We start from the raw sequence: 72,089 nt of genomic DNA on the forward strand, positions 1-72,089 counted from the left end.
CCAGGAGCTAGTTACTTAAGTTTTAAACTATAAAATTATATAGAAAATAATCCATTAATCCGCATCTCGACTCGAATAGCGCAGGCACTTGGCACAAGTTTAATGTACTGTAAACAAGGTATAGTTATCGTAGCGCACTGAGCCACTAAATCAACTACGGCTGCGTTCCGCGACCGTTTCTCATGTCACCTACTGGAATCGTAAGTGACAAATAGCGAATCATCAACGGTTTTTTGTGGCTGGCTGAGGACAGTGACGCTGTATTAGTCTTAATTAAACTGGGATTGTGGAATTGTGGTTATTCGAGTGACTGTGTGGCAAGGAAGTGAATGATATCTTAATATTCTTTATGCCCCTTTGTTTACGTTATATGTGATCATATTAATAAAATAAAAAAAAATACATAAAACAGTAAATATTCGAAATGTTGAAATGGTGACATAAACTGTTCTAAAAGAAGAGTAGGTACGTAGTAACGACGCACGTACTATCTCTCTTCTTACCATGATCAGGTCTTCCATATTACTAGTGAACTATAGAGCTGTATAAAATGTTCTCAGTTATGCCAAACTTTTCTACGCGCTCATGTATGATGCGTTAAGCCTGATTATCCGCTCCGGCTTAACGAGAACTAGAACAAAATCAGCTCAACTTAACACAATGAATGTTTACTTAATTCAGAGAGATAACTTTATTTATACGCTTGCGTTCGACGATTATACTCATTTCAAAAGGATTGATTTTAAATACTTGTATTATGAAATATTTTTATAATGGAAATATTATTTTAGAGTTAAGTTGTTAGTACCTAGGTACAAAAATAACCATTGAGGTATAATTACGTACCTACGTAGTACATGTAACTCAATGACTATATCACAAAAATTAATCCATTTAATATGATCTCGGACATAAATGGAAAAGCAAAGTTTATAACTAAGTATCGTTAGCACAGTGCACTAAGTTTGAAATTTGATGAAATTTCATTGTTATGAAATGATTTAAATTGAAAAGTTATTATTTAACTGGAATAGTATGAATTAAATGAATTCAAAATTTAAATTTTTGTTTGTTTTTTAACACAAATTGTTTTAATTAATTATTGTAAACAAATTTGTTTAGCTTTTTTTTAATTTTTTTTCTGCCGTTGGCTATGTGATAACATCTCTGAATCAACTGGCATAAGTTGATCAAGAATATAAACTTCAGTGATTAGTAAACAGGCCATTTAGAAATTAAAGCAAAGTTTCGGCACGGCTGCTCTTTTATGACGTGTTCTTATCTCCAGCTCGCGTGTGGCGCGAGGCTCGTACTATGTGCCCACGTTAGGTGAACGTTCATAAAACAAAACTAAGCTATTCTCTCCCTTAATTGCTAACACTTAAGGTTGATTATAAGTAAAATGTTAATAAAGAGTGTATGTGGAATGGTTCACATTACAAGTGGTGGTATTGTGGCGGGGCGCTTTGTTTGAGAGTGTCGCCGATATATCTCGAAAGTTGTGCGGCGCAGCGACATGTGATGCAACGGCGAGTAACAAAGGAATAATGTTTTAATTGCTCACTAAAAGAACATTTCATTTATCTAAATATTATTGTAAATAGATGGCATTTTTTTTTGTAAAATGGACAGCGTATCTCACTTTTGTTGCACAGTAGGGACACATACAACAGTCATCTTAAGAGCATTTTACTACCTAGATAATATGTAAATTGATTCGTTTCTGTGGCATGCTCTTGGTTATATGCGATACAGTTTTATTCGTTGTTAGTTTGCCTTTAGGTACTCTAGTTTTCGAGTACGTGAAATTACGGACTAAATGCGAAAAGCTCCTTGATTCAATATTATATTACAGTGGTGGTGATTTCTGTTTAGTGTAAAATTGTAATTAATAAATTTATGGATACGTTCTATAAAGGTTTAGAGATATTTTATTTTCAAAGAATATCTATCAGTAAGGATCATAGTTTGATCCAGTAGTTTCAAGAGAATTCCTTTGAAATTCATAATATTGGTATACAATAAAACACAAGAAAACACTTTTCAATTGATTTTAAATCTTAATATATATAAATCTCGTGTCACAATGTTTGTCCTCAATGGACTCCTAAACCACTTAACCGATTATAATAAAATTCGCACACCATGTGCAGTTCGATCCAATTTGAGAGATAGGATAGTTTAAACATGTAGGTACCACGGGCGAAGCCGGGGCGGATCGCTAGTAAAATAATATATTTGGTGGAATAATATTCCACTGCATAATAAAGAAATAGTCACTTTTAAGTTTTAATCCAAACTATATATTCTAAATTAGTTACTGGATAAGCCTGATTTAATCCTTGTTTATCCTTGGAAAATTGTAGATGTGTACAAATCTTGTCACAGGTTTTAGTTTATACAATTTAAGCGCAAATTGTTCGTATAAACGATGTAAGGTTAGCTTTCAGTTGTAAGGTTTTAGTAAATCTCTACCATTGTGAAAGGCTTCAGAACAAATCGACATGAAATATTATTTCAATGGAACTTAAATGAAAAAATTCTGGTTTGTACAGTCAAAAGAGGTAACATGATCCACGGTTCGGACAGGCCGAATTCCTTTTAATACGTATCTGTTCGGCTGGGAGATTGCAATGTTTGTTTCAATTTCCTCTGCCGGCCCACTGCACGCGTTTTCTATTTGGAAATCCTCGTGATTTTCATTTACATAGATAGCCCACGTTTTGACTACAGAGCATTTAAAAAATTTGGCCAGATTCAATTTAAATTACTACTGATGTTTGGGAAAGAAGATAGTTCAACGTGAAACATAAATGAAAAATGTCTTATCATGGTCTTATCTGTAGAAGATAAGCAATAGAACGTAAAATTATCATTTATAATTGGCAAAGGTGAAGAGTCAATCTTTTGAAAAAATACCAGTAAGAGGTTTTAAACAGGGTCTTCTCTGATAAATTATTTAATTAAACGAGCATATTTTCAAGTTCTCTACTCTTATTGTATTTGGGTGGTCGTAGAACTTCAGCTTGCTAGCAAAATAAAAATACTTTCATATTAATAACAGACGTTGCAATGAAAGCTGTAAAACTTGTGATGTTATTTAATCCGAGTAAGGTAGAACAATTTTGTAGTAATATTTGAAATAACATTGGAAAGTTGTGAGCGTTGAACGTAGTGAGCTACAAATTGGAATGTACTGAGCAGCTCACGTCAATGCGTTTGTGTAGAATAATGTTTTATTTTGTAAGACTTCCAGAATTTATTTAAGTTGTGTTTTTTATAGTATATTACTGTATAGAATATTTTGGAAATAAACTATATTCTAAAGATTGACTCTTTCTGCTCTATAAATTTGATTTTTAGCGGATCTCAACTTTATCACCTTAGATTACAACGTCACCATCACAACACCACAATATTATCTAATAGTTGTGAATATTGCACCAATATGTAGATGAAATTATTATTGATGAAATAAATATATCGATTGTATAATTTATCGTACAACAATCAAGTAATGTACAGAGTTAAATAGCACACGTTTAAATAAGAAGCAATACAAATGTTCGGCATTAATCCTAATTTATAATACGAATTCGGATACAACTTGTTCATTTCAACTCTACCGGCCACGCAGCGCTGCAACTATTTTCATTATACTAGGTGCCCATTTATTTGTTCAGTAAGCTGTACAGTGCTTATTTTGAATAATACGCGATATCTCGTCTAACATACATCCACGCATTCAATGTACTTTAACAATGGAATGGGGAAACGAACTTTTGTCATTACCTTTAAAATATTAGCTTTGTTTCCTGGTTGTAGATGTATTCGATATAATATGAGCATTTCATATTTTTATAGTATTCAATATGAACGTTCCTCTAATATATTGAAAAAAATTGGTTGTCTGTAAAGTCGGTTTACTGAGTCGAGAGAGTATTCTCTCTCATATATGTTTGTATAGTTTCAGCGAAGGAATTTATTTTTATTCAAGAAAATATAATATTGTACCTATTAAGGTTCGTACCTATATGTAGAAATAGTTTGTAGCTAATACTAGTTCTAAAGTACTACTGAAAATTAGGACTTCACATTCAGTCATCAAACGCGAGGGTAACTACTCAATGCAAAAGCTATTGCTTAACTTTATACATGAATTGCATGTCATAATACAGGTAAGGAATCCATATTAGAACTAAACTTACTCCGGACATGTTTCAGACACATAATATCTAAATTCGGAGCTGGCATTTCTACAGAGAAGGGCTTAATAACTGCATTTCTCGTGTAGCGTGTATTAGTGCTGTAAGTCTACGCTTAATATATTGAAGTAAGATAATCAATATCTACCACAAAGTTTCGGGTTGTTTGCGAACGTTGTACATGCGTTGCACTATTACTACGCTCATCAATATAATGTTTAAAATAATTGTACATATTATGTTATTTAAACAAAATAAAATCATTCGAGACAGATGATACATTCGTTATCTAGCGAACGGCGACGATGTGGTGTTATCACAATTTATGAATGATGTGCAAGGCTTTTATCAGGACAATAACATGTCATAGTATGCGCACGAAGCTAAAGAAGTGAACAATCTTAAACGAAAGCTTCTCAGAGCAAAACGCTCATCGTTTACACATTATTCTTGCATGCATCTAGTTCAGTGGTACGTCGCATCGCGTCACCGAGCCGCCGTAACGTTAATGGTCTCTCGCCTACCTGTCAGATGAGTGTCGCCGAGTTCCGAAAGGATTTCAGACTGACACAGATTTCAAGAGCAACGCCACTTTTCAACTTTATGATGTAACTTTGTACTTGAACTTGTGTACCGGGAAAATGTTATGGCGGTGTTGAGATGACGACTTTTCTTTGCGGAAATAAGGAGCTATGTCGTGCATTGGCGTGGATAATATTCTCAAACCCAACTCAAACTCAAACATTTATTTATTCAATTAGACTTTTTCGAGAAGCACTTTTGAAACGTCAATACATATTTTTACATTTACCACCGATTCGGAAAGCAGCAGTATTATAAGTTATAACAATGTTATAATGTTTTCATCATTATCTACAAGAATACAATTTCATAGATAAGATCCAATAAGCTCTACTAATACGTGAATACCTCTACAGATAATCATGTTGACTACTGTAAAATACAAAACCAGATAGATATAGCTTAATTTTAATATTTATACAGATAAGATTGGAATTAATTTGAAGTAGGGCTATAATTGTAAAGAAAAGTTTTGAGAGAAACATTAATTCTTCAAACAAAAACATGTTACGGAATACCAGAATTTCAATAAACATAAAACTCGGCAGTAGCGAAACAATTCGTTTACACTTTTTAGAAGAAAATTTCATTTCAAATTAGATATTCTTTGAGTTGATATTTAAGAATTGTTTTCAAATTTCAATCAGGGATTAAAGCGAGCCGGATCCCTCGAATAGAGTTACCTCGAACAAACAAGCGTCAAGTTATTTTCATGGAAGTTTTTAGTTACATTTCCACGGTCTGCGTCCGTTCACCGTTCAATGGAACCCTGATGCGTCTGCCAGCTCTGCGAAGCCGCATGTAACAGTAATTAGTTTTATAAAGATAGGTACTATATGTTACGTTATTACGTATATTTTGTTAAGATTTTAACTTTAATTAATGCCTATAGCTGATGGCTTTATCGTTGCGAATAAATGGAGTAATTGCAACTTTGGAACGGGTATTTAAGCGCTGAAATTGTGTTTGGAGTATGATTTAAGCGCTGTAGTAAAAACAGCTGTTCCTCACGAATTTTTTTAGTGAATTCTGTCGCAATGTTGTTTGTATAAACAAAAAAATCCCACACATTCTTCTTATATTATGACGTTGTACTTCCACTAATCTTTCTTTATTATATAGTTACTGAAATATTCATAATTAAAACATGTGAACGCCATCATACGATCTTAATCTTAACTCTACGAACATGGACAACATAAGCATAATTATTAATTTAAGTTCTAGCTTGTCATATTTGGGAGCGCATCGCCACATTTCGTATTCAAACAAGGAATCTGCTCTCAATATCTAAGTTAGTCACCCTCGAGGCTCATCATCTCAGTTTCAAGATAGTGTAGAACTTGGCAACTCCCGAAGTTCAACGCATGTTTACTTTTTGTTAATTTGACATGACCTTGCTTTTGCCTTGCAAACTGTGCATTGTAACAATGTACATGTACTATTTTAGTTGGTGTACAGACAGTTTGATATTACGTGGTAAATGTTGCCTAAATTAAACAGATGTGGGAGTACTTTTTACACTATGTCGTCAATCCTCATCAACATAGGTACTATGTTAAATAACCAATGAAATTTTAAATTACAACTAGATATTCCAGTAAACATATTGTTTATACCACACAGGTATATCTCACAATTAAAACACAACAGAAAATAATTTAAAACACTGTGGACTCTTCAGCAGCTTGTTGTATTACCATTAAGGATTTACCAATACAGCCACCGATTTCATATTAAATTTCATGAAAAATCTCTTGGCTTTTAAGCTTAAATAATAATAATAGGGATTCAGTTGAACAATATCCATTCGTTATATAACGCAGGTGTCTTTTATACGACATGGCGTGACTTTAATACTCGCGAACATATTTGATGTTGTACTTTCCGTACTGATAATATTGAAATTACGCTTTTTCCCATACCTTTTAGGATTTCACTCGAATAAGATTTCTTCTATATATGTTTTTTTTCAATAAAAAACCTTTGTAGTAATACTATCAAAATAGTAATGGATGTTTACAATATTATTTGTTTAAAGTATCCTATAGATACTTAAATATATATTGTAGTTGCTAGTAATAGCCAAAGCTATTATAGTTTCCAATTTATGTTGAGATTTCTAATAGCTATTGAAATTTACAATTGTATTGTAGTTGCATTAGATGATTATAAATAGTACAGTGTCTGTTGAAATTGCTATTAAGCCTTGTTTAGCTGATTAGTTTACCTTCATTTTAATATATATAATTTATTTAAAGCAAAAAACCATATGTTTATAACCTCACAAAGTAATAAAATATAGTTTTAATAAATACCCTTTTTTAAGAATCAATAACAATACCTATATAATATTATTTTGTAGGCAGCTAGAGCAGATATAGTTCTCAAAACTTTCTATGTTTATTGTACTTATTCTCATACCTAGATCATAAAAAGCCTGGACGGAATACTTACATCCCATATTTTATGACCGTAGGTTGGCAGCACATATTGGTTACAATTGCTTGTTATGGTATCGAGTTTCTTGTTTTGTTTTCTTTCTACGTAGGTATCGGATGTCCATTATTTCCAACAAGCTAACCTTACAATTTTTGCGAACAAGTAATTCGGTCCCGACCCATTCGTGGCATTTCACTGGCTCGAATAAAACATTTGAACATTGATATAGAGCAAATAGATGATACGTCCCAAAGTATAGTTCTTCGCGGAAAAATGGAACTTTCTTATAGCATTGCATTCGGACGAAAAAATTGCTGATACACAGAAGTTTTCGAGCCGTACACTTATAGATATTATGCAATAATGCAAGCAAAACAAGCGACAGTTTTATGAAAGATGTGTCGTTCTACAGATTGAACAAGGAACCTGTTCTATTAAATCTAATCAACTGAACAAGCAACTGTCTACGAAATGCAGAATGTATGTTCCTTCTAGACACATATATGCAGTGATTTCGCGCAAACTCCCTCGGTCACGTGCCGAAGTGCGGAGCGATGTAGCGCGCAACCGCCACTCTACAGTAAAAAGACCCGCTAGAACGGATTTGAATAATATATAGTAACTCTTTAATTCTTTACTGTACATGAGAAAGGTGCGGTGTTTGCTTAATGTATTTCCATCAATTGGATACTTATTACTTAAACTTTGTTTTGGTTATATTTGTTTGTGAGTTATTCTTTCCGATAAATATCCTGGAAGTTATAATAAGTCAGCTACTAAGCTAGTTCATATTGTCACAAAGGGCACGATGAATCTTAAATTCAAAAATAAAACGTAAACAACGTCAAAATTCTATATTTTCCTGGAATACAACAAACACAATAAGAATTGAAAATAATAAATAATCATATTGTTTTGAAAAAATCGAACGGAAATTGAATTTTTTCAGTGTAAAAGCATTAAAAGGTGTCTTTGAATTAATATTCAAAACCAACACTTGACAATATGTCTGGTATATTAGACAATAAAAAGAATTCCAAGATATGAAAGAGTGCCATAAATAAAAGGCTTGAGTATAAAAGTATTCTTTATGAAGTGTCGCCGCAGCCGAGGCCGGTCGGCTGATACCTATTTGAGACTCCTGTAATATCGAGTAGTGATGTTACGACAACGATAGTGATGCGTTTACTTCAATATGTATTTCTTTGTTTAAACAATATGTATTTTTAACTAATTTTGAATTGATTATTTAATCATTATATATGGCTGTGAGTATTATTTTATATAGATGAGTTTTCATAAGAATAGTGTAGCATTACATGATTAATGATGATAATGATACTGTGCGAGCTGATAGTCAACTTGACTCTTCAACCAGCATCAGGATTGAATAAAATTTAAGAATATACGCGGAATTTACGGTGCAGAATAACTAAAATACATACTTATATTTACTTTACTTTCAAGACTTAATAAAACGTGATGCATTTGAAGACCAATTTTTACGTACAATTTCGGAACTATTCAAATGGATTTTGAAATATTCATTCAATGTCTGAAATAACACCGATATTGCGAGTGAACGTCGATACACGGAAGAAAGAACACATCACTGCGGAGATCGGCCGGGACCGACAACAGAGGGTCGAAGTTGGCGAGGGAGAGTCTAATAAAATATGTAGATTTGATGACTTGTCACATTTTTTGCGACAAATCCGAGATTCAATGTTTTTAGCCTTTTACAGACATTTCACGCTTTTTATTAAGACCTTAATAACGAGTTCCGTTCTGATATTAGAAATCTTCGGCATAATCAATTGCATTGTATATTTTTTGTTGTACTTTGTTCTGGAATTTTTCGTTGTGAATTATTTTCTTATGAAATAAAATATGATTGCAAATGATACACAGTTCTTTTTCCACATTAAAGCAAAACCGTGTAGGCAATAGAAGTGTGGGTACATATTTCTACATTAGAGTGGTCTGTGAATCAATAGTTCAATCTGAAGCAAGTGGCTGGCCATTCTATCAGCGATTAGTTTTGGTCTAGTGACCACATGCCCATTCCTTGCCTTTTACTTATGTGTATAAGTGCACTATTATCACGTAACACAGTATTTTATGGACTTTTCCATGTAATAGTACTTGCTTGAATTTTTTATTTTCTTTCTATAAGTAACTAGTTTTATCATGTGTTTCCCTTTGAATTAGTGTAAGTAAGATATATCAATAGTGTTGACTTTCCAAGTCTTAACAAAATGTCGCATTTTGCACCTGTAGTTACTTATGGTCTGTGAAATTTTGTCTAAATTTCCGGGCTCAATTTTTGTACAATGGTTTAGATAAACGTATCATTAAGCATGATGACGAATGATGAAGCTTAGTGGGTGGAGTAGTGGTGACCTCTCAAGTACATTATATTTTGTTTTCAGTCATTTCAGAGTTTAGGCGTTTCGAGACATTATATTTGTCTTTATGAAACAACTAACGACGTACTTATCTACAAAGTATTAAACTATACAAAACTTCAAAAAATTTAACTTATGTTTAATCAGCTGAGCCTAGTCTGTTTCTATGTATGTATATAAACGAATAGGCTTATTGAAGGGATAAAGAAATATGTAGTTCTAATAGTTATATTAATGCAACCCTGGGAAAGTAACAAGATATCTAGTTATATACTGAATGAACTTCGATTTCGCAGAAAAGATAAACTTAACCAATTTAAAGGTTAGAATTCGTAAATGTCTGCACCTGAACGGGTCTGTGAATTTTGATGACTTTTGATAGGTACACAAAGATAATTCCTAAGAATAATTCATAAGATAATTGTATCATAAGAAAAGCTAAAATTGGAGATGAAACATAATATTACTACGGACACAGTTCAATAGCATTAAAACATAGCAAAGCTCTTTACAGATACATTATATCAAGCCTTAAAATAAATTGCTCAATAACTTTATCACTTACAATATTCGAATCTGTCAAAACAACTCGTTTATAAAACTATTATGTGTATTGCATTAGATCATGTTTTTTCAAACAAAGTATATTACGAAGCTACAGTTGCACAGCGGAATAGAAAGCAGCGTGTTATCATATTGGATTCAGGAGCAGATATCAATTACGATAAAACCACTGCACATTCCAGTCTATTACGTTTGGGAAGTCACAGTAGGGTGGAATAGAATGGAAATATACCTTGCCTTCACCTTTAAATACACCTTTCCTTATAATGAAATTGTATATGTCCTATGAAGGATAATGAAAAAGAAGTTCCTAGTTTAGGAAGCATAGCGTTGCAAGTGTGATGTGTGGTGGGATATATTCATGATCTTTTTATAAAAAAATACACATACATTTATTTTATAAAATATCAAAATATTTTTTGAACTAGTTGTAGTTCTAGTTCAAATCCCCGGTGTCTAAAATATTGCTACAATATTTATTCTGTATCCAATTACGTAAGACCTGTTGCAGAGATTTAAAGCATAGCTTGTTACGAAGCGAGAGGATAAAACAATCTAAACAAAAATGCAATTCGCATTTAAATGTCCGCTCGAATCTATCTACGACTCGCCAGTGAAGAATCGGCCGAGGTCCATTATGATAATGAAAGTGACTCCCGTTTGTCTTAAAGTCGTAGCTCAATTTGCAAGGCGAGAGATAAACGCTGTTAAACTGTCGAAGTTCGTGACAAAGCCTGAATAATGCAGATTACACTGAGAAAAATACGGCCACAGTCAAATCTGCATATTTTATTGGTCCCTTTTCCGCATCCTTTATTCACATCGCTCGCGTCGTCCAAACGATTCGCGGTTGACGTGATAAAGTCGTGACTCTCCCTTGGTATTCATTAGTAAAGAGATAGTTGGTGTCTAGTAAACTCCATCATTTTTAAGGAGGAAGCTTGTATGGTAACAGTGACCTAATAGAACAGAATATAGATTTAAGATTTTGAAATGTGTTTTTATTGCTATAAATGTAAAATACATTTATTTGTGAATCTTATAGGTAAATAAACTATCATGTTTCAGTTATTTTAGAATAACTCCGAAATCTAAGATTTACAGTACAGTCATTTTTATCGTCTTTTGGTAGTTTTCTTATAAATAAGTAGGTAATGGGTTTCCATATTTGAATGTTTATATACATATATGAAATATTCACTGAAGCAGATTTACGCTATCAGAAATATTTAAAGGATATGGGTATATTATAATAAAGGGAAAGATTCCCTTTCAAATCTTTGAGGACCCTGGATTATTCGTATTTTCGACTTGTGATCGTTACTGAGGAATTTCGCTTGTGAACTTTAAGGTCAAAGGATTTATCGTGCTTCGGTTATAAGTAAACCAATTCTGTTTGCGGTCAATAAGTAAAATAATAGTAGGTATTATATTTTCTGGAATTTATGTGTTTTGAATTTTAGAGTCACATTCTAAAGGACTTTTATTTGTTTTAATAGTTGTCGGTGTTTGTTTAAATCTAATAATAACGCGTCCAAAGCTTAAAGTTGTACTTTTAAGTTTTAAGAGTGCGGACATTATTTTAACAGTAAATATTTTGATTTTATTATTTTTTCTGTCCTTAAATAGTTGGCACGTTTGAGGACCTGGTAATACGTAAGGCATATCTTCTTTAAGTTTTATACTAAAACTATGTAGTTTAGAAAAACCAATAGCGAAGTCTGTGTTCGTACCTTTATGTCTCAGTTATTAATATTAAATCTTCACACTCTATGCGAATATAATTTCAAAAGAATCCTTTTGAACGGTTTTTTGGCGGTATCGTTCTTTTACGCGCCTCTTCTGTCTACGTTATTCTTTATCTCTGAAATCTTCTCTCAAAGGACGAGTCTGAAATGCTCAAGGGCATTATTTATCTGATTATTTCTTTTATACAGCATTCGGAGCTTACCATTAAGACCAGAGTAAGAAAGCACAAAAAGATTTTCCTTCATTGTTAGGTATATCATATTTTTAAATATGTATTTAGATTAAATACAACCAAAAGAATATTATTTAACTCGAGCAAATTAAGAGTGACTTTTTTGGCATGCATGAAGTTTCGCATAGATCTTTACCTCTTCATGTACTATAGCAAAATCGGTGAATCACTTTATATTGGAGGGATTAAAAAAGGATTATTGACGTCAAAATGTTTATTTTAAAGGAGAATGGCGAACTCCCATAGGACTTTGGGCCTGATCGTTACACTGATGATTTATGTGGGGTTAAATAGATAAAAATATACAGATTCTATAAATATAACAATTAAAGATCTGTTCTATGGGATAGCAGAGATATTGAGCATGTAACGTCACTAAAATTGAGGTTAGGTTTGCTCGAGTTCAATGAATAGCTTTGTTTCTTTCTAAGTAGAGGTAAGTTTATATCCTATAATATACATTATTTAGATAAAGAGTGTAACAGAAGAACAGTTAGGTAATAGAGATATTGGATCGAACTTTTATTCTTTTAGAGTACCTACCAAAACATCGTAGGTACTTATATATAAAATAAAACACGTTTTTTCATAAATCGTTTATTCATCATTATCATCATAAACAATTAACACATCATCCAGAAACTGTGCTGGCGGCATTAAATCTGGTTGATACCTTGCCCAGTTTGGACATAACGTGACAGCAGCAACCTACAGTTCTTCTTCCTGCTAAACAATTACAATAATAAACTGTTATTGCTTCCCTTCCTATGAGAGCACTGTCGACTAAAATATACATATGTAAAATAAGTTTTACTACTTCTATGCCTGGATTGAATGCGACCTCTTAAAAGCCATGTAGTACTTGATGTCGACAGTGCTCTCTGTAGGTCTGATTCACGGCACACTTCTATAACATATTGCCATCGTTTCTTATGTGCTCACCATAATAGGACCTTGCTTGCTTAATTTGATATGAACCTAAGGAAACCAACTGCATTTTGCTAACCGTGAGACGTGGGAAATTAATTAAAGTGTCTTCAGTCACTTCTATTCTTATGAAGTTCGATATTCGTCTATTAAAATTGTTGCTTATAATATAATTAGCCAGCTCATTATCAACACTCATTTTTTCATTTATAATTGTTAAGATAACATCAGCATCATCACGGTTTGTAATTGGAGGGTGAAACGCGTTAATTAATGCAGCAGCCACCTCAAAATCCTTCATCAAATGTTTCGAAGCCTTGTTAAAAAAATCTTGTCTAAACAATTTAAAATCTCTTTTAAACCGTCACAGATGCAGAATGTACTATTTCACTAGATGAAGTAGGTACACCTTGGTAATGTTCTGAAGTTATTGATGTTGTTGGATTAGAACTAAAATGAGGTGCAGCTCTGTCAGCCCTCACCCAGCAAGAATGAGATAGATATGTTGCTCTATTTCCAATCTGTAAAGAAATACTTTGTTAAAACACCTTTCATTTTTACTTTGAGATTTAAAAAGAAGATTATTGGCAACTTTTTACTTAAAATATTATCAAAACACTCAATTACTTACCTGACGAGGTAATATCCACTCTAATATCACTGCTCTAATTCTTTGATCGCGTTGAGAATCAGTTCTTAGTAAATGAAACCGTGTGCGCAATACAGAACGTCCACAATAAATGCATACACGTTGATGACCCAGAGTTACAGTGTCATCTTCATGATTTTCAATCCTCAAAGAATCATTTGCAAGTTTCCAGCATGCATCACATATGTGATCAGAGTGAGTGATCTACAAATAAAGAATTAATATTACAATTGGACAAAAGAAAGTGAATATATAATATAATATATTAATATATATAAATCTCGTGTCACAATGTTTGTCCTCAATGGACTCCTAAACCACTTAACCGATTATAATAAAATTCGCACACCATGTGGAGTTCGATCCAACTTGAGAGATAGGATAGTTTAAACATGTAGGTACCACGGGCGAAGCCGGGGTGGACCGCTAGTATATATATAAAACAATGTGTGTTTACGTTTTTGTTTGATTTCAATAGCTAGTACTAAATACCTTAGATAATACTAAACCACTAACCGTTAGAGGAGCAGCCCACCGTTGTATAATTGATATTATTGCGTTATCTTGTAACAAATGCATACGTATAGCATTGTTACGATTAGCATTAATACCACAGTTGATGCAGTTCATATTTGTAAATGAAAAATCGGATGCAAAGTTGGTGTCCAGGTAGGGTAGCAGTAGTGAGTCGTAAAGGCAGGTAATCAAAGTCCGGTGTGCAAGCGTTGGTTGGTAGTAATAACAGAGATCGTCAGTGTCCGTAATACGTAGCGAAAGTCGATAAAGATGAAGAAAATAAGTTAATCACAAGCACAAAGTCGAATGTAACGTAACGAAAAACCTCAATCAAATGTCTAAAGTCAAACGACAAACATGACATTGTAATTAAAATTGAAGCGGCCAGCTACATTTCAGAAATATTCTTACAAAGTGCGGCCGCCATGAGTAAAAATGTATAGAATTACCTAAATAAATAGCGTGCTAAAAAGTTAAAAATAAAATATGTAACGCAGTTAACTTATATTTCTGATTCATGAAGCATTTGAATTTTATATAAAACTAAAAATGAAAATAAATATTCATTCGTTTTAATCGATATATCGACTATTTTACTCCTGACAGCACTGACAATCGCTGCTTGATATTTGATAAGACCGGTAGTCATAGAAATCTAAATAACAATGCCGTTAGTAAACACATTATCTTTTTTTTCAAACATTTGTTTTCCCATAGAATCAGAAGTCAATATTTTACCAAGAATTATTAAAAATAACATAATGAATTTTAAATATATTATGATTTCTGTAAGGCCTTACTTTTGTTAGGCCCAGTTTCGCCATTCTCCGATACAGTTTTATATCGATTAGGCTTGAACCGTTTCATGTTCAGTGAAGCTCGCCTCGGGGTTTTAGGTGCTATTAGCCCTGTATAAATAATGTCCGACGTATTTCCAAGGATTACGATTTAGCTTGTACGGCTGATGAAGGTTCAGCCGCCCAGAGATTTTATATTATTTAATTAAGTAATCTTTGATAAAATAAATCTTTTGGCTTATTGTCCGATTCTTTCTTTTATTTAATATCGTTTATTTATTTACTCTTCAACTAAATCTAACTTTGAATAAATATCAACGATAAACCATAAAAAAACGTTAAGTGAAAGAAGTTCCAAGATTCCCATAAAACCCATCCATCCAAGCGAAATTAATCGTCCGTGTTAAATTAAAATTTGTTCCGAGTTTGACGTTTCAAGGTCTGCTCAAGTCTGGCCGCGTAGATCGCGATTGTCATCAGATTTCGACGATTAAGCGTATTCATGGCGTTTACGTTGATGTCGGCTTCAGATGTGTTCAGATGCAACAGGAGCGCGATTGGAGGCGGCGGACGCATGCGCCGCGAGGTCAGAGGGACGCGGGCGGCACACAGTCTCCACGCTCCTTGTTAATGAATCGGCGGTACCCGTGCCTCGCGCTGCGTCCAAACATTCGCGCGCCCTAAAAACTTACTCCCGTCTCTCTCGCGCCCTCTCCCGAGCAACCGCGGGTGCCGTGGTCGCTGTCAATGTGAGGTAAGTGCATTTATCACTAACTTTCTTTTGTTTTCATAATAAATCACTTAACTCTTACAAACTTCGGACAACTTGTAACTAAATTTAGACGTTCGCGACACGTGAAAACAAAGTTGTAGTGCCGTTATTTCAAGAGATATCCATCTTTTACGGACAAATGATGCGGATTATTTTTGTAAAAAGGATTCAAAGTAATTGAAATATTTCATTCTGAATCCAAGGCAAATTGAAAGGTGTTTTAATTTGGATTTTACGTGATACTGTTTTTATTGTTCGTGGCTACAAAGAACCTGTCAGTGTTAAAGCTGAGATGAATGAAGTGTCGATGAATAAAAACTCTTGGTTGACGTTCAACGTAAAAAATAATCGACAATAGTCGCCGTGACAACGTTTTGATGTAGGTCTACTTCACACTGCCTATTGTGGCCAATAATAACTTTTCCTCATTTCTCTGACCTAGTTATAAAACCAACACTATAAAACATTACAATAATAACTGGCCAGCCATTGCAATATGAAAAATAGAAATTGATATGGAAGTTTTTACTAGATAATGTTGTAGTACAGTCATAAATCAAAATATTTGATGTAATTGGTTCTCCAATTTAAAATGTAGGTATATGTATGCTCATCAATGACACTCGTAAGAGTATTTCATTTCACCTGGAGTAGTGTTAATTTTATTAGGCGAGTTGTGCAATGTGCATTCCACATCTATATTGATATGAGAATATCCAAATTATTTTGTTTATTTACGTTCAATTTTAAACGTAACAATTCGAAAACTATTATTTTGAAAGCCTATTCTCTTCAATCTTGAAAATTTCTATCTACATTTCATCATTATTCATCAATCTTGAATAATAATTCAAGATCAATTTAATTACTATTAGTCACTTCTCTATTTGTATATAATGTAATGCTGTGTACATCTATAATAGGGTCAAGCATTAGAATATTCTTACTTTGTATTTATTTTTAAGGAATGATGTATGCGCGATCTGTCGATGTACCCAAATAAATAAATAAATAAAATAAAATAAAATAATATATCTATTGCATAAATAAGTGATATTTTATACTTACTATTATTGTGGTTACACAAATTCCGAGGAAGTACATTTTTAGCGTTAGGTTTTGTAATCTTATTTAATAGTCGTTGAACAAATCAGTTATTATATTTTGGTAGTATCAACGAGGGACTCTTAATCATAGAATTTAAAACATGTTTCAGTACGGTATGTTGAAAAATTCTATTAAAATGCTCATGACATGGTCATTTCGCGTATATTATCAATATTATCGTTATGGAAAATTGTTGATTAGAAAATCTGTAATGTTCGACAACTTCCAGTAATTTTAGTAAAATATTTATTTAATGTTATTTAGATTAAGTTCCTTCCAGGGGTTTGGAAACTTAATATAAATTAAAATAGTTTAACAAAAATGCCTTTTCTAATTTGCGTGGAATTTGATTCAGGAAGACATCTGTATTATCTTACCAAAGGCTTGAATTTAACGCTACAAACAATAAATAACTTTTTAACTTATGATGTAGATACTCGGGCCAGTATTTGAATCATTACGTAGTAACATTTTGTGCCTCTTGTCTCTTTTAGAAGCTGTAGGTAATACGGAAATTTGTTGATCAGTGCAAATTATTGTCTATTAATACCTTACAGTCTTAATTTCTTATATTTCAAATCTAAATTATTTAATTCAAACCGCTTTAAATTTTCCAAATTGAACAAATTTTAGTTTATTCAACGAAACATCCGCACATAATATTATTATTTCCGCAATAAAAGTAGGATGTAGGACGAAAACACATTATATACAAAGTTTCACTATTGAAACAATACCCCTACATAAACTCATATACATAAATACTTAATATGTTTTAATTACACGTCTTATATCAATATTATATAATAATATTATAAAGCTGAAGAATTTGTTTGTTTGTTTGAACGCGCTAATCTCAGGACTACTGGTCCGATTTGAAAAATTATTTCAGTGTTAGATAGTCCATTTATCAAGAAAGGCTATAATATCATTACGCTAAGACCAACAGGAACTTAATATGTGTTTTAATTAGACGTCTAATATGTAATTATAAATTAAAGAGACAGATGTTTATATTTTAAATATTTCTCAATTTCTGGACACAAAATTAAAATAAACTCCGTTGAACGGATTGCGTAAGCCATTTCACAACTAGTTAGAATATTATGACTTTTCTTTCATTATTCTTTATTATTTATGACCTTGTGGCTTTACTAGTAGTTTAAAGCATCATTGTTATTTATTTGATTTTACAAAATATAGAGATATCATTCATACCTTTAAAATAAAATAGGAAGTTTTATTTCCTTCTGTGCTGATGAAAAGTCACATTCAAAAGACGTATATTAATAGTACCTATCTATATTACGATGGTTCTGTGCGATGTTCAGAAATCCTGTTTTAATAGGCAAAGTGCATCCACCTGGATTATACACGTACAATATATAAAATATTAGTATGGGGAGAGAAAATTGCCGGTAATAAAAACGCATTAACCGTCTACAAAGCCCTATGAGGTATCATTATCAGCCTTTTAATGATCCTACTGTAAGGACTTAGGCTTCCTATGACGGTGTTTTTAATCCTCGATGCTCGTGCAATAAAAAGCTTTTGTTCTAAGGCGAGCGTTAAGTTTAATAGTAATATTTAATTCACTAATCTGTACATATTTTAAACAACGGTTTTTATAGTTGCAAAATTAGATCTTATAATTGCTGTTACTATTTTAAGTAGGCAAAGTAACGTGAGTTGAATCTGAGGATTTTGGTCTGAATTTGATAGTTGATTGCTGTATCCATATGATATTTTTTTTTGCCTTCAATGGACATCAATAAAAAAGTAAAAAAACGAGAAAAATTTCCGAAAGATGTACGCACAGTTCGACGTCCGGCATTCAGAGCTTTTGGGAAAGAAACTTGCAATGTCATTCAGTTTTATTACACCCTACGTAAGAGAGACAGAGTAACGTTGATTTTTATTTAACTACTAGCGGTCCGCCCCGGCTTCGCCCGTGGTACATAATATTTACGTTTTCTCTACATAAGAACCTTCCTCGTACTTCAAGGAATATAATAAAAAAAGAATTATCGAAATCGGTTCAGCCGTTCTCGAGTTATGCGCTTACCAACACAGTTTGCGATTCATTTTTATATATAAGACTAGCGGTCCGCCCCGGCTTCGCCCGTGGTACATATTTACGTTTTCTCTACATAAAAACTATCCTCGTACTTCAAGGAATATAATAAAAAAATAATTATCCAAATCGGTTCAGCCGTTCTCGAGTTATGCGCTTACCAACACATTTTGCGATTCATTTTTATATATAAGAAGATTCTGTGAAGTCTATATTATTATTTACAGAACATATACTTATTTTTATATGAATAAAAATGCCATTATCTATTGTATGTGGTACAAATAGTAATAGTTTAAAAACAACAAACAGCTTTCCATGTAATGTTCTTGTAAAATAAGAAACGTATAGTGAGTAGTATACTATAAGCACTTGTTAAACTAGAAGTGGAATAGTAGTAAGAAATAAGTTTGTATAGGGAAATATTTTAGCACAAATCTTTCATAGCCAACTAATAAATAATTATATTAAAAACAATTTAGAAGTAGACAAACATTCTTCACATTATTTATTTATAATTAATGGATATGAAGAAGGAATATGAAATTTAACACATATATTTTTTGGTAATTAATGTCGTTTGAGTCTGAAGCCGTTCGTTGACTAATATTGATATTATCTTGATGGATTCTCGAGCAAATATTTTACTTTGTGGTATGGGGTAAGGCGTGTAAGGTTTGTTGTAAATTATCTTTCAAGCAAAGTAAAGAGATAACGTCACAGATTTTAAAAACAAATTATTTAATCTTGATATTTGTATATATCACCTCTAAGAATTTGGGTTTCGTTTTAATTCATTGACGAGCCCATATTATATTTCACATTATGGAATATAAATAGTGTACGCGAGCTGTTCATAAGAAGATTAAGTTTTTATTTCGTCCTCGCCATTGAAGTTTAGCGAAGTAGCAGCTGGCCTGTTAACCCGTTTAGAGCTAACAAAAAAATGTTGAACAATGTGAAATGTATGCAGCACTTAGTTGTACTCTGAACAAAAACATTTCGTTGAATACTCACTGAAAATACTTAGCTACTTGAAGATCTTGAAAGAATCGCTTTTTGCATTGCTATTGAGATATGTAATATCCTTTTTGTGTTTAGTCTTCAAAGATTTCGTTTCAAGCATAGGCTTTAGACGAGATTACTTTAATATTTTGTTATTGTGTTTAACTGACATGACATGAGTCATTTTAACAACGAAATATACACGTAACTGCAAGCATGGTTACGGGGAGACTGAGATACTTATGCGTGACTTGATGGTATGGTGATACAAAAATTGTTAATTTTGAACTACCTGCATATATTTCTCGGTAGTTGGTATGTTTACTGTTTTGCTGAATGTTGGCAGTATCTATGGTAGTAGTCAGCCACACTAGAAGAACAGTATGAGCTTATATCTACTGGTAATAAAAAACCTTATGAATATATTATAAAGCGTTTATAATCCTTTAAAAGTCTTTAATTTCTAAAATTGTCCGATAAAAATATTTAAACTAATAAAAATATAAAACGATAAACATTTCTGTTAGTGTTTTTTTAATTTTACTAGAAATGGTGAAATTAATAGTATGACTCATTAGGTATTATCTGAAGTTCTAAAAAGGTTTTATGCATGAGTTAAAAGATATTCGTCGGAGGATAAATCACACGTTTCAAGTTAACATACATTTCATTTGTACATCTGGCGTAAAACAGAAATTCAAGTCTAAAACATACTTAACGTCTAACTGTCTTCACGGAACAAATCCAGTCTATTTTCACTCTGTGTAAATTGAATCAAAAGATTAAACACGAATTCTTTTGCTATAAAATTTTATCTATATTAAATTCAATGAATTTAATCTATAACTCGGAGACGTGGATTAAATATTAAGCCGGTGGTCGATCTTTAATCTATGAAGAAAGCCTGTCAACAGTTACTTGGATGTACCACGATTAATGTTTTGCGGCAACACGACCTCAATGTTTTAATATTCAAGCTGAATTTTATTGTTCTCTGCTGATATCTGGGGTTCTTTTTAATGAAATTCGGGAATACTAGGACACGAAGGCGTATTGTATAGTATATTCAGTGTAAAGCAAATATTATTATTAAATAAAAATAAATAAATAAAATAAATTATGAGACGCGAATTGTCTTCAGGTCTCATTTACTGCTACATGACGAGTGTTATGGAATGACGTGTTAATAAAAACACTCCACTTTACAACAATTAAAGAACCTGAAAAATATTATTTATAAATTGATCTCTTACGAAATTAGGTACAAGTTAAAATCCCTGAACAAATCAAATAATTATTTATATTCATTAAAACAAACTTACGATTTAGTAAATGTACGTCTGATTACTAAGAAGGCTGTATTTTTATTTTATTATTTAGAGCCGTTAGAACCAAGTTGGTCCATAAAAGTTGTTCTTGCGAACGATCATTAATTATAAACATAATTTGTAAATGAAAACAGTTATCTACGATCTGCATTATGGAAGATAAAGAAAAATTGCTCATGAACATTTCGCATTAAAATGTAATTTATTTTGAAATAATGCATAAAAATATCGTGGCACATAGCGATTGTTATGGAACGATCATAATCTTTTATTATTACATTTTCTTAGCAGTTTTGATTTAAAAGGAAAGGGTCTCAAGGGTCATCTTTCTGCAATTCGTTGATGGATAAATGTTATTATAAATGGATGTATGTATGTTAATTATTGCAATAAACGATTCGTTTCGATACAGTATTGAAGAGTATATCAATCTGGTCCCAATAAGTTAATCTATAAGGGTATTTTGGGCATTACAGACTAAATTAATAACAGGGTATATTGGTTTTATTCAATATCTACTGATTTAATATAACAAATCTTCCAAAAGCATCTTATTTAATATCAAACTCCTATAACAAGTAAGTTCTAAGATTTAAGAAAATACTATCGAAATTAATACTATGAGAATAATAAGAAAATGTAAAAATACCACAAAGAAACTTCATTCGTGTCGATCATAATAAAATCCAAAATCCAATCATAATAAAGATACAATACAGCGATTAGAAATACAATGTAGCTCAAAGCATTATATTGTGAGATTTTTATTGTGCTATTTCATTCTGGTTTATGCAAATATTAGTATCTATCGGGTTTGGCGGGAACAGAATCATTTTGATAAAACGTTGCACAATTTCCGGCCGTGGTCACGCCGAGAAGCGTTGATTACAATGATAAAGTGCCTACCATTCAATATAGATTTTACGTCCTTTGTCAAGCTTTTCGTGATTTTGATAGTCACACTGTTTTACTTCAATTAGGATAATACCCGATTGGGGGCGAAATTTGCATGTCATGTTTGTTTCGCGGTTTGTTCTTGAAATTGTATAGAAGTATGAGGCACAATATTTTATATTCGGTGTAGATTGAGTCATGTATTTTTAGGGAGATGTTTGTTTATAAGACATTATTTTTATATTATAATACCAATCTTTATATTAAATAACTTTAAAGCAGCCGAAACAAAATCTTTATGAACAACATTCCTTTGAAGCCTACACATATAATATTTATCCATAAAATAAAGCTGTTGTTGTAGACGCGTTCCGTAATGTGTAATCTGAACGTTCAAAGATGTTTTGTTTAAGACTTTACGAGCGAGTATAGAATATTATAAACGCGGAATAATAAATTATCGCCTCGAAACGATTTTCACGTAAGGCAATTGAGGTCTAACATAATGATACATACGAATTACAACGCGATAGGCATTAACGTGAATTTCCGTCGCGTAAATAATAACATAAAGATTTTCCAATACATGTACCAAATAACAGACCCTCGGGCGTGCGCCCGACACCGGGTAATTCCACCAAATACGACCTCCGTTTCTCCCAGTTCACTGGAAAAATATGATGCACACACATTATTACATTTTGTACGTTCAATAGGCTCGTTATTATGTGATAGCAAAACGTGGCTTCTTTCTCTTTTGCCGTTTATATTTGAGCACCCTCGTAGTAAATAGAAATAAGAAATTTATATTGTAACGCTATTATTAGCGCAGACAAAGATTGACTAATTACGTATTAAAACAAAGAACTTATCAATTTTCGGTAAAGCGCGCCGTAGGCTTTGAAAATATTATTTATTATTATTTTAATAGATTTTCATTATTAGCTATACTAATAATGAAAACTAAGAATACGCTATACTTAATGAAGATTGGTAATTATTATTTTTTTATATATATTATTTGGTATGATGTATAGAATTATATGTGGGATCTGGAAATGGTATTCATAAAATGTAATATACTCGCCTCCCATAATATGATAACTTTTCTTCATATTCGTCGATGTCCGTAATTGAGGAATGCTCGAAGGGAAGCGATTAGATTATTATGATTTTAGGAAAGCGCCGATGGCGAAACTGGAAAAAACATCATTGCTCCCGCTGCAGGCAATAAATTTTTCCCATGTCGAAGCTCATAATGGAAAACAGAGTCTATTAATGAATGCCAATGGAATTCCATTTTGAGAAATGATTTATTGCGTGCTCTATTAATTGGATTAGATTAATTAGGTGTTTATTATTTTTGGTTTAAGCAAATACCTATATATAGTACCTAATAATACATAGGTATTAGGTACTTGTTTAAGGTAACATAAGAATGTTTACAAAATAATATTTTTATCTAGTGGGTTACGTACCTATAAATCATTTCCAAGTATATCTAATTCAAAAGATGAAATGTTAATTAAAACGAAACATGATAAGTTATATTGTTTGTCGTGTGTTGTGTCTTTACAAAAGGTAATTAATAAATAATTGGTTCACGAAGGTTGTTATACTGTAAATATAGAATACGCTGGGTTTATATTATGTTACGATTCTTGGAAATATTTACCTTAACATTGCATTTATTTTAGAAATATGTACTTGTAAACTCTCAAAAGGTATCTCTATATCAGATTAAATATCGGATTAATATTTTTCTTAATACCTGAACTGAATCTGTTGGTATCAGATGTTATATATTACACACATACATACAGCTTCAATCTAATACGATCTTCTTGAATAATAAATCAATAGGTAATAATTCAAGATAATAATTCAGGGTGGATAATAATTAACTAGATTACTGCAATAGTCCGTCGTTATAATTCTCTCACCTGCGTTTCAATGCATGTTTCGCAAGTAAACAAACATCGGCAAATTTTCATTATATCGAATGTAATATGTTGTATGTACATCACTACATAGTATAAAACAAAGTCGCTTTCTCTGTCCCTATGTCCCTTTCAACGGATTTTGATGCGGTTTTTTTTAATAGATAGAGTGATTCAAGAGGAAGGTTTATATGTATAATAACATCCATTAAATAGTGGAGAAGTACTGTTATTTTTGAGGTTTCTAATGTGATGACGTAAAAAATTACATTTTTCCGCTTACATTGCAAAGGCAGGCTGAACCTTACGAGTTTTATCAAAATAATGTACTAATTATTGTACACATTGAAAAGGTCTACAGAAAAGTCCGTGATGGTATATGTCTTTCTCTTATGGATAACCCACAATAACTTTTTTTTTGTCATTTACTTTTTACGACAAATAATGGCTAATTTTCGAAGCGATTTTAACCAATACATCATTAATCCTTAACCAATTAAATACCTTGAATACATTGTTCATTTAATATAGATCTATATGGCCCTTTACACCTTATGATTTAAGTGAATATTTTCGAAGATATTACAGATTTAAAAATTGCAGGACGTAGCGTTTGCGGCAGTACCGGCCAGCCGCCATTGCACCCGTGCGAAGCCGGGGCGGGTCGCTAGTAAGCTATAAGTAAGACTCTGGAATATGTTAGTATCAGTACTAACATATTCAAGAGTGTTAAATCATTATTATTATGTATACGGTATTGATTCATAAATACGAAGAGTAAGAATACAATTCATTCAGCGTTGAATCCACGCTCACGCTCAAGTGCAAGTTTTTGCAATAAAATTCAATTGGTACATACATTTGTGACATTGTGCAGTAAAACGATGATTGTTTTATTATACATATGGATCACCCCGGATCAAGTGGCGGTCCAATATTTGGGCAGCACTTGGCCACCAGTGAGTGATGACCGAGACTTTCCGATAAATGAAATTTCGCTTCATCCATTTTGATATATCCACGACCTTCATAAATGTAAGCGTGTTTTATGAATAGACGTTTGTGGTAAGAGTTTTTATAGAGACTCAGTAAAGAGAAGTGCATACATAGACCGATTCACTCGCAAAACAACATACACCATTCTCCTATATTTGTGTATTTGAGACAAGACCATCTTATGATAGAGTCTAGCAGACGATATTCTTAAAATTAACTGCCTTGAGCTCATTGTATTTGAGATTATGATAGGGATAGGTAATTATTTGTCCATTTGCTTTTCGGACTTAAATGTTAATTTAGTGTAGACTATAATATATAAGTTTTTTTTTATTCATACTGCATTCGCATTCCAAGAATTTGATTTAAAATATGCTTCGCTTTACGCAATAGTGAGTCCAACACTGATCAACGTATGGTCGAAATTATCTGACCAAATGTGAAATAATAAATTGTATCCATTTAGTCCCTTTCGTATGCGGATGACAGATCGCTAGTTCTTTTTCAAAACTTTTGTAAAGGGATTCACTTAATTGAATGAGAATTTAAGGGAATTGTCGGTTAACGAGCGAAGTTCTCACCGCAATGGATGTAATTAATTGAGAACTTTTTTAACTTTGTCACAGTTTGCGACTTAGTTGAATTCCAAATACCTTTTTCTTTTCCCCTAATACCTACCTGCGTCGTGAATGCTTAATCAAAATGATTTTTTTTTAAATATATTTTTTTTTATTATATTTCCATTCGTTGAATATTATCATGAAACAATAAATAGATTCAGAAATAATAAAAGTTCTTAAAAATGTTCAAAGTTATTAAGTTTAAAATTATTTCAGTAAATTTTCGCTTGGCTGGTGAAACTATTATCTTTGTAATTTTTAAAATGAAAAAAGTTAAATATAGGATTTGAATAAAAATCCATACGCGATTATCCTTCATCTGCCCTTCAGACGCACAAAGACAGACAGATAAGTTAATTACTTATTACGATTAAGCGGTAGGTACTTGCGTAGAATTTTTACGAAAATGTTCCCAGACTGCCATTCTGAATAATGGGTATACGTCCACCACAATGGCAGTAATTAAACAGACAATTTAACTTTTTAATTGTGAATTAAGAAAGCTCGAGTTCAAAGAACATGCGCTATGCAATTAATTATAAGGAAAGGTTATTGTCCCTATGCTCCCGACTGCAATTCGAATACCTGTGATTTTGTATAGTGATGATTAATTTTATTACATTCCTTTCGTAAAGTGTTTAAATGTTAATGTAAAGAAAATAATCTGTGTTAATAATTCAATTAAGGGCCGATTTTTCAATCCATAGTTAAAACTTATCCGCCAAATAAAGTATTACACGATAATATTAAAATGTCACCCGTAAACTGTCAAAGACGGGCAAAGAATACATTTTTGAAATGGTAGTTTAATACGTTATTCGACGAATAAATCCCATCAAAAACATCCTGTAAAAAACCCAAGTCTCGCAGCTCAGTCTTTCTACCGTCAAAAGTTGTGAGATCCATGTAATACCAAGTCGGTTAATCTATTTAGTGTCTACTTGAAGGACCTTCTGTCTTAAGTTATTACATAAGTTATTATCATGCCAATATTAAAAATATTTAACGTTTTAAACAAATAGATCGACTTGGACATCGCTTGATTTGATTATTAGTATGTATCACACTACACAGCACGACGGGCCAGCGACCAACAGGAACGAGAGTTTCAATCGCGTGAGGCGCGAGAGACTAAAGAATCTAATATAATATTGTAATATTCATTTTGTTTTCATGCGATGTCCAAGTCGATCTATTTGTTTAAAACGTTAAATATTTTTAATATTGGCATGATAATAACTTATGTAATAACTTAAGACAGAAGGTCCTTCAAGTAGACACTAAATAGATTAACCGACTTGGTATTACATGGATCTCACAACTTTTGACGGTAGAAAGACTGAGCTGCGAGACTTGGGTTTTTTACAGGATGTTTTTGATGGGATCTCACTTCTTTTTGTAGAGCCTTTCTTTTTGATACCACCACCAACCACCAACTGCATAAATAACTTTGTAATCCCATATATTTATATGGGATTACAAAGTTATTGATGCAGTTGGTGTATTTGGAAAACTGGACCGAAATTACAAAATATTTAAGTTTTCCCATGATTAAGACACTAAACTCTATATGTATTCCAAATATGAAGCTTCTAAGTCTGCTAGAAGTGCCTTGGACTTTTGATGATCGGTGAGTCAGTGAGTGACAAAATTTAGAAACTTTAACAAGTTGTCATTCTTAAACTACTGGTTCAAATTGACTGAAATTTTAAATATTCCGTGTTTATACAATGCCGGATTAGTTACTGAAGATTCAGGTTTCTTGCTTTATCCACAACCGAATTATAGGGGGTCGAAAAAGGCCCGAATTGCTTCGAGAAAAGGATGGTACGGCCGTGCCGCTTTTTTTTGCTCGACTTGGCGGGGGCACTGCCGTGCCCCCAGATATTAACCAAGGATTGAAAAATCAGCCCTAACACAAACAAATTATTTGGACCTAAAAAATTGATTTCTAGATAATAATAAATGTCTATATTTAAAACAAGAGCCCAGAGAGAGTCTTACTTAAGAGACTTAATTACAATAAATTTAATAGAAACAATGTCTGAAAACGAATAAGTATACGTAAGTTTCCTACCTAAAATACCTCCAAAACTCACCATAGCAACAACAATATCAGCAATAACAATAACAGTGCCTATCAATTATTACAAATACTTATAATAATTGTATTAGCTTCTCTTGTGATATACCTACGTCCTATAGATACGCTCTGAAAAGGAAATTGGTAGGAATGTACCTACATATCTTATCAAATTTATACGTGAAAATATTTGAGGAATTTTCGTATCGTATATAAATGATATTTACGACGCCATCGATCCCCTAAACTAGTGAAGGTTTTAAGAGATTTCTAGCTGAAGTGTGTAGTATTAACGTTACCTTGGCGTCTGGCCAGGATAGGCTTTAGGCCCCCTCTAAATTTGAGCCGATATTTAATTTTCGTGAATTGCGATATCGCTGTCATTCTCAGCTTTGCATTTGAACGAATTCGTGCATGAGAATAATAAATAAGGAACTAAAAGTTGTACAAAACTTCCTTGAAAATTTTGAATTAATTTTTAAAGAAAATATTTTTTTCGTACCTACATAAAGATTTTAGTCGGATGAAAATGTATTTTCGTTTAAAAACATGAATCAATTACTTAATAAAAAAAACGGATATAAATGTCTTATTAGAGGTATATCTCTCTCTAGTTATTTATATTAATTACTTCTTGATTGTGTTAGCTCAGTATGTTTTGCAGTATCACGAATAACAATAGTTTCAAATGTATTACTGTTACTTAATATAATCAGAATTCGAGGATGAACATAGACAATGTAAATACGACAATAGGACGCGGAGTGGAGGCTGGTTAGACTCGTATCAGTGGCGTGGCACTCGCGAGATAACCGAACACGCCGTCTTTGTATACAAATGTAAAATTATTAATCTTCTGGATGACTTCCTGCTACACCATCAAACGAGCGCTACAAAAATACATATACCGCATTCCATGTCATCAATTTATATTCATTTTGAACCTCATGTTGTCAATAAATCCTATCCTATTGATTTCAGTCCGTCCACATCGTTTCTTCCTTTCACTCAAAAACATTTATTTTACACTCGTTCATTTTTATTAATGTCTGCGTTAAACGTTCATTCGCCCATTTTTTGCTGGCAAATTTTTCGTGCATATTTCAAGGGGAATTAAATTGTTCGAAACTTTGTTGGACAGTTTGTCGAATGAGAGTAATCGAATGACAGTTCGCGTTAGAGTTTTATAGAAGACACGAAGCAGTGAATGTAAATTGTGTTTTAAAAGCGACAGAATAAAGTTACCGTGTGGTATACGGAGCATTGAATTTTATAGGGAAGAATAGGCGCCCTTCGGAAAGCCCGAAAGGCAATCCCGTAAATCTCTATTTGTCGCAACTAAAACAGGTCACGGTGGAAGGCTATTACGTTCCCTAAATGCTGCCGAACTCCCTGTAGAGCGCTCTAATCCACTCCGAACGGGCTGGTGTCAAACGCAGGGTAGGGTTGTTTATATTGTTTATTGTCGCGACGCCCGTTCCTATGGCAAAGACACTGCCGTCGCATGTTACCAGAGTGAACGCGTTTCAATCGATTGTGCCAAGTGGCATATCCTGTAAACGATCATTCTATGTGAAGTGATTTATTGTGTTATTCGGTCTCCGCAATTCTGCATCCAATATTTTTTATATTTATATGGATGATCTTTGAAATCATGAGATTGATGATTAACTCGTGATTAAATCTTTATAGATAATTTATAATTTTAAACCTTATTTGTAGAAGCTACACTCATAATATATATAAAAATAAGCGATATTAATATGATACAGTAATGTAAGGATTAACGATACAATATCAACTATGCGATTGTTTTAACTGCTGTTTTACTGTATCCTTTTTACAAAGATATGATGAATCAAAGGGAACAAACAAACACTCGAAACAATATAGTAACAGAACGGCAATCATTCGTGTTTTATCTGAGTTTGTTCACGCTACGCGCGGAAACTGCTGTAATAAAAAACTAACTACAGAGCCCATGTAACGTTGTATCCACATCGCATATTATGTACTTGTGAAGCTTGTTGTATTCATTATTCTGTTTAGTATGAATAAATGGTTAGAACTGTTCTTCGGGTGTTTTATTAGCTTTTATGAAAGCTTTTGTGTTTCTGGATTATTATTATTGATGTACCTACCACACAATGTAACAATGATACAATTTGTGTGATTTAGCAGAATTGTCCAGATAAAGGATGTTATTTTTGCATCCGCTGGGACATTCATTTGGATATCCTCTATCAAACCTTAAAACTTTAGAACCAGATTTTCCAATTTAGTAACTATCGGCATTGACTTAATCTTATATGAAAATAAGCTATAATATAAACATGATAGAAACTGGTTACATAATATGCTTAATATATTGTAGATATATTATATAAGCTGAGAGCAATTTAATACAATTTGGTGTACGCGGGAATACAGTAGGGCTTAGTTGAAAAGTAAAAAGAAATACTATTGAAAAGATAAATCAGGTTCATTTTAAACAGCGCTTTTGCTACAAATGTAAGACATATATTAGGATAACTCGCTTTAAGTGAAGGTATAAGCAGACCATCTCCATTTCCGAGTAAAGTAATAGTTTTTTTTAAATAAACTACCTCATAGTCCTTTGAAATATTATGTAAGTGTATAATCAAGTATGAAAAAAATAATAATTTCTAACCGAATGGTAAGAAAAACAGAACAAAAGAACTCGACTCAATTACGACTTATACAATCACGACTGCTACCAATTATCATTTCTTTCTTAATAATACGTATATTATATTTCTAATTGAACATAATTTGTGATATTCTATCTACTAATTGAAGGAAAACGAAAAATCATAAAAAGTTGTCAAATATGAAATATACGAAAGTTACAAGTTAAAAGTTTACTTTAAAAAAACACTGCACGTAGATAGACATCAATTACGACATTTGGGTTGTTTTGTTTTTAAATAATTATTTTCTTTGTTTCAGATGTGACGGAAATAACATACCATTGTAACATGACAATAAGAAACAAAACATAGAATAGACTTATAAAAATATTTGCTATGTACATAAAAGCGAAGACAATAAAATTTTAATTTCCCGAAGAGTATAATGGTATTATAACGGGCGAAATGTGAGATAGAGCCGGTTGGAAATCAAATGTCTGTTGACATTATGGCTGCGGAGGTACCGAGGCGTTCGCGAGCCGTTACCATGGAAACCGGAGGGCTCCCGCTAGTTTCTACATTTGCGCTTCTTACTATTGTGGCTGGTAAGTTTTAAAGTTATTTCTTTATAACTAATTTTCTGCCTTTCTTGGTCAACATTTTGCTTTAATTTTTTACTTTTAGTTAATTTCAATCCTGTATACAATTTACCAGTATCGACGACGACTACGAAGGACGATTAAACGTTGCTGGTAAGCCACATGGCAACTAGTAAATATAACTTTTTATGAATACTTTTACACAATATAAAATATAACGTGTTTATTTATATTTAATTAAAAGGCTTTTTATTAGCCTGTTAAAATATTTTTAATCAATGAAGATAGCTAATAAATACTGCAGATATTCCGAAGGCCCGTTTGATTTGGCGCAGTTAGTAACTTTGGTCTAAACGAACCGTAAAAGCAAGCCTGATGAAAGGCTTAATATCCTGTCCGGTACCTCCTTACGCCTCTTTGAAAACATTAATTTTCTCTTCCTGCCACCGAATAAATTAATGTGAGTGCCACTAAATCTTCCCTCGAAAGTCACCGGCCAATGTTCATTTTCATCGTTCGCAGCATCTTTTAAAACTGCGCTTTAATTTAAAAATGACTGTAGCAATTTAATTTTCTGTCTTTAAAGCGAAACTTTTTATTACTTTTGCTTAATTACGTGATGGATTAGACATGATATTAATGTGATATTAATGTCTTATAGAAATCTGTGCAAATAAATATGCTGCATACGTCTAGACATTGTAAGCGATGCTGTGGAACCGTAAAACTAACCCCTACATACATGATCGAACAAATTGTTGCGCTTTAATGACTGTCTACGCTAGCTGCAGTTTAGAAGCAATGCCGACCCAGATTCTCTCACGTTGTCGGCACGCTTACGCTGACGTTAGAACGTTGCCTTAACAGATTCCAAGTTTAATTGAAAACACTCTAAACAACCTTTCTTTTAATTGCTTTACGCTTTTAACTCATCTCTGCAGTGGCCATGGTGGATTCCTTCATGTAAATTTCTGTAATGAATTCCATCAGCGGTCAGAATAACGAAGGACGGAGCGGTTTTCGAAACAATAAAATTAACACTTGATAAGAGCTAATCATTGCATTATCCGTATGGAAATTACGGGCGCGTGGTGAATTTAATGCAATTCTATCAGAATGTAATTATAGACGTCGATGGGCGCAAAATACTGAATAATTGGAATACGTAATCGGATGGAGCTGCTGCGAAATTCGAAATGCGTACAAATATGATTTATATTTTGTTCAAAGTTTTGATTAGGTGTAAATCAAGATTAATGGAACGAATCTGTTGATTTATAAATAGTAGAAGGATCACTAGTAGATATCAATTAATGAACAGTACCTACCACCATTCTTTATACTTTTGAAAGCGTTCTTCTATGCGTGAATAAATTACATGACTAAAAATTGGCAGCCATTTCTTTAATTTATTTATTATTTCTACTAAATAACCACAGAATGTTTCGCAAATATTATCAAATTATATATTTCAAGTCGTAAAGTGATATCAAGATAAACGGCATCGTCGTTAAAGTTAGTGGCCGATGGGCGATGCTACAGTTATTAATTTTCATTCGGTGTAAAACTCGTTTATATGAAAAAACTTTGATGCGACATTTTTGACACGGGCCAGATTAACTGCCGCTATCGTTTAACTACGAATGAAATAAAATACAACTAGCTTTTATTTTATAAATTTATAAGAAATATAAAAAAAAATATTTTAAATATTATCTAGTGTATTCGATATGCTTAATTGGTCATAAGTCTCAATAAATTTGCAGCATTACATGCAAAAATGTAGTAAAAGGGGAGATCGGAATGCTGTAAAAAAAACCAGTTAATTATGAATATTAATCATAAGCCTACCGACATAACGTCTTATTCAATTATTTTAAATTAAGTCAAATATTGTAGTGTAGCTTTATTTCGTTTGTTTCCATATTATCCTAACTTTTGCACTTAAAATAATATAAAATATATTTTTATCTGCTATCATTATAGCACAACATGACTAAGGCTTATCGTTCATATCTACCTTTATTTTTTTATCTTACATCTTAATCTTAATACTATTATAAAGGCGAAAGTTTGTAAGGATGTATGGATGTATGGATGTATGGATGTTTGTTACTCTTTCACGTAAAAACTACTGAACCGATTACAATGAAATTTAGCACACATGTAGAGGGTAACTTGGATTAACACATAGGATAGGTTTTATCCCGGAAATCCCACGGGAACGGGAACTATGCGGGTTTTCCTTTGAAAACGCGGGCGAAGCCGCGGGCGGAAATCTAGTACTATTATAAAGGCGATAGTTTGTAAGTATGGATGTATGGATGTTTGTTACTCTTTCACGTTAAAACTACTGAACCGATTACAATGAAATTTAGCACACATATAGAGGGTAACTTGGATTAACACATAGGATAGGTTTTATCCCGGAAATCCCACGGGAACGGGAACTATGCGGGTTTTCCTTTGCAAACGCGGGCGAAGCCGCGGGCGGAAATCTAGTCTTTAAATAAATCAATTTTACGTAGATTTAATTTAAGCTCATACCAACCAGCAGTCCGGAAACTCATTAACTGGCAGTGAGTTGACACAATTTTTATTTTATATTCATTTTACGATTCACTACTTCATTGAAATTATAATAATAAATTACTGTATCATTGGACAGTGATATTTACGTTGTTATCCATTCTATGTAACTTTTGAACCGATCTAGATATAATTTTTGTTTCATGTTAACATAAATTCAATGTTTTTGAACCGTGTATGAAATATAGGTTTGTAGTTTGCTCATGTTTGTGAATCTATTTTTGATTCACGAGCTATGAGATTCGTTATTTATATCTATAACGTAAGCATATTTTAAAGGTTAAACATGTTCTTCAATACCACTCTCTTAAAAATAAATATATAAACAGCACTGAAAAATATTATTTATCCAAATTAAAAAGACAACAAATATGATATAGCAACTGGCTTGTTAAATAGTTTATCATAACGTATCATAACATCTACTGAGTAAATCTTAGTTCAGACAATCGGAAAGGGGACAGCTTGTCCAAGTGGAATTTGTGTCAGAGTAGCACATTGTAGGAATAACTGGCAGATAGTATATTAGCTCGGATCTAAAGTTCTATAACTCGCAAACGAGATTGTTATACAGAACACTTTTAATAGTTTGAATAAGGAGCTTGGATGGGCTTTGCTCAAGCTATTATGAAGATTGCTATAGTAGTTGTTTATATTATAAGGTATTGTTTTATTTTTTTTTTGGAAAATAGATGGAGTTGTAATTACCCCCACTGTGTTTTTTCGTTTGTTACTTTTAATAATCACGTGATAATTCACTGATGTTAAAATCTTCAGTCAATTTTTCCAAACATCTTATACATGTGTCATAAAAGCAATATGCGCATTGAAAACAATATCACATCGATTCCATTGAAATCATTTAACTCAATTTCACATGATTTAACGTGGTAAATGATACATAGAAAGGCGGAAACCAACGCATAGTTGCATAGGGATTAATTGATGCGGGCTCAATAATGATGCCGTGATCACTACTCTGCTCGTATCCTGGTAATTTGACGGTCCCGATAAAGCGTTATTTAATCGACGTCATTTTACAACGGATCCTATTGTACACGATGCACCGATCGTGTAGACAGCCGGGCTGAAATTAATAAGCCTTTGTTTTATTTTGTCGGTATGAGCTGACTGTATTTGTGCTGTCAATAATTGCTTTCGAATTTATTGGACTGCAGTGATATCTTTAAGATAACGGATGTTGTCCGTTGTTTGAAGCGAATGGCTTATTTTCATCTATTGTCACAGTTATTGAAATTAATTTTATCTCCTACAGTTTAATAAACGACTTTTATTCAACATCTTTCTAACTAAATTTTATTTTTATTTCGTCTATATGAACGTGCCTTTATCTTTAACGTATGTTAAAATTAATGTCCCTCGAAATTATAACGAACATAAACGGAGTAAGCAATATATCATTCGTGATGGAACACCGCAATCAGGTCACTGCGAAGCGTAAAAAAAACATTGAATTAGAATTTTGCATTAGTCGAATTGGCCGAAAATATTCGGCTATCCGAAATTCTGCCACAAAGCCATTAATCGTTTTGATGTCACAGTATGGGACATTTAGTGTGACCCTTTTAGAGCGGTAACCTTCTCAATACTTGTCCCTAATCACTGGACGCCAAAAACCGACTGCTGGAGACCAAAACCGAATTATGAATAACGCTTGACCGCATTCAAACGGCTGATACTAATTGCAACCAGTTCATTATGGTGGGAACTGTACTATACTGTTTACTGCGCGTGTTATGAATATGTTAGATATACGCAGATAGAAATGTAAATGAAGACTGATAATTATGTGACGTTGTTTACGCACCCGTAATAGTTATTTGCAAACCACAGCGTGTTGATGCTGATAGCTATCAATATGCGCTAATGGTGACTGCCAGTTAAGCAATATACACTTTATGAATAGAATTACAAACAAATTCAATTACCTACACTTAATAAGAGAAAAACAATCTTTGTATAAATAATAGTGCCTTATCTCCTATTAAAGAATTTAAACGCTTTAAATTATCAATAAAGTAAAGAAAAATTATTTTACATATAGCGACTTTTAATAGAAGCAACCATTGCTCTGGCATTCGTTTGATGTTGATGCATTCTAACGATAGTGTTCTTTTATGTGTACGCTAAAAACAAATGAGTTTACTGTTCATTTCATGCTGTTTTATTAGTTTAGAAATATTTAAATGGTTTTCTAAAGCTTTAATTGTAAATAAGCTATAAATGTTATTTTCTAGGTTTCTCAAAAAAATGCTCAACAACGGTTGTATCAATATCTAATGGATATATAATTTTTATTGATGGCAACATCAGAAAAATTTGTACAAATTAATATACCCTGTTCTATTTTAATCTGTAGTTTTTCTACTTATGACTAAAAAAATTGCGAGTAATAAATATTTCAAAATGTAGAATTTTTTTGTAATTTGATCGATTTTTTGTGTGTGATAGATTTTCTTATTTATTGTACTAACTGAAAAATATTTTACTTTGAACGCTATTTTAATTAATCGTTATATTCATATAAAATTCTAGAAAATTCGAGTTGGACTCTTATAATATCAAAAATGTTAACATAGCCTCTCGTAGTTTAGTTTTTGTATCGTTTCGTTTCATTTACATTTAGTCCTTTTCAAATTTAGTTGGAATTTGTTCAAAGATAATGCAATAATCCTGAACAGTGCAATAATCCTGAAAAACGTTTTATTTTAACGATCTGCAAATATTAATTTTAATAAAAATCAACGATGTTAGCAATATGATACTTTTGTTTGCTGAATCCGAATCCCATTTCAAACGAGTCTAAAAGTCAATTCAAACTGTAACTTTTGATTCAATTTAGCTACAGTGAAAATCTGATTCGAAGGCTATTTTTGTACAGGTATTTTCATATTTATCAATTTATTTTCAACAAATCCCGATATTATATCACCGCAAAAATAATAACGAAATGGAAATTGGTGTTTCCATCGCTTTCGTTAATCTTTAAAATAATGAGGAAGCGTAATTAAACCTCATAATTCGATAGCGCAAGCATATTGCAGTACGATCGCGTTCACAAAACAGTTACAATTGAACGCATTAATAGTGAGTTTATTGGAACGCTCTCTGATATTAAAGTGATAACTTAGGCGGTATTGCAGGTCAGCTGCAGGGACCGGGGTACGGCGAGCAGGAGCCGGAGTTTCTCGCCCCTCTCGAGAACATTACGGTTGCATTGGGCAGGGATGTGCATTTTACGTGCACTGTCAATCATCTCGGCGGGTATAAGGTAATTTGAGCTATCATGCAGTGAAACAATCCTTTTATGTCTTCTTGTAAGGTTTTATAAACTTTTCTTAATAAATATTAGAGTAAATTTAGGGGTGACTAATATCATTGTTGTTTTATCTTTTATTTTTCGGATTAGTGTACATTTGTAGTTGGCAAATATCTACAACTTTAAAATACAGAAAGTTGTTTAACGTAGAACTCTCTACGCGTTTTCAATTACGTTTTTATTTTAGACTTAAAAAAATAGTGGAGTTTACTGATACTGAGCTACAAAACGACTCATTCATTAACCAGCTCCTAAATGCTGGTTTTATTCGTGATTTTCTGATTTCCCATGGGACAATACGAAATATTTCTTTACAAATGCCTAGGTAGAATAAACCATATAGCATAAACATAGATATCGTACTTTTTTGGGACAACTGTTATTTAAAATTATCTAGCAATGTTTATATACCTATGTTAAATAGATATGCGAACAACGAAATTTTGGAACTCACAACATAATTCCATAATGTTTTGTTTCTCTGTATTTTTTTAATCAAATAATTTGGATTAAAAAGGATATTATTTAATTTTCACTTTAGAATCAAAAAACGTAATATGTTATCTAATATCGTCTCACGAGTCACGTCTGCAAAAGTGCTAACATTATTTTATTTTTAGGTGGCATGGATAAAATCGGACACCAAAACGATTCTAGCGATACACACACACATGGTGAACATAAATCCAAGGCTGTCGGTCACACACAACGGCCATAACACTTGGAAGCTGTACATCAGCAGCGTGGAGCCCAAAGACTCCGGGACCTACATGTGCCAGATTAACACTGATCCTATGAAGAGTCAGGTAAGATAATGCCTTACAGGCTACAGTACTATGGCATATCTATACACAATAATACGTGAAAAGAAAACTTTGCTCTCCTTTTTAAGCATATTGTGCGCTATGTGGGTTACTGCATTGTTGAAGTTTATTTATATGGGGATAGTTGTTTTTCCTTTTTATAAAGGAGTGCAGAAATTGAAAATATATATGCATAAAAATTGAACATGTATAAATATAACTACAATGTTTTGTAGTTAAAATAGTCAATCTTTTTTAGTCAATATTAAACAAATAATGATTGTTGTCATTAATCCTGTTTCGGGATGAAATAGCATTTCCGCTGAATTACAACCTAATAATTATTCTATGCTCTATTTAAAGCTAAGTGTATGCAGTTCTTTAGAAACCATCCTAGCTATTCAATATAGAATTCTCAAAAGCATAGCTAGAATACTACATCAATATACTTACTATAGAGAACAGTATTTGCAGGAACTTGCCAAACGACGAAATTCGTAGAGTTTATTTTGAAAAGCGGATTACATATGTTGCATATGAAACCGTCGGTATAATACGTCTGTGTAGATTACATTTTGATGGATTCTTTACGCGAATATCGACGTCAAATAACGGTTTCTAATCAAAAATTCCTTAAAGATTGATGTATAGATACATGTAAGCTGAAAGTTCGGAATTAAGTCTTGTTTACTTAAAGCTACATCATATTATACCTACATTGTTACATAGAAGTTCATCAATGTTGAAGATTTAGAACAGTTGTTTACGTTATATGGTTGAATTTATACATCCTTCAAATTTATGAGATTTATAATTACAAAAGGCCTTTTATTTGCCTGGAAGAGATCACTCTTAAGTGATAAGGCCGCCTTCTGTGCTGGACTAGTTTTTAAGTTTTAATTTTAAGGATTAATTTGTATGCCAGCACAATAAAGTGTAAATAAATAAATAAATAAATAAGGCATGCATTTTACTTTGAAACTACGAAGTTGTTTATTTAATTGAGCTGGTAGAGTTTGTATTTTTTTAGTTTTGGAATTTCAGGTTTTATTTTACGTACAACGGATACAACATCCTATTCAATATGTGTTCTCTTAAAATGAAACTGAATAAATCACTTACTTTAATATACTTTAAGTTATTCTTACGTACATTTCAGATGCTAATACTATCATCCCTTTTAGTTCGAATATTATACGTTTATTTAAGCTATATTTTACATATGATTTTCTTCACGTAAAAATAAAACAGAGGCTTTTTATAGCACGTAAGTCAACTAGAAACCTCTTCTCAATTCAATTTTAGGATTGTAGATTCTATCAAAGAAGGCTTTTTATAAAATTCTTACTGTGTGCTAATGCAATTGTTCGTTGGTGAGGTAGCAGACAATTGCCAATGCCACTTTCAATGATTGTCGATTCTTTTAACATTATTTTAATAATTTAGTAGAGCTCTTTTTTAACATCTAATCAGATTTTAGATTTTAAATTTATAGGATTAAGATTTGTATTTAATTTAAGAGATATAAAATAGGAATAAAACTTTACTTGCATAATAGTTAATCATGTTTTCCTAAAGCACACTCAACAATATCTAAAAGTTTGTTATGAAGGAAAAAATAATTTCAACTTTTCATTGAATTGATCCGGCATAATATAATGAATTTTCTCGTCTATCGCATTGGAGTTATTATAATTAGTGCACACCTCATTGCACAGCACGAACTTCCAATAATTCTTATATTTATGAAATTCTTAGCATTCCTTTTACAATGATCGCTTAGCTCCAATATTTTATAATGAAAAAAGAGTTTTCAAATCAAATCAATCCGTTTATGGAGAAAATGCAAGCGATTTTAATATTTGCATTAAATCATTAAAGCGATCATGGCGGCAATAGCATGTCTCGCAAAACAATATTTCAATAGTTAAATGTACACTAACTTTATTTTATGCGCTTTAAACCGGGCACTTCAACAATATTACAACAAAAAGTTCATTTTACACAAATCTCATGCTAAAATTCGAGCATCAAAAAGTTTCACTTGATGTTTTCGTGCAGAATAGTACTTTGATATCACTTTACATTTAAACGACAGCGTACATGTACAAAGAAACGTGCATTTTATACGACTTGCTATTTAGAAATTTCGAATGTAGGACAAAAACTGAATTGCGTGCCCTGAAAAATCTTTTTTTATGTTACCTCCAATATACGATAACTTTATCCGTTGGTTTGTCATTTAAAATGGAAAGCTTAATTAAATGTATGTAATAAAACTAGCTCGTTTCATTCATTTCTATTTTAATTAATATCATTTGAATATACGAGTTTATTATGGACCAATGTATTTTTCTTTTGAACGATTGCTCTAGGTTTTTGTAAGGAGAGACATTTTAACATTAATATAGAACGTTATCTTTCTAAAGTAAACGTACGTTACGTACACAATACGTAGATACACAATGGTTATCAATAATTAAGATCAGACAACACATGAATATACTTACTACGATATAATATACTTATACATTTTTAAACATTATACATGTTGTATTTACAAACGTAATGTAACTGTCCTTCTATGAATACAACACAAATGCATTTTAAAAGCTTCGGTTACTTAACATAGTAATATCATATTATCTCTCTGGTCTTTATATACTTTCTATAGAATTTAGAAATGTGTTATTATATATACCTATGTATAAACAAACACTATATCGCAGAAACCAGCTATACTATTTACTTTGCACCCATTGAAGTTAGCCAAAGTTCTTAAACTAGAACTTCGTTTACGGCGCATACAACTGTGCCGTATATTCAAGAATCTATTTCAATTTAGAATTTTTGAATATATACATTATACAATCATTTTAATATTAATCTGTTATATTTTGATGAATCGAAAGCACAATACATTTTCCTAAGTCTTAAAAAATCATTGCAAAAATTGATAAGACGAACAAAATTTACTAATACTCTTGTTTCGATATTTGTATCATACAAAACAATAACACTACAATTAAAATTTACTAGGTCAAAAATCGTTCAAATATGAAAAACGCGTGCGTATTTTTTGCGGTGAATGATTTATGACGTAATTATTTTTACATTTTCATTGAGCGTAAAAACAATTTATGTCGGTAATACAGCGCCCCAATATTATAGGCAATACAAACAAAAATTAATGAATCAGCGACGTAGAAAAGCAAAATGAGTTCACTAGCAATTACAAAGAGTGACCTTTGAAGTTATACAAGGGAGAATAGGCTTGACATTTATTAAGTTATTTACCTTTGCGGTGTAACATTGTGACAATAGCAAGGCACGGGTCTGTGGAGGAATTTCGTTGAGGAATGCAAGCATTTGCAAAGGGGCGGAATGTGACCACGACATCTTCATGCGAAACTTTCAAGCCGGTAACGTGTGCTCGTTTGCGGGAACGACGCGATTAACGTACGTGTTTTAGCATTCATTTTAATGTGGTAATTGCTATTGTACCACATTGTACTATTGGCACGCTTACCATTTAGCCAAGTCTTGTCATTTTAAATGTCTACTTCTTCTTGGTCTACTTGCATTGTGGTTCTGTATATTGTTAACATATGAACCGAACCTATTGCATTTGCATTAATTTTTAGTTTCACGAATGAAAATAATCCTGTGATATTTCTTATCTTTTGAAGAATTACAATAATTAAATATAATACTTTTATATTATCATCCTTCTTTACCCAATAACAACGCGTAAGGCTTACAAATGTTTCTTTGTACAATTACAACGTTAAATATATATTATTTGTATTGAGTAAATTTGGAGGGCCAAATTGTTCGTCTTATTCACCCGCTCCATATTTGCTTAGGTTGAGTAACAACGAGGCGTTGAAAAAGGCCTTTTTTATATTTGCCCTCGCGGGATTCCAACATTTGTTAAGTGTAAAAGCAAATTTGAGAGTACCCGCACAATTACACAAGTATTTGGAGTAAAAAGATGTTGGGAAAAGCGGAAACTTGAATGTATAAATGCTATTTCCTTTTTTAAATAACTTATGTTACCGACTCCACTCGCGGAAACGCGCAGGTTTTTGTAAAAGAGAAAGAACACAATTAACATTCTTTTAGTGCAAGCGAAAATTGTTTCAAAAGTTTTTGTTTGGCCGACAAAAACAGGATACGATGTTTTAATTCATTTATTTACTTGTGAATTGTTTGTGAAGCGGAAATTGGTGCGTAGATGCGATATTGTTTTGTGATATGCTGTGATCAAGCTGTGATACAAGGAAAACAACATTAAAAAAGGTACTACAACTGAATTTCTTGGGAATTTCTGAGTTATGACTAATCTGATCACAAAATTCAAATTTGAAATATGCATTTATTTGTATTTTAACAACGCATTTACTGAAATATAAACATAATTATTTTTTCAATCAATGATACACACATCACGTCACTATCCAATCAACGAGCCCAATCAAATAAATATTAACCTACTAATTGTTTTTGCGGCATTGACAGCGAACCCTGTTGACAGAGGCTGTGATAGACGATCTTTTTCCAACCCTTTTTCTCGTTTGGTACGCTCATGGCCACGCATTGTAAATATGCCAATACATCAAACTTTTTAACCAAGCTTCATGTGGATCGGCCATATTTAAATATTATTTAACCCTAACGAGACTTTGATACCGTACTTTCTTTGTGAGCCAACTGCGGGGCTTTAGATGTCACAAAGTGTTTGGGACCTTTCGGTGAATATTTACAGGAAAGTCCTAATGTATTTGTGTATCGATATCCATTACAGTTTGAAAGGAAAGATACAAGAAAGAGATAAATGACTCACGAATATTTTATAAAAAGAAAATTATGTCTATTATAAGTACGTCTAATAGACTACAGGCCCATGTTGAAAAAATTATGGGTCATTTGACCCACCACCTGACCTATCTAGAATGATATAAGAGCATAAAATAATAAGATTCAGCACTATGACGTCACTCGTAAGCTGTCCACCTGAGTGCAGATGAGAATTCGAAAGTTCAGGTAGAGATTTTCTCCCTTTGTCTCCATGATTTTTGTACGGCGTTGCGGAATAATGGCTTAAAAGCAGTATAGAAATAGTATGACACAGATGCCGTACAAAAATGGAGGTCCACAAAGTCGGAATTTATTTTTATTTTTCGACAGTTGCCGGGGTAAATTTGGTCATTTGATTTTATACGGCATCTGTGTCATACTATTTCTATACTACTTTTAATCAATTATTCCGCAACGCCGTACAAAAATCATGGAGACAAGGGGAGAAAATCTCTACCTGAACCTTCGAATTCTCATCTGCACTCAGGTGGACAGCTTACAAGTGACGTCATAGTGCTGAATCTTATTATTTTATGCTCTTATATCGTACTAGATAGGTCACCTGGTGGGTCAAATGACCCATAATTTTTTCAACACGGGCCTGTAGTCTATAATGTCCAATTAATATTGCAAAAGTTGAATTTCCTTTTAATATTTAAAGTAGATACCTTGAATATTGTTAATTAGTTATTCTTTATTTAATTACATACATCTGTTGTAATGTAAATACTCCTATATTAAAGCCGAGCGTAGATATAGTTAAACGTTTTCAGTTTTTAGAATTCCAATTAGCTCCGAACACACAAGGTATTTCCAACCAATTTTAATCGCAAATATTTTGAAGAGTCAACTCAAATACAAGCAACTTATTGCAAATCGATACGCAAATTTAAATGTATCGGACTGTAACGATGTGGAGTGTATATTTAGCGGATCGGCGAGGTTTCGGAATTTAATGTAAGTAGTTACTTAGATGTATAAGGGTAGATACACGCGGTGCGTCTCTATATAATATAAGGGTTTATTTAAATAAGCCTTTAGCCGGCTGTTAGCGATGAAGGGTATTTTCAATATGGGTAATTTCGCCTGAAACACAAATACTTTAGAAGCTTTATTGCATACTCGAGGATTAACTGGGTATGAGCGTTGAAAAACGAGAGCTAGCTTCGGTTGCGTATAAAACTCATGGCATTTTATCTTAATTACTTCTAAATCTTTGTGCGAGAAAATCTCTACCCTTATGTTGTCCATCGTCGCGTAACTTTATGTGAGGATTACTTTTATGACCAGGATTAAGGTCCGTTTGCGAATGTTTACGGCCGAAATCGGAGCCCATCTGTACGATAGATGCTCGATTTAATATCACTAAGACTTATTTTATTTCCCGCGGGTAAGTGCCTTTTAATAAAACAAATAAATCGTGTTTAGGACTGTATTGCCTAAACGTGTTCGACGGAAAACGAGTACGTACCAACTTGTACACTTTCTAATTCAAAACGTGTAGAAAACTTTATTATTTTATGCTATAATTTGGTTGTAAGGTTCTTATTGTCGTGTTCAATAAAATATGTGAAGACCTATTTTCTAAAGGAAGTGAGCGATGAAGATAGAATACCGATCACGTAGCTTACTCTACAAGTTATTGCTCGTACTTGGAAGAATTTTTCAAATAAATATGTATCTTATAAAATTAAGTCTTTGCTTATAGTGTTAAGTTAGTGCAGTTCTACTATTGTGAAATATTTTATTTAGATAATATTATTATTTTTATAAGTGTAAGTCTATGTTTGAAATTAAGTCAGACATTATAATTTATCCATTAGTAAAAGAGGAATTTAGCATAATATACAAAATATAATGCCTAAATAAATTCATTAGCACAGTCTAAAAGGCACCTTCCCAACGTGAGAAAGGCATGCCTTAATTCCTGGCACTATAAACACATTCTTTGACACATAGTTGTCTCGTGATGTAATATTAACGTCGGACTAAACTCTCAAGCTAAGGAACCCAAAGAATTTGCCCGAATAGTCGATGGAATTCGCCTTACATTGGCCTCGTTTATGATATAATTTGGCATTAATATAATAATAAAGCTCGACAAAGCAGCTAGCTGCTTGGAATTCTAACGTTGCTAAATCGCGGGAAGGCTTAAGGTTTATACAAGATTTACGATATAAGTTCCGAGCTTGTATCGCGAATTAATTATATCTATTTGCGATATACTGAGGATATATTATATTATTATTTAGCCGTTCTTGTTATGAGCTATAAATTATTGGCTCTTGAGACACAGTTACGTACCTTTGTACGTTGTCACCTATTGGTTGTATCTAGTATAAAGAATATTCGCCTGAATGATAAATAATCAAAATAATATCTATAATTCATAACTTTTTACCTTTACATTTGTACCTACACAGGCTTTTGTTAACGGGGACAGGTGCGTTTTAAGAAAAGTATTTGCTTTTTCATAAGACGGCTTCACGCCCCAAAATGCCGTAAACCTTCAGATTTTTATATTGTGTGCAAAACACTTTTATATGTATCGATTTAATGTAAAGAGTATTCGAAATAAGATCAAGCAGATTTATATTCGTAATAAATTTTTCTTAACGTGTTTTATTACGTGCTACGCTATTCTCACAGGGGTATGATATATAAGAAAAATCTCGAATATTGGAATAATTTTACGAACGTCTATTTCGGTATTAGATTTTATTATATTATATTATTAGTTTTCTGATCGCGGCTTCTCCCACATGGTCAAAGAAAACTCGCAAAGATCGCAACGCATTGACAGACAGAGTTTCTTTCGCATTTATAATATTAGTAGGGATTACTACTAATTACAAATGTTTTCAATTGATCCTTTATTTTATACAATAAATCATTGATTCAATTTATATCTTCTATTAAAAATTTTCACGTGAAATGTAAACGAAATACATTTAAATAAAATTCTATAAAGTAAGACATCAGAACGACGAGGCCGGTTAGCTCCAACTGAATGTAGAACGTTTTTGCTTTTAAACAAGTTAAGCTCTACAAAGTCTAAAATGATCCATAGCCCGTAGCACTAACGGCATAGAATGTTCAAAGTATGTTTCGTTTTAGTTAAGCTTGAGTGATGAGTTAAAAATATCTCTCTACACGTCCGACTTGCTTCTCCCTCATGTCATTGCGTACGTAGCGAGAAATGTTTTACGAGTAGAAATAAATGACTCACTTACCTGTTGATGCCTATTCAGAGTACCGTAACTCAAGGGAACGTGACACCACATATTATCATTTATCGGTTATTTTTTGTAGCTTTTTGTAGATTTATGTCGCTGTTAGATAAAAATCAAAAGTTATATATATCGTGATAAGTGTTAAAATAACACGTAGTTCCGTTGTTAAAAATTCAACAATAAAGAAGCAATTCCGTTCCCACATAATTACCGCGTCCATGGTTGCGAAATAGGTACCTAATGTATGAAAAATATGGTGCTTATAATAATTTAATAGCAATAATATGAAAAATAATTAATTCTTACCCAATATAGCAAACTGTACTTTTGCTAAAATCCTTTGTTCAGTTGAAAATTTAGTACTTGCGTTTGTTAGCGATTTGTTATCGACTTATTCCACACAGAACCCCGGCCATAAAGATTTGAATAATAGCATAAGTTTTACTTTAATGAATCGGTTCGTGATACATAAACTGTTGAGTTACTTTGTGTATTTTATTTTATTGTGTTTAAGCGAACATTGTCACATCGCGATTCAGTCGCAGTCTGCACTACGAATTTGCATAATTCATGCGATGCAAGCTGTCTGCAGACGTAAAAACTGGCAAAGAGAGACTTGGATTTTAATATTAGTGTTCTTTATGAACTTTATTATGAAATCTTTTTACTCCGTTATTCATTAGTATTGACCTACATGCTTTGAATTTTACTGCGTGTGGTCGCCAGCTATAAATTGTTTGAAATGACCGCAATGGTTAAATTGAATCTAGGGTACCATTAAAATTACTACGTCAGAGAATTGTTAGATAGTTTTTATATATATATTAACACAGAACCTATATAACCTATAACCTTCATCATAATTTTTATAAGATACTAGCGGTCCGCCCCGGCTTCGCCCGTGGTACATAATTATGAAAAATAGATGTTGGCCGATTCTCAGACTTACCCGATATGCACAGAAAATTTCATGAGAATCGGTCCACCCGTTTCGGAGGAGTATGCAGACTAACATTGTGACACGAGAATTTTATATATAAGATATTTTATACCTTACTTTCCTACCATTCCAGCTGTAATTAGTTATTTAAACGAAATATTTCTAATTAAACATCATTCAAAATGTAAAGAATTCCTCAATAAAATCTTATTTAACATTCCACAACAGAACATTATGTTACAGTTTTATTGCTTTAACTTCAACAGCAAGACATGTTGAATAATAAAATAAACTAAATTTTTGAATTTTGTTTACGAAGAGTCTTCGCTTTCTTATAACACAACTTATAGTTGTACAAAATATCATTTTTTTAGAAAACATATATATAAATTAAAAAATGATTTCATTGCAAGCAGTAAAGATTCTTGTTTAATTGGAATTTCGGATAGCCAATAAATTAATTAACATAAAAGTTGAACAAGAAAGTCAAAGGAAAAATAAAACACCGCCTTGATTAAACTTTAACTTGAATTTTTCGTTGCATCAGTTCACAGCTCATAACTATATGTTAAAAGAATGCGTCGGTAAAAGGAATAGAGAGTATAATTAAAATTTCGTGTAGCTGCGAAATTTAGTATGGAAACACAAAGTTGAACGGAGTTAGGTATGAAATGTCGCTAAAATTATAACTTGTGCATATTTGGAGAGGGAATGTGACCCATTGAATGGGGCCCGGGCTCGCTGCGCCGCTCGCGAGGAATTTTATCAAAGCACGGCCAGTTACGTGTATTCTGTGATTTTCTACGAAAAATAGTCAAAGGAGATGTTTGCATTGTAGCCGTTTACAAGTTGAGACGGTTAACAAACTTTAAAATATGACAGGATACACTACTCTTGTTAAATATTTTATGTTGCACGTTTCATCAAATAAAAATGTACAATTATTAAAAGAAAAACCTGCAATTATTGTTCGTTAATCTATCCATGAACAGAGGATATACAAGTGAAATTTTTAAATAGTTATTTCTCAATAAGGTCATAATAAAATTTCTACCTGGACATGTAATGTCTAGAAAATATTCCAACAAGTCGAAGGAATTTTGTCAGTCTTGCTCACGCGTGCCTTCACATTTGGGCCATATTTCATTCACAGACTCCTCTATGCATTGGAATGCATGTTTCTTATTCTTCTACACAATATAACCTATTGGAACTTTGATATAATTTCAAATGCTTTGAATAATTTAAGCAGTTATTGAATGTCATGCGTTACGAAAAAATAATCTTTCTAGTACAATAAAATACGCAGAGAATACAAAAAACTTTTCTTATATTTTTATCAGAGACTCTTTAATTATATTTGCAAAACAAAGCAAAATATAATTATAACTTAAATGGATTCGAAGATTATTAGATTCAGACTCATCCACGGCAATATCAATGGAGTTCAGTGGAAATCGATTGACGTTTATAGTAATTGAAAAATAAGTGTTTTATAGCTGCTATTTATTCTCTATCCTCCCCGTTTCATCACTGCTAAATTTTGATACTAACAATTTATATTGTTAATACCATGTCCGGCAAAATAAATAATGATAGTTAGGCACTTTATACGACACATTATGTATCAGTTTGAACTATAGTTTTTAACAGACAAATTGTATTTGAAATTGTATTATACAGGATCAATTTATTATGTAAGCTGTTTACTCTCAGTCAAGCATTCCTATTTACAGTCAATTAAAATTCGGGAGGACTTTTTCTTATGTCACCACAAGTTTTTCCGATGTATTGGTTTTTAAAGCATGTTAATTTAAATTCTTTAAATCGTTAAAAATATATTTATCTCTTTGAGATATAGAGCTACAATCTACTAGCTACTACTAGGGCTGGTTAAAATCAAATGAAACTCTCTGAGATTTGCTGCCTCAGAGTGGTTTAATGTGATCCGTATCATTTCACGCGCGAGCGGCACGAGCTAATGTAACCAACTGATCTTTGATCGTGTTTCTCTTCCCTATTTACTGGAGCGGCTTGCTTATATTTATTTTCTTTTACGTTCTTTGAGCGCTGACGGAAAACTTAATTTGTCGAGTCAATAAATGGGCTATTGATGAAGCTTTTTATTAAACCAGTGGGCAGTTCCTTTCATGTATTAGGTTCATCTTATACTAACATATTATCGTGTGCTTCTTTGTGTTTAATATTAAGCATATACGTAGGTCGGATATAATAATGCCAGTTTATTGGATCATCTCGAGTTATAACATCATATTTTACTTTATTCTTTGAACTAGGATCTAAGCTAGCGGAAGGTGGATCATTTTCTTACACTTTAACATGAATTTTGTCCTTGTTTTTAAATTGAGTAGTAGCTGATTATTAACTGATTACTAAATAGTTATGGTGGTAGGTAGTGCGTATAAATGACCTAGCTTCAATAATAATACGTTCAAAATTATCCAGCTAATTTTATGGAAGCAAAACAAATGAACTATATCAAACTAATAATGGAAATGTTATGATCGAATAAGGAGCTTCTCAGAAAGCAGTGTTAAGCGCTGAGTTAGCTAGTTCCCGCGGGAACGTACGATAATTACTGATTTCCTTTTGTTTTCAACTAAACTCTATTCATTCCGAAACTTCGACAAGTATTAAGAGAAATATTGATTTACTTTGTATTGGATTTAATGGACTGCGCATTGTTCAAATATTAATGCAGCTTGCATTGCTTTGCATTATTTGAATGCCAAAAATGGAAAATTAAGCGAATACAATCGATGTCACACGTGATATTCATTTGGTGTTGAATAATAGGGTTTCACTATAAATCATTATGCTGTTTACTATATTTAACGCTGCTACATTTCACTATATTGCAATGTACATAGTAATAATTGAGTAATCTATCTAATCTTCTATCATGATATAATTTTGATGCCTAAATTTTATGTTATTTTATATAGGTATATTTATCTTAACCCTCCCACAAGGTATCTGAAATTGTTTGAAAATATCGTTTTTTCACCCGCTGTGAACAGCACGATCATGGAAATTTTTTTAAGGTATTCATGTATTATTACATTTATTACGTAAGGTGAGTTTATTCTCAAAATATTTCTTAAAAATTCTCTTATAATTAATTGTCTTCGAAAACAAACAGTTTACAAAATGTGATTTTAATATACCGATTTAATAAAACCAATTTTCCTCCAAATAAAACAACATTTATACGATTAAGCGTAGAATATGTGTAGGATAAATCTTCCCTTCAAGTACAAAGCATTGACAAAACGGAATGGCTGTATCAATCTTTGTCAATGTCGTCTGCCGAATAACGGCATTTACCGCCACATACGTTGTATAGAAAACAGTAAACACTTAGATTCATCAACCTCAGCTACATATTGTTTACGCTTAGGGACAAATTCATAAATCATAGCTATTTTATAATGATTAAAAATATAGTGGCTCATTTATTATTTCTGTACTTAATTAAAAAAAGAGCGTGGGTACCGAGCACACGTGTCAGAAGTGAAACTTCTTTGGTAATATACAAAAATCGTCGCCTTACTCCATGACGAGACGGTAATAACCATGACGCGACCATGAAATTTTACTCTCAACGTGCATAAAGGAGTTTCACTTCAAAAAAAGTGAAATATTTAATAATATTCAGATGAATTCATATTCAATATATGTAGAACAAAGTAATGCAGGATAATGTTAGAAACAAAATAATATACCGTAATAACTTTCACAACGATGTATTATGTTATACAAGTTATGAAACTCCCTTTTTAATTAAACAATTAACAACGTGGGTTTCGTTTAATTGTATTCCGTTGGGTCATTTGCTGCTTGCAAAATGATACATAATAAAAATGTATTATATTGTGTCCATCCGTTCTTTAGAATTTTTAATAAATTTTAACAAGTATGTGTATTTATTTGGATCTTTTTCTTTTAATTTATTTTTCATTTTACTTTTATATTCTTTGTTCTCCCCATTTTATTTATTGTCTTTGTACTAGCCAGTATTAGCATTTCATATTTCATACTGTAAAGAAATATTGTGTCTAGATATTCACAATGAATATTTATAATCTAGATTTTTTCCAACATACAATCAAAACCATTTTATTTTCTACGAAAAGGTGCTAAGGTGGAAAATCCGGTCGAGTTAAAGCGACCGTAAAATAATTGCTAAGGAGAAAAGTAAAATAAGTTCCCATTTGCTGGTTTAGCACTTAATTCCCTTACCTAAGCTAAAATATATTTATGCTGAGAGTGGTTTACCAGGAATTATCTAAACCAGAAGCCTTAATATAACGCGTTTTCATTCTCTAGAGAATCTCTCAGAATATTACTATTTCAATATAGTTGGCAATATGATATGATATGATAATATGTAAGCTTAGTTGTAATTCATTTTCTTTTATATGTTGAAAAAGCCATACTATATAGGTATATAATAGCTGGATTTTATTATAAAATGCCATTCGCCTGATTCCGCATTTATTTTATGTTGTGTAATTTGTAGTATTTCGATTATTTATAGAATCAATGCAAAGCTTTTGTCTCATTTCATGTTAAATTAAATAATTTTCTATAAACGGATATTTTTTTAACTGTATACATCATTCAGTTAAATACCAAAGAAGTCGAATAACTAAAAGTGGAACAATATTAGTTTTCTTGTATTCAACTTACGTTGTGCTATAAAAACCTAGTAAGTAGTAGTAGTAACTTCCAACTAACTAACAATACTAACATTTCCATAGATGGGCCATCTATCAGTGGTGATACCGCCAGACATCGCAGACAGCGACGGGTCGGAAGCTAGTGCGCCAGAAGGTGGTTCCATAGAACTGAGGTGCACAGCCAACGGAGTGCCTGAACCCACTATATCATGGAAAAGACAAGGAGGCCGCAACATAGTGTTTCGTGATGAAAATGGCAACGAAGAAAAAGGTATACTCAATGTTTCATAAACATTTCATAACACAAAACACAGCTTCAAATTAAACGTTCCCAAAAGTGTTGAGCTTAATTAAAACGCTTCAAAAGTAGTTTTAATGAACATACCATAATTACGAACGCAGTAAAAGATTAACGCTTCCAAATCGTTAACTCCGCTTTCCAAAAATGGTTTTATTCATTTCATCTACATGCAAATTCAGACGTCATGAACATTCAAATACACGAAGATTTTCAACGTGTTGCTCAGTTGTCTTTTATTTTAATCTTAATAGGTTTGCTCATTTTATCTTATAAAAATGTAAGGCGAAATGAATACGTAGTGAAGTGTAAAAGATCAAAAATATTATTCCAAGGGACTTTCTTTTTCACTTGTCTGTAAGTAGGGGTATTAAATCACGTAAAATTACGTATTTTTATACAGAAATCGTTCCAAAATATGCCGTACACGTCCCATTCAATATATCATTCAGTTTTTTGCTTCTTTCACGAATTTTCTTATTCAATTTCATTGCGAACGATAATAATAGTCGTTCATATTAAAAGCAGGACATAAAACGTCAATTTTCTTTTGAATTCTATTCACATTGAAGAGATCCTACTAAGTGGTAAAAAAGAAACAAGACTAATTTTGCATTCAAAGCCCGCCTGAAGCGGGCGCAGGTGCCCGCGCGGTTAAAACATTGGAGTTTTATGGGATTTATTAAGATATCGCCTTAAGATATTGGAACGAATATTCGAAATACAGGATAAATGTAGCGACCTAAAAATTTTATTGAATAATCGTCAAGTGGAGCAACACAAATTTGATAACATGTAATGTACGGCTCGTATTAGGGGTTTCGCTTCGACCTAGGCTTTACGAAGGATAATGTCAAGTATTAATAAGATCAAAGGATTCTCTGTACAAATACGAAACTTTTACCTTTTTCATTCGAAAAAATACGGCCAATATTTCTTAATTTACAAAAGTAAGTGGTCGTCAAGCCCGTGACTGAGATTCATTTCCTTTAAAAAGATCGTTTTGAAAGAACTCGATTACTGTTTAAACAATATGATGTGGCAATCCGAGATTCGGTCAGGAAATTAAATGAGAGGCGGACTGGAGGGACGCTGACAAAGCCGTTATCTCATAGTTGTTACCGTCCCACGTCCTACGCACTAGCGTGAAGACAGGAGTTAGGGCGATAATGGTCAGGTTGTTTTAACATACGCTTTTGTCCGTCTAATCGCTTGTTATTTCGTATCTAAATTTATACCTTAATAATATTGTTTTAAGTATACAGTCACCAGTCCCTTCGCCCTTTTAATGCCTTTTCGGTACTGTGTTTTACGAATTTGACCCGTTTTATTTAAGCCATTAAGCGTAAACAAAAGACTGTCGGCTGCGGGTAAACAGGGGGCGGTGGTAGGTAATAGTTACGGCGCGGTGGAGCCAAGCCTTTGTATTAATTGGACATGTTATACACGCTTCAACAAATAAGAATTGTCGTTTAAGTGGGTGATTTCTTTTCTTTTTCTTTTTACTAACATGTAGAGGCGTCTGCTTGTGACATATCGTCAAATGTAGAGAAATAACGCGATACGATTGGGGTAAGATTGTTGGATTATTTTGTCGCTTTATTAATGCGAGTCGAGTCTAGTGTAAAGTATATCACTTAACTCACTTCAAAATATTTCTTAAATGATTATTTAAATCATGTACACTCCACGTATTTACGCAACTTGCATTAACCATAGGGTGGTAGTGCTATAATGTTCCATTACAATACAATACAATACAATACAATACAATAAGATTAATTGCAACCAAACAACACAATGATAAGCTTATACATTCTAAGACACCATCAAAAAATACATAAAATTACAAAAATAAAATACATATATGATAACAATCGAATTATAACTGACATTAATTATATCAAACTTGCATTGTAGCTGCAAAAAGGCCCTGGCTCAGCATAATGTTGCAGAGGCAAACTCCACAACGCTGGTAATTCTGCCAGATACCCACATGACTAGTTTGCGCCTCTAAGATGGAAGGAGTATGAAATAAGATAAATAAATAGATATACAATAAATATAAAGGATAAGTTATATATATATAGGAGACAATATTTTTGGTCAAGTTTATGGGTAGTATATAATATCTATGTGTTAACCTTGAAATGAAGTCGATATAAGCAAGCAATAAGTAATAACAATATAATATAATATAATTTTGTATACGTATAATTATAGGTATTAGGTATTGTCGAAAAATATTAAATTACTAATGTTGGAATTTTAGCAGGAACGATTTGTAAGTGCGACGAAAGTTGGATTTACATTATGCATATTTTTACACGCAAAAAATAATTTATAACGTCTCAAATTCCTAATACAATCAAGGCGGCGAATATGTGATTAGTTAATTACTTATCCCTTGACATGAAGTGAACGCGACGACGCGGCGCGGAGCGACCCTGTCGAGTTAATTAAGTCACTTATTACAAAACATCGCTTAAGAAGTTGCTTCAAACTTTATTCATACCTACGCTGTATTTACATGTTGGAGATTTTGTCGAATTTAAACTATTTGTTTGGGACTTGTGTTTCTGTAAAATTGTAGGTGAGTGTTAGATGTTTCGTACATGATCAAGTAAATATTGCTACAGCTCTAATAATAAATGGAACTAAAAATAATATACTTAGTTTATTGTTGAGCAAGAATTGAAAGTTTTATTTCTTTGTTTATTATGATTTAGATTTAGCCTTATTTTCAATGTTTCTTTGTCAAATTCTTCTTCAGAGTGACATAGGCTTTTTTTCTGCGGTAAATCTAGTACGTAGTAGTCAGATAGAGCAACTTTATTAAGTAAGATTGCTTGATATGTCTGCTTGATTAGCTTTTTCATCACCATGAAAATATTAATATAATGGCATTGCAAAGATTTTCATGATTCATAAATCTCTTTATGGCACTAATTAATGACATTTAAAGATATTGACGTTAATCATTTAATTAACTCCTTTTTAATAAAAAGCGGCATTTGTGCGCCCCTTGTAACGGAAAAGTATTTCGAAGAAAACAGTCGAGTTTCATATAATTGAATCGGGAAACAATTAGCTTTCGGGCAATAATAACGTTGAATTGAGGGGCGAGTGAGTAACAAGTTGCCAACGACATACATGTCGTTGGCAACTTGTTACTCAAAGTGTAAAGTTGGCCTGGTACACCAGGCCAACTTTATATCCCGTTAATAAAACACAATTTCACACAGGCCTGCTTTGATGTTGCCCGCTTTAGGGATAGTTTACACGGAGTGCAGTCGCATTTTTGCTATTTAAGAGCATAGTTGTTGTATGTTATTCTTTTCAATTTCAATGTATACAAAATTTTAAGCGTTTTTGGTAAACGACAAATTCAATGAAAAGTTTTGACGGTTCAACTTAAATATAACCGCAGATTCTTATTGAATGATTGATTATCATCTAAATGGTCAAATTCTAATCTAAAATATTATTTACATTAATTAAAGAATTAAAGGTTCAGATGTGTACCTTTCTAATACACAAAATTTAACAAAAACAAAGGAACAAATATCATATCACCATTAATTATGAATTAATGTGAGAAAAATGTATTATTAATTATAATTATAAGTTAAAGTAGCAGTGAGTAGTCACCTTTACATAGTCGTAGTATTTACGTTCACCCGTGAGATTAAGGATCGGTCGTATACCATAATAAAGTTATAAATTGTTTCCATTTAAATTTAATTTGACAGCGAGTGTTAAACGGTGAATTGGCTGCGCAATGTTTTGATTAAAGCGTGCCGAGATTAGCGATCCTGACTTAATTACTGACTTAAGTTCTGACGGAATGCGAACGGGGACTATTTAATACTGATTTCGTTACCGTGTAGGCTAATAATACGATTATCGTTTGTGAATTATACTATTAATATAGAATCAGAATTTTGTCAATTTTGTGTCAGTAATACGTAATTTAATTGTATGTTTATACACACGTACTGCTACTTATACAATTAAAGGTAGATTTACATTCAAAAGCGGGAAGCCAAAACATTTATATGCGAATAACGTAAACGTTTATGGCGTATTTGAAGGCTTTTAAAATAATTCCGTAGCATTCGCGGGACGTTAATATAAGCGACATTTTTATCATACTGCAGTGTCGTTCCAAGTTATGAAAGGGCTCTTATAGCTGAATCACCCGGACACTGATAGTTTACATATGGCGGACATCGGTTTGGCAACGCATCCCACCTTTGTTGGCGATTTTGCGAGCCAACGCGGTTTTTCATTTATGGACGGCAGTAAATACTCTCGCGATACTCCGTTTGCGCATTTATCAAAGTTTTATAAATAAATTGTCCACACGAAATATTAGAGTGTGTACCTACGATATTATGCTTTCGTTTAAAAACTTCGACTCAATATATTTATATGATTGTATTGGATTTCGAAAGCTTTTAAACAGCTTATCGCGTTTGTTCATTAAAATGTACGGGATTCATTGGCGTACTTTTACGGTTTGTTTGTTTAAGGCGCCAGTCAGTTGGACGTTGATTATTATTGTAATTTTAAAGCTCTTACAATCCTATATGATTGACCTTTGTCCTGATGATCATTTCTATACTTACACACGCCTATTTTCAGAATTGTAAGTATACAATATTATGTTGTCTCATAAGCATTATAGTGTAAATTTATTAATACTCTTTCTTTTAACAATATGATACCGCTTATAAACAACAACCTGAAACATGTGCCATTCCTACAAGATACTGAAAACTAACAGGCGTTATATTTTCCTCAGTGGTGGACAGTTACGTGGGTCCAACGTTGTCGCTGAAAGGCCTCAGACGGACGGATATGGGCAATTATTTGTGTATAGCTGCGAACGGTGTGCCGCCCACCCAGAGTCGGAAATATGAGGTCACTGTGCTTTGTGAGTATTCAACGTATATGTAAGCTATTTATGTTATGAATAACGTGAATTCACCGTGAAAGTATTTAAAATAGTTTATAAAGCGTTTCGTATATATACAATTGATAGTATTATATTTAAATTTATATTTGCAATTTGTAAATGACCTGAATGAATGATGATGATTATTTTATGTAAAATATTATCCAGAATAAAAGAGGTTATATTTTTTAATAGTTGTGCATTGTTTAAATCACATACAAAGTTAAAAATAAGCCGTCAAGCTGAAAGACTTTTTAATTGTTGTTCCGACATGAAAAAATTTGTCGAAAAAGATTGCTGGAATAGCCATTTGCGTGATGATAGAAAGTATTCTCATATTGAAAAGACCGAATTTCCATACTAGAAAGCCGGCATCGTCTAAGTTTGTTGACGTTAAAGCCATTTTACACTTCATAACTGGAGATGGATAAAGGTCCTATCTTTTGATGAAAATGGCGTAGATGGACTCTCCATTTTCAAAAAATCTTTAATCATAATCATATCAATATTTACTGATAGTTATCAATCTTTGTACTTAAATGTAGTCACAATCAATTGCACCAGTTTAATTAAGACAACACGACATTAATTATGAGTTTGTCAGTATTTCAAATTTTCAAATAAGGAAAAAAGTAGTCATTTTTAAAAAAGTAGTCGTAGTTTTTTTGAAAGAAATTATAATCACCTCGTTATAAGAAGAAACCTTGATTTATTTTTTGGTTGTATAACAAATCTTAAGTTTTTGTTTTCTCAACATAACAAACACTAATTATAATTCTTAATCCAACACATGAACACTGAAGTTAAGCCTTCAAATTATAATTACGCAAATCAAATTACATTACTCTGTTAATTTATTAGCGTATTATATCTAATCGTAACCAGAAATGTTAATATTATAACATTATTAACACTATAGTGATAGCATAACATACCTATAAGATTAATTAAATTATGTGTTTGTTTTAAGAAGACTTTTTAACGGATTCTAGACTTTAAAACGCGATTTCTTTCACACGTACTCGATCTGTAATAATATGTTAAAAATATAAGCAATAAAGTCGGTTTCTTACATAATACTCTATCTCCATACATCAATTTAGCTTTTACGCAACTCTTCCATATGACACTTTAGTTTTTACAACGAATAAATCGCGTTTTAAATCCATTAAATTGTCTTCGTCTCAATTAACAATTGATTGCTATCCAGTCCCGCCGATAGTGCGTGTGGCGAGTCTGGTTGTGTGGCGAATGGCTGACATGCAAGTGACGCTGCAATGCTACGTGGAGGCGTCACCAAAGTCGCTCACAGTGTGGCAGAGGGGCAAATCACACTCAGGTACTCATGAAATTCAAATGAGCATGAATATTAAAGCAAATGTTTACAACGCTTTAATTGTTTGTGTAGTTCTTATCACGCGCGGCCGTGAGTGAAATGTTTTTGCTTGGGATTGTGTTTAATTCGTTTTGGAGAGTAGATGTAGTGTTAAATTGAATTAATATCTACTAAATGAATCTTATATTTTGTTTCTGAAGAATTACCTATTTGATACATCATACGAAAGTAAGCATATTGAAAATAACACGTTATTTTGAAAATGTCAGTAATTAAATCCTAAAACAAAAATTCTTGACTAATCCTTGGTCAACGACGTCATTCCTTGGTAATAACGTATTTTATCTTCGCCTATGTGTATTTAACGATATTTTTCTATTATTTATAGGTGCGAAGCTGTTGAACAGTTCAAAATACGTGATCGCTGAGGACAATTTGAACAAATATGCAGTCCGTATGAATCTCACCATCAATCGGCTGAAAAAGAATGACTTCGGCGAATACACATGTTCCGCCGCGAACGCGTACGGCAGAGCCAACGCTACTATCACTTTGAAAGGTATGTATTAATAATCTGTATTCTTAGAAGTATTGGAAATATTTTCATTGGAATTTTTTCATTTACATTATTTGCGCAGACCGTGTGTTATGTTTTTCGTAGACGTCTACGAATTTCGTAGCACTTGAGTTTTCGTATTTAAAAATATTTTCGATGATTTTAAATTTATATTAAATATAAATCTGTTGCACATCTATATTCGCCAATAGTTAATCTTCAAATAGATCAGTAGAATATTATAGAGTATCGATTTAAAAAATCAAATCGTTATATATCATTTTATGTAAATTCATAACTAACCAAATGCAACTATTATTTACAGAAACGCCGCAAAAGACGACGACAACAACAACAACCACCACGACAACAACAACACCGCGCCCCACAACAACACTGCGCACGACAACGCGCCCGCCCAAGCGTCACCTCAAGAAACAACAGAATCAAAATGCCCTAGACATGGAGCTCAATCACATCGGCGTTAACAACGCGCTAAACTTTTACAACATAAACACATACGGCACACAAAACAACACACCCACACACACTCAAGTACACACACAAAACGAATATAGCCAAAGAGTCGAACGACAAAAAGTCCGACCGTCCGGCCCTCCGCGACATTACGTCGTCTACAACAGAGGCATACAACACAAACACACCATTTCACTATTTATACTCGTCAAATTAATATTTATATAAATAACACATTTTTGTGTTTAACGATGGCTGTTGAATTTTGAGCATTGTTGTAAGTATTAAATACGTTTGAAAGTTGTTAACTTACGGATATGTAGATATCAGCTTTAATGTAAGCTAGCGTAGTATACAATTATTCGTTGTTTATTTAGGAAACCTCTTGTTTGACCAAAACCTTAGAGGTTTTTCGAAATTTTTACATACTATACTGGATTGTTTGGAAATTAATATCATAGATGGCATATCAAGTGTAAAAAATAACAGTTTTGAATAACGAAGCAACTTCATGTATTGTACTTATTAAAATACATACGTAGGTATACCTAATACAATGTTAAAAAAAGAAAACTGAATAATGTGCAGAAATTTGTCTTTCAATATCCAATTTCTATTTAAATAAAGTTTTAATCTACATTGTATTCACATAAATGTAACAAAAACTAAATACAAAATCTAGGATGTTGCCCTCAAATCTATTCTTTATAAAATTTTAGATCATGTTCCGAAATGTCATGTTATCAATTTGTGATTAAGATTATTTCTTTAAGGGCCGTTTTTTAAATAATGTATAAAACTACCAAAATAAAAAAGTAACAATTAATATTTATTTTAATTAGGGCTGAAAAATCGGCCCTAATTAAAATAAATATTAATTGTTCCAGGAAAATATGTTAAGTAACAAAAATAAAATACGAAATCATAATAAAATTTACTACGTATCGATATAATTCATTAACAAGTTGAAGTTAACAGTCATCAGTCATATAGAATTGATCCTATATCTTATAACCATTTTTATTATGTACTTAAGTTACATTTAGAAAGTAGGCATATTTTGTATATGACAATATATTATGCAAAGACAATAATAGTGACCAAAAATTAAATTAACTATATTTGTGTAACGTGTACTTTACACTTATATATGAATTGTAAAAGTACAATAATATTAAGAAAATTAATATTATAATAGTTTGAATAAAAATGTTAACTAACTCTTTTCGTTTTAGAGTTAAATGCAGGGCCTAGTAAAGGTGACAATACTTATCTTAAACAATAAATAATTATTAATAATTAGTAAATAACCGAGTAAATAGGTTGTTACCGAAATTATCCTACAAATAGCATATTTAATATGATTATTTTTTACTGGCCTAAGCAATAAATATATCGTATACCGCCGTTTTAGATTAGCGTTAAAAATCTCGATCCTTACAATATTTTTTAAATACTAGAGTTATAGCTTATTTGGCAAACAAAACATACCTACACAAATTTGATATACAACTTTATATAATTAACAAAGCAAAATTATAGAATACAATCGTATTTGAATATTATTATAAATAATAAATTTGTCTTCCGAATACTTAGATGTAAAATGTTAATTCGGCTTTTACATTTTTGATAAGTTTTGATTCCGAGTAGTTGTGTTGTTTATAGGCTATTGGTATGTGAGACACCGAAAAGAATTTATTTTATTTCTAGATATTAGAATCTGGTAGTGGACACTAAAAAAACAATTCAAAAAGGATATTTATATTTCTTACGGTTTTTGTGTACATATCAATTATTAATGTTATCTTATTTAAGTGGTTCATTTAAGTATTAATACAAGTGGTTTGTATAAAAAAAATGTTGTGTGGTTTTATGAAACCACGGTAAAAGTGAAACTGTTCGAACGGTTCCGAACACTGCTTTGTGTAGCGCATGTCGCGTGACGGTCGGCTGCCGAGTAGGTATACCTACTCGGCAGCCGGGATACACGCGACATGCGCTACACAGACCAAAAAGTTTGAGACGATGTAATAAAAGTTTCACTTTAATATCTACTTAATATGGTTTTTGAATTGTATTGTTTTAAAATTGAAAACACTGTTCTAAACTGTTTTAAAGTTATATGTTCGAAATAAAATAGAATTAGTCATAATTTTTTATAGTATTTTTAGTGATATTATATTACGTGACTCTTTAATAATATTTTATATGCGTTTATTTTACAATACATAATCAAGAGCAATTTAGTGTTATAAAGTTTACATATTTTCCATGTAATTATTTTAATAAGTGACAATAATAATCGACGATAATAATCTTTAGAATAACGTTGTATATATTAATATATCATAAGCTCATTTATTAGCATGACTGTATTTTATCAATGTTACCATTAAGATGTTGATATCATTTTATCATATTTTAAAATAAAATATATTATGAAATCGTGTTATTTTCTTAATTGAGTTTTTAATTATAACTCGATGTTATCCTTGTAGTAAGTAGTTTTAGCAGTATTTATAGAAAGAATGAGGTTGATTGAATATTATCCTAGCATTCTTTATTGAAAAAGTCTATTCTTTTATTGAAAAATGTGTACGTGAAAGTAGATATCTTATTAAAATTTATTTGACAATGTTCTTTAACCTAAATGGAGTCTATAGTCATAACCAAGGTCATAACTGTACTATTTGTCTCCCGTATGTCAATGGATAATTAATAATATAAACTGTCTTCTACAAATATATCCATAACTAGCGGTCCGCCCTGGCTTCGCCCGTGGTACATAATATTTACGTTTTCTCTACATAAGAACCATCCTCGTACTTCAAGGAATATAATAAAAAAAGAATTATCGAAATCGGTTCAGCCGTTCTCGAGTTATGCGCTTACCAACACATTTTGCGATTCATATTTTTTATATATAAGAAGATGTCATTAGTGTGTTTAGTTCTGATATCAAGAGTTGGATAGAATTTGGATACATGACGATTTTCTATCATAATATTTAATTTACCAATATTTTTTAACTTTTTTTTTCATATTTAAAGTAGTTACAGAAATATAAACGAAAGATTACAAGTTCGCATTGTAATTTTTCACAATGAGTATAGATGGCGTTTTTGAATGCCCCGGGCATTCAAAAATTCAGAGCTTATCATAAGATGTGCGAAACTTTTGGGAGTTATCTGCTTCAACTATCAGCTGAAATCTCAAGTTATAAAGCATTTTTAGGCGTACAAAAGACGTACTAGGAAATTATGCATATTTAAAATAATGTCCTGACAGCTTCTCTAGATAGTGTATTTTCAGTAAGTATGTAGTATTTTATAATATTTTGTAATGTTATGTGAATAGTAATAATTTAAATTAGGAATTCCATCGATATTTTATTTTAAGTGTTAAATCCTCTGACTAAATAATAGTGAACGAAAATGTTGTATTGCACTTTTAAAATATGTTGAAATAAAAAACCAAAACGTCCCCTGGGTTTAGTGCAGTCCACAGAACGGATAAAAGAGGTGCAGACATAGCACCTGTTATATATTGTTTTTTTCGTGTTTCTCTTCCATTTTCTAAGGATTTCCTTTCAATTTTCTTACAAATATAAAGAGTTTAGTAAATTTTGCACAAAAAAAAATACTACGTAAATTATGTGGAGATAAATAAAACGATAAAGTACGAAACGAAATTAAAATAGTACGTATAGCTAAGAATGAGCTTAGAATTTTTTTTTCATTGTTAGTTATTTTATGAAACACACATCGAACTTTAATTTTTACACAACTTTCGCAAGAAAGGAACCTTGTTTCGCCAGTATAAATTCAATGTACTATATTTTATTTATTTATTTAACTCTTTAATAGTTGTGCAGATAGAAAACCTTAGAACTACTTACACATAGAACAGAGTATAACTATTTTGTCGGCCTTATCACTTAATAGTGATCTCTTCCAGGCAACCACGGTAAAAGGTAAACAAGCAAAATGATCACTATTGGCGGAACGAGAACAGAAAAAAGAATAATTGAGAAGTATATCAAAAATACATTTCCATATCTAAACCTGAAGGATATAAATAAGTGTCTCATCTTGACTTCGATATACCTGTAAATATTCGCATCCACAACAAAGCGTATAAATAAATTATCAGTTCCATTGTCACGGATCCGTACGTGAGTGTATCATATATGTAAGTTCAGCAGATTTATTTGAAAGTAATTTTCAGTTCGCATCTGGCGCTGCGGTATGAGAGATTCAGCTGATCAATATTCGGCAAGTCGGAAGAACTGTGAAATATGCCACTCTTAGTCCATATGACTTCAAGTTATTTTCCGTATAATGCTGTGCCATCGTATTCCGAACTTGGAGTTATATGAAGTTTTCTTATACGCTGGTGACGGTCAACTTTTCGTAGGCTATATTACTACCAACCAGCTTCTATTTTGTCAACGTACGATTATTAAAAGATCATATTTGGAACTATATCGATTTCTAAAACCGCATTAAGTACGATATTAAAATATTTGTTGTAGTTACGAGTATGACTTTAAATGTTTATCATTAAAATTATTATTTTATTTGCCTTTTTCCCGAAGAATTTTCTGTCCTTACGACTGACTGAAATTACATAGCAAAAGCCCAAAATAACTTCTCTCCTGTTTTGATCATCGCCTGCCTGGAAAAATACATAAATCACGTACACAATGAATACTTAAACTTTTAAACCACTAGTTGCTTAAAAGATGATATTAGGTATAGGATAACATGCTACTTTGTCTGATGTACTTATGACACCAACTTGATGAAATTAATCACGAGTTCAATTATCTATACTAGGAATAATATTACAAAACTGAAGAGTTTGTTTGTTTATTTGTTGGCACACGTTAATCTCAGGAACTACTGGTCCGATTTGAAAAAAAAATTCAGTGTTAGATAGCCCATTTATCGAGGAAGGCTATATGCTATATATCATCACGCTAAGACCAAAAGGAGCGGAGCAATGCGGGTAAAACCGCGGGGCACAGCTAGTTAGGATATATGATAGTTAAAATAACCTATACCTGAAATATCTTTACCTAAGCATAGTTAAGGTAGAGTACGCTAGCTAGTTTAGAAGATCTTGCGTTGAATCGAATGAAACTTAATTGAAGTGGGTAATTATTTCAGTTTAATGACTAGAAATAAGTAAAATTCAGTTTGAAAGGAGTTCTATATAACCTTATTATAGATATAAATATCACCCATGCTAAATTGGGATGCCTTGTTTAAGTTGTTAGAAACTTAAATGTTAGCACAAACACGAAATACTATTTCAATCTTTAGAATTTCTATTAGTTATCATATCTGGTTATATAGCAAATTCAATAAGTAATTACTGATCTGTTATTTACTAAATAAATTGCTTTCAATCCTGGGATTAAGGCGAGATAAACATAAATAGAAGATATCTTATTAAGATTAGTCGGATTCTTATTTAATTACCTCCAATACGCGCCCGAGTCTCAACCTTAAACCTACGTACTATATTACTATGAGAAAGCTGTGAATATTTAGTATTCTATTAATTTGATAAAATTAAATTATCCCGCATACGAATACGGATGAATGAAAATTCAATGATTGACAATTTGATTGATAATCAATCATTGATGATTATTTTAAGCCATTCTACAGTGGTACAATTCAAAGGAATACGTTCCCTATTGTTTTGCCATCAAAGGTTAATGCTTTTTACTACCTAGTATTAGTAATATTTTATTTCTGGATAACTTATCTCTGGAAATTGAGCATTAAGTTGTTTAGTTTATGTGTAAACGGGTTTTAGAAATCAATAAAAGATCCCGAGAACTTTCAAATATATTTAGAAATAAATCACGCATATTCTTGTAACAATTTATATTCAAGTATGTATCAATATTTAAATATAATCTGTACGAGCGATAAAAATAGAGTCACGATAAAAATGAGAGGTTTGACAAAGTAACGAATTTTATTGATTCTTCTTTGAAGAATCCTTTAAGTGCTATTAAGTAAAGAGACACGTGTGAAACAGAATTCTTACAGATTTTCGAGAGATTATGTATTATTAGAACGTATTCGTATGTATGTATTATTATACTTCAACAATATTTTTACATGTATATACCTATAAATATTTCTTTGTACTTTCATGTTATTAAAGTTTGTACATGTTCTGATTATTAAGTAATTTTAACACCGTAGATGTTTTCAGAGACTGTTTGAGTAAATTTATCTACTTATGCCTAACTTTAGATGTTTTTATGTTATTATATCTGAAAATAAATTCAATTGATACGATAAGCGCTTTAAATGTTCACACTAAAACCCATTTGACCAAACATCAAGTAGAAATAAAGAACTGCACTGAAAGACAAACTACAAAAATGTCCATAATCATTAAAAAGGCGGATTTCCATTCTATATTTTTTACGTGGTTAATTCTTTAAAAGTGCTAAAAGTTTCCAAATGCAGACGGCTACGGCGTTGCTTTTAATTTAAAAGTCCCTGAATGGAAATGGTTTTATTTTATGTCATTATGTCATCTCTCTACTCGTCTTCATTTTATTACCCAACAGTCACGTCAGAGCATTCGATTTTTTTTAGTCTTTATTGTAATTCACATCCATTTAGTTTCGAGTAGTTGACTGAAAGCTGACTTTTGTAAGTGAAAAAAATGTGCATTAGATATTGCGTATTGACAAAAAATATAAATGTAATTGTTTTAATTTACTTATATTTCGATGTTTACATAGGTAAATAATATATAAGAAGACTTAGTATAAGTTTATGTTGGTATACCTTAATTCCATATTCCGTGTATTTAGCTATAAATTATTTATATTCAAATCCCAGAATATAATCTAGTAAGCTACTCGTCAAAATTTGTATAGCATACAACACTGAATTATCAACGAGAACCTAACACGCTATTGTTTATTCAATATCGAAGTCGGAATATTAATCCTTTATAAAGACTTTATCTACATATGAGCTGTATTATTAAGTAGACACACCGGCCGCAGACATGAAATATAACACACTTTACTTCGTAATATTACGTTCCTCTTGCAATATGAAAATTTATTGCAATGTATGGCTGTAGGAATACTCGTTTAATGTAGAAAAATGTGTATCAACTAATAACAAAGGCATTTCTTTGTTTTTTAACTTGTTAGTTATTGCTTCGTTAAAATACGGAAACGTTTATGACCTAACTACTATTAGAACTAACTGCATAGCGCTAACAATAAATTAGTTTTTAAATTGAAACTAGTTTGAGTTGAATCTCGGCGTTATTATAAAAGACGTCTATTTGATGTTGTAGTAATTTATGTACTCGTAATTTTTATGTCCAGCAAATTTGCACAGAAATGCTTCATAACATTTTTTTCACAAAACTATTTTCGTACACGATGACAAACATATTACCTATAGGGATTTGCTGGAATTTGTGGTCAGTGGGAAGGTGCAAAATGGTAAGTACTTGAGTGGGTACTAGATAACGTAGCTTCGGGACACAATATGGCGCAGATAAGACGCTTACGAGCCCGGATTTGTCTTATATACTTTACTTTTTATATTGCCTACTATCTGATTTAAGTATTTTTCCTCGTGTTAAAATATTGCGTTAGGAGCAAGGTGCGGCGATAATACACCTGGAAGAAAAGAATAGATTTGTTACTGCGAAACATCTGTATTTTGTAACAAATCTATTCTTTACATACACCTGTATGTAAAAAATAGGTTTGTTACTGCCAATAACATTATACGACAATAAAAACTGTGTTTATGTAATTCTTTCAAAAGTATTTTTGTGTTAATTAGGCTCTAGGTAAATTTTAGCAGATATTTAAACAATTTTGAACTTTAGAAAATCCTACTCTTAAAGTCTATTAAATGGATAGATACTTAACCGATTCATCTTTCAAAATATAAAATTGTGTTTTAGAAAGCCGACAAAGTTTTAAATGACGGAGTTGCCTTCGAAGCTTAAACAAAGGAATAAATTGAACCCTTTACTGGTCACATCAAGTACAACAAACAATTACATTATGATAAACAGGACGCAAGTAACATGAATCACTAGCGCTTCCAGCTAGTCTTTGTATTCAGTTTGGCGGATGACGATAACCTTAATGTAAGCGCCGACACGGCTGGTGGTCCCAAGAAGGATTGCCTTTGTCGTGGTCCCTTCCGTGCCCTATTCTTTTCACTTCATACCGTTTCTCACTTGAGTAATTCGAGGACAATAAACATTTATTGTGCTCGTCTATTTGACAGACGATGGAGAAATATCGAATGAGTGAGCCCATATTTAGACCTACGTTTATCTCGCGAAAAGAAAATAGTGTGTTTCCAAAAAGATGACAGTCATTACAAAAGTAAACGTGAATTCGCAAAATGTAAAAACTGTTACAGTTCCACCGGAGACGGTTCGCTCGAGACGCTCGCATTCGTTTTTGCGACTCCCATTTTACTAAAGAAAAGGATTTCGAGGCTTCCTCTTTTAATAATTAACTTTTAGCCTCGTATATTTTAAATGAGATTTGATGCTTGCGAAGTGCAGTTAATAATGGAGTCTTGGAAGTTATTTTACCCCTTTTATTTTATTTTTTTGCGACGCATTTTATAGGCAGTGTTCGTTTTCTTTGTAAATAAACGTGAAAAACATGACGTTCCAATTTGTTTCTAGATGTGTAAATATATGAAAAATAAAATGCAATCGTTTTATACAAACATAAGTTTAAAAGTAGGTTATGGCATTCTTCAGAGACCGAAAAGAAATATTAAGGTCGTCAAAAGTCGTGTCCGTAAGAGCTGAGGGATCCTGCATTTTGTATTCAGTATGGCAGTCAACGATAACTTTAATCCGGGTAAAGTGTCACCTTGAGTGGCTTACATAGAAAGAGCTTTTGTCTGGAGGGGGAGCGTGACCTTTTTCCGCCAGGTTTTCCTGCTATTGTCGGTGAAGTAATGTAAAATACATCTACTTATTGGGTAAATGGGTAAGATTTTCGTCATATTGCTGAGAACCTAGGTTAACGCGGCGCTCGACTCGGCTGATGGATTGTGATCGAAAACCTCGTTGATCATATTGCACGTACTTGGTCATTTAGTTCTACGATTGATCGTCGCTACAACAACTTTGAAGTAGTTTATTTTGTATTAAAAATAAAACGTTTTGATCGTTTATCGTTATGTACTTTTATCGTTAACATATATAGCATTTATTTAGGGTAGGCGTAAGAAGTCTGATTTATTGTAATTATTTGTTAAATTAATTTTCATTATGTATAATAGAGTTTAATTTAATTATTTATTCTATAAAACTATTAATTCAACACATAGCATTGGTGCTAATAAATAACTGTTTTTCATGTATTCCATTGAATCCTAAACACAAAGTATAAAGTAAGTTATTACCCATAAAGTAAGAGGCACTAAAGGACCTGATTACGTCAATTGTAACCATAGATAAAATCATAAGATTCGATGAGATGATAAGGTTCCTTTGTAAAAGTTGCAGAGTACGTGACAAATCTTCTAGTTTCCAAGTTTCGGATTGAAAACTACGATAGACTCGGGGACGACGTGCTCTGAATCTGTTATTAGTATCTTATTTAGGTGCACAGCTTTTGGAGGTGTTGTATTACAGATAAAACTGAATTGATGTAAAGTTATTTGGATCCAAAGAGACTTTATGGGATACTTTATTTTATCCGTCTCGGAGTTAACAGCCCAATTCGTGCGGTGTGCACCCGGAATAAACTCGAGGATTATTGCTGTGTTCTGTTCTAATTATAAATGAACTGCAAGCACAAAATTTCAGAAAATAGGCGTTTTTGTACGCAGTACAGCCATTGATAACTAATACTAATTTACTATGTAATTTAAAAGCCTACTTTTTCTGTAAAACAACAAATTGTGATGAAAATTCCGTTAAGGATATTCAATAACAGCAACAAATGATACTAGTCTCTTAACACAAAATTAATAGATGTTATTAGACACGGAAACCATACACTTTAATACATATTACATGCCAATCAATCAGACATCTCATGAATCATATTCCTGTAATACTAAACTAACATTCCCATAATATAGTGTCGAGATTCGCGTAGAATTAATATCCGTTGTACACCATCTCTTGTTCTCGGACAATGCAGACTGACAATCAGATATCTGAATTAACATGATTAGCCCGACCAGTGAGGCGTGCCTAATCGAATACTTGTTCATTGAATGCATTCAATTTTATAATCATTTCTCGTTTTATTAGCTTTCGATTATATTAGGATTAAATAATTTTCGAATGTTCTGATTTAGTTTCAATTTTATTAGCGTTTAGTCTTTCTTATTACAGGGGATGCCTTTTCATAAATCATTCATTAGAAAAATGTTTGAGTTTAAAAATAGTCTCGACTATCCGTCTAAAAACTCACAAGTCTTGAACTACTTGATGTTGTAAGTTCATAAGAGATAATTCCCTATCTTACAAGGATTAACAAGCAAAAACAATGTTGTATTATAAAATCACGTTATTATTATTTTGTGTTTATTCTACGCGCTTTGTTAAATACATATCGCATTTGAAGGAAATTGACAAACGAATGAACACGAGATGAAATAGTTTTTTACGGTATAAGTGTGTCGGTGATGCGTAAACCGCCAAACACACTAGTCCTTTGAAAAAATATAAGCTGATTTACTGTAGTTGGTCAGTCCCGCGTCCACTCGGCTGGAAAATAAAGGCGACCAGACATACTCTTACAAATTGACTCCATGTTTTTCGAAGCATAAAGGTAGTGCATGTATTACCTCCTTGGATAATTCAAGGATGAGATAAGTGCGTTATTAAGTGTTAAGTTTATTGTGACGGTTTCAGTATTTTGTTTGGCTTTTTACCGTTTCAACAAAGAAGAGCCGGCAAGAAACTCTTTCTTTGTTTACACTTACTATGGTTTTTTCTAAAATATATTTGTTAGCTCTATAGAGCGTAGATCATCTAATTATCAATTCTTAAAAATAAAACATCCACGAACAATTGAAAAAATATGATGGCACCGAAAGATACCACAAAACGCAATTACTTAAACTTCATTGTCATTGAGGGATACTTAAACCGTATGTACAATAAAAAGGACTCAGAAAACCTCTTCATTACCGAGCTTTAAGGCATTAAGATGCTACAACGAGCAAATAAAGCTAAGATTACAAGTTAACCTCATGTTAGTCGAAACCCCCAATGATAAAGCGTCTCAGGAAAATCGAGCCGAGGAGGGTACACTAATCCCTCTTTAGCAAAAACGTTCCGTTCCAAAAAGTGATGGGTGGCTTCTGAAGGACGGGGTCTTCATTATCTAACCGTGTTTGCTGTTAAGCTAAGGACCTGGAGATTAGTTACCGCTTTAAATTAAAAATCACGAGTACTGACCTTTTGGATAATTCCGCATTTTTGTCCGGAAAAGATTTGAGCAACTCTACGCGATATTTTTTGTTAAAAATGTATTTGGTTTGTTGAAAATAAATTATGGAAATGTATTATCACATTGACTGTGATAATACATTTCCATAATTGTATTGTAAACACATTTTATTGTGACTGTAACTAAAACAGTCGTCATTTTCATTAATACAGAGACTTTTGTTTTAGGCCTGAACATTATAACAGCGAGCTCTTGCATTCAATCCTTGGAGGAGAAAAATAAAATAAAATAATTCTATTTTATTAACAGGTTACAGAAAACTTAAGAAAACAACCAACCAGTAAACAGTATAAAATACCCATTACACATTACTCATAGGATATTTACTTTTTACTTTTAGCAATGCAAACGTTTTTTCTATACTACGAAAAATATGGAGATATTTTTAATTAAACCAATGTTCACGGCATAAAGTATGAATTGGTGGTGAAAAACAATTTCATATAAATCCTTTGAACGTGTCACTGTACCTAAACGGTAATGGACAGTTTATTGAAATTTTCTCGTTCCCTACAACTTTATAGATTATCCTCCAAATACAGTTGCCATTTAGGTTTCCCAAAGAATATATTAACAGCGAAAGTTATATGAACAGAACCCGAATTCACATAGAATTCAATTCCAAATATTATAGTACTATTATGATAATTGGCTCCGTTCCCCTTTCGCTCAAGCACCCAGACCGGCACTTTGATATCGCTTTTCCATACAATCGCGTCATAAAAAGATTCACAGCCATACCTTTTGCGTATTTACCTTTGGAAATTTATACTCCCGCTGGGATCATGACCGAAACCGACCTTGTGATACAATGGCTTCTTGAATTATCATATTATTATATGCCGTAATATTTGTATGTGCAATAATGCTTTATCGATAAATATGAAGATGATTCCTGGGTTTTCTTCATTGTTATCTGCCGTTCTTTTTAGTCTCTCTTAACGTCAAAATCTAAATACATATTAGATCATATTTTTGTAAAGGCTTGTAGAAGTTCATTTGGGACCTTTAAAACAATACACAATTTAGGTAGGTATGTTTCATACATGTCCATAGAAGCGAATTGACTTCATTTAATTATCTGAACACAAGTAAATAAATTCAATATTTACTTTAGCTAATTCAATATTTACTATTTGCCAAAAACGCTGGTTACGTATGGCTCGTCAAAGTAGGTTCAGTGACCTATAAAGTTTATTAAGACAATATTATTAACTACTTATATATTAACAAGAAAAGAAAGCAAATTAACTTGTTTTTATTGAAAGCTTAAAGTAATAATACTACAATTAGCTAGCTTGTTGAAGAGCCATTCAACTTATAACGGCTGTGGATG

The 72,089-nt window shown here is 32.2% G+C and overlaps 1 protein-coding gene across 1 annotated transcript; it reads left to right on the plus strand.

Annotated features, from left to right (window-relative positions):
- The first annotated feature begins 15,628 nt into the window (after positions 1-15,628).
- LOC149488493 (lachesin-like) lies at positions 15,629-60,017 on the plus strand. The gene is made up of 9 exons (XM_089695615.1): positions 15,629-15,825; positions 30,861-31,146; positions 36,894-37,021; positions 37,690-37,875; positions 51,690-51,879; positions 56,714-56,845; positions 58,077-58,205; positions 58,591-58,761; positions 59,084-60,017. Exons 2-9 carry the CDS (start codon positions 31,035-31,037, stop codon positions 59,461-59,463), a joined length of 1,428 nt encoding a protein of 475 aa, XP_089551741.1. The 5' UTR covers positions 15,629-15,825; positions 30,861-31,034; the 3' UTR covers positions 59,464-60,017.
- Positions 60,018-72,089: the final 12,072 nt, after the last annotated feature.

The sequence above is a fragment of the Colias philodice genome, chromosome 5 (genome assembly GCF_061535455.1).
Source record: "Colias philodice isolate Cphi_HAF_F1 chromosome 5, ilColPhil1 Martin Lab GWU primary, whole genome shotgun sequence".
Taxonomy (NCBI): Eukaryota; Metazoa; Arthropoda; class Insecta; order Lepidoptera; family Pieridae; genus Colias; species Colias philodice.

Bases quoted from the DNA above. Each gene is read 5' to 3' on its own strand.
- LOC149488493 (XM_089695615.1), top strand. From the start codon at position 31,035: ATGTCTGTTGACATTATGGCTGCGGAGGTACCGAGGCGTTCGCGAGCC. The intron at 31,147-36,893 runs GTAAGTTTTAAA...GCGGTATTGCAG, and splicing joins GCTTCTTACTATTGTGGCTG to GTCAGCTGCAGGGACCGGGG. The intron at 58,762-59,083 runs GTATGTATTAAT...TATTATTTACAG, and splicing joins CGCTACTATCACTTTGAAAG to AAACGCCGCAAAAGACGACG.